This window comes from Leuresthes tenuis, unplaced genomic scaffold, assembly GCF_036924035.1.
Source record: "Leuresthes tenuis unplaced genomic scaffold, fLeuTen1.0.hap1 SCAF_7, whole genome shotgun sequence".
In the NCBI taxonomy this organism is placed as follows: Eukaryota; Metazoa; Chordata; class Actinopteri; order Atheriniformes; family Atherinopsidae; genus Leuresthes; species Leuresthes tenuis.
Window position 1 is genome coordinate 22,451,320 of NW_027325361.1, and position 71,431 is coordinate 22,522,750.

At 39.7% G+C, this 71,431-nt stretch overlaps 4 protein-coding genes across 5 annotated transcripts in view; 1 reads left to right on the forward strand and 3 right to left on the reverse strand.

The window, feature by feature from the left end:
• Positions 1–593: 593 nt before the first annotated feature.
• tmem165 (transmembrane protein 165) lies at positions 594–4,671 on the reverse strand. Its single transcript, XM_072389962.1, has 6 exons — positions 4,341–4,671; positions 3,748–3,973; positions 3,486–3,661; positions 3,001–3,183; positions 2,669–2,774; positions 594–2,130 (listed from the first exon to the last, which is right to left on the reverse strand). Exons 1-6 carry the CDS (start codon positions 4,479–4,481, stop codon positions 2,054–2,056), a joined length of 909 nt encoding a protein of 302 aa, XP_072246063.1. The 5' UTR covers positions 4,482–4,671; the 3' UTR covers positions 594–2,053.
• A 632-nt stretch (positions 4,672–5,303) lies between these two features.
• On the reverse strand, positions 5,304–7,694 carry srd5a3 (steroid 5 alpha-reductase 3). The gene is made up of 5 exons (XM_072389963.1): positions 7,477–7,694; positions 7,156–7,307; positions 6,896–7,081; positions 6,690–6,815; positions 5,304–5,895 (listed from the first exon to the last, which is right to left on the reverse strand). Exons 1-5 carry the CDS (start codon positions 7,686–7,688, stop codon positions 5,636–5,638), a joined length of 936 nt encoding a protein of 311 aa, XP_072246064.1. The 5' UTR covers positions 7,689–7,694; the 3' UTR covers positions 5,304–5,635.
• Positions 7,695–12,797: 5,103 nt separating this feature from the next.
• kdr (kinase insert domain receptor (a type III receptor tyrosine kinase)) lies at positions 12,798–30,504 on the forward strand. 2 transcript variants are annotated; one of them, XM_072389964.1, is made up of 30 exons: positions 12,798–13,064; positions 14,046–14,139; positions 14,222–14,424; positions 15,228–15,349; positions 16,149–16,317; positions 16,554–16,693; positions 17,148–17,313; positions 17,623–17,743; positions 18,540–18,706; positions 18,792–18,948; positions 19,948–20,068; positions 20,198–20,309; positions 20,395–20,745; positions 20,871–21,017; positions 21,106–21,231; positions 23,996–24,102; positions 24,517–24,652; positions 25,690–25,794; positions 25,886–25,999; positions 26,189–26,277; positions 26,493–26,640; positions 26,737–26,828; positions 26,933–27,055; positions 27,144–27,255; positions 27,340–27,439; positions 27,597–27,702; positions 27,956–28,092; positions 28,192–28,276; positions 29,549–29,634; positions 29,747–30,504. In XM_072389964.1, exons 1-30 carry the CDS (start codon positions 12,998–13,000, stop codon positions 29,961–29,963), a joined length of 4,020 nt encoding a protein of 1,339 aa, XP_072246065.1. In that variant the 5' UTR covers positions 12,798–12,997; the 3' UTR covers positions 29,964–30,504. The 2 variants fall into 2 exon arrangements, with proteins under 2 accessions (XP_072246065.1, XP_072246066.1); XM_072389965.1 differs by having other exon boundaries at positions 16,152–16,317.
• Positions 30,505–58,403: 27,899 nt separating this feature from the next.
• Positions 58,404–71,431, reverse strand: part of kita (KIT proto-oncogene, receptor tyrosine kinase a) — a 23,299-nt gene continuing 10,271 nt past the window's right edge. Inside the window, exons 10-21 of the mRNA XM_072389966.1 lie at positions 70,747–70,853; positions 70,486–70,612; positions 69,820–69,924; positions 69,358–69,468; positions 69,041–69,182; positions 68,772–68,866; positions 68,541–68,671; positions 68,079–68,201; positions 66,556–66,667; positions 66,353–66,452; positions 65,967–66,072; positions 58,404–59,250 (exon numbers count right to left, since the gene is read on the reverse strand). Coding sequence (XP_072246067.1) covers positions 59,068–59,250; positions 65,967–66,072; positions 66,353–66,452; positions 66,556–66,667; positions 68,079–68,201; positions 68,541–68,671; positions 68,772–68,866; positions 69,041–69,182; positions 69,358–69,468; positions 69,820–69,924; positions 70,486–70,612; positions 70,747–70,853 — 1,442 coding nt within the window. The 3' untranslated portion in view covers positions 58,404–59,067. The remainder of the gene's footprint in view (positions 59,251–65,966; positions 66,073–66,352; positions 66,453–66,555; positions 66,668–68,078; positions 68,202–68,540; positions 68,672–68,771; positions 68,867–69,040; positions 69,183–69,357; positions 69,469–69,819; positions 69,925–70,485; positions 70,613–70,746; positions 70,854–71,431) is intronic.

Sequence of the window (71,431 nt, forward strand, 5' to 3'; positions counted from 1 at the left end):
ATTTGATCACCCTGAGTCTCTCAATCAAAATGGAAGGCAGGATTAAAAAAAACAAGGACCTCGACTATTTAATTCACTAATCTTTCATTCAAATTGGCATAATTAGCTCAAATAAAACAAAACGCACAACTAACAACTCCATGTTGAATGCACTTAGTTTTTCATTGCTCTGTAACACAAGACGGATATTTAAAGTTTGTGCCTTTTAAGCTTAACTGCATTCAGACAGCAGTGAGAGACAGAGGACTCTTTCAGCAGCTTCATGGTCCACTACTGCCACCTGTTGGGCTTCGTGGTTTTTACATCAAGCATGAAAATGTTTCAAATCTTTACTCTCAAATGCGCTGCTTCACACATATTTCTCGAGCCAAACCCCTTCATAAATTTCAACACGATCTATTATGGCAAATATTTGTCGTTTATTCCGGTCAACGTAAAAAATAAAACTCTGACGTTGCGTGTGGGGATGAGTCCCACCATCACTGGGGGTTACTTGACTTTTACTCCCTTTGAATGCCTCTCCAAAAACTGAGCTCTGCTACTGAGATCAAACAGAAACCATGACTGGTAAAGAGGACTCATACATGGAGCAGTTTTATTGAGCATTTTAGGTTTATTGGGATTTTAACCACCCATACAAGTATTCACAGCTGGACGCAGTTTGTCAAATATTGACAAAGCAGCTTTAGCCTGTTCACCTAAAGAGAAAAAAGAAAAGTGTTTCCATTCCTTGCTTACAGTGACCTCTCCCACTCTTATTGTCTACAGTACATATGCCTAAAAGAAGAGAAACGAAAGCTAAATAAATACATTTTAAATAAAAGTGTTAACCAATTGGAATTGTGCTGCAGCAGCTGCAACACAGTTCAAAGGAGTAACTTACTGCTGTTTGTAGGTTAAATGACAGCGAGTAACTTATTCTGTACCCGATGTACTTGTGTTTACCCTCCTTTGATTAGGAGCAGCTACAGCTGAGGCAGTGAAATGCACACAGGCAACTAACTTTGTCCACGTCTCGGCCATATGTCTTAGGAGAAGTATGCAGAGGCATTCGATGATCTGTGGGAGAGTTTGTTGTGTTTATAAAAGTATTTTAACAGAAGTATGTGGTCACCTGGATGCAGAGGTTCAGTAGTGGTTCAGGTCCATCTCTTAAAAGGATGCTCCTATGTTAAACTACTGGAAATACTTTAACATTCCTTGCCTAAAGATAAAAAAAAAGAAAGTGTAATCTCAAATCAGAACACACAAGAGAGACTACATGCGCTGGTGGGTCTGCTGCCTGTTTTTCTTTGAAGGTGTCCCATGTCTTATGAATCCTTAATGCATGGACAAGAAATCGCTCCCAGAGGATGGAAACAGCAGCTCTGACTGCGGTACACCTGAGGAACCCGTGTTCTGCCAACGGTCATCAACACCAGGGCTCACATTAAACATGAAAAATCAACCACCCGACATTTAATAATAAAGGAGAAAAAAAACAAGATTTTCAAACTAAATGCCTAACTGAAACTGTACAATGAGGAAAGTTCTGCACGTCAGGTTCAATTTCAGAGCCACAGAGCTGAAGGTCAGCAATGAGGAGCCATTCAGTCTTCTTTCTTTCTTTCACACACACACCTTGTGATGAGTGTACAGCTCTTATGGCGGGACGAAGCGTCCTGCTTCCTCTTCAATCTACCGTCTGTTCCACTACCTGCTGTAACTCTGTGCTTTCTTTTCTTTGAGATGTTTCCATCAGACTCCCATGTTGTGGGGACTTTCTGATCTAAACTCAACGTCCAACTCATTGACCGAGATGAAACGCCTTTTCTTTGCAGTCAACAGCTGCACCTCTCACAAGGCTTTGCATACAACAACAAGCTAACCACAACTTTGAGGAATCCCTCTGATTGACGCAGTAGAGGAACAAAGGCTTTCTGGGAAAAGCAGGCAGGACTTTGAATGAGTTTAGCCCATCACACTTTCCTGTTGGATTAGTCAATACAGTCCATTCAGTAACTTAATTGTATATTACACTTATTTACAGAGTGATTCTCAGTCTTTTATCCAATTAAAATCCAGCTTCTGGCTTGATGAACAGGGCGGAGAGAGCAAACGCCAGGAAAACAATCCCTCCGATGATTGTAACTATGGAAGCAAAACAAGAAAGTCAATTCAGTTTTAGATAAAAACAACCAGGGCCTCTGCACTTTCTGATGAACTGGAATAAGAAAGATGCACTGGTGTTCTACTGGAAAAGTACACTGATGCACAAAATGGGAACTAACAACTTATGTGAATGTGAAAACAAGAATAATCTGAATGATTTGACAAAAAAAAAAAAAAGGCTGAAATGTTATGACTTTGAATAGTAATTTGATGTAATCCACGATTTTTTAAACTGCCGTCAACACACTAACATCAGACACGACCTTCTGTGCCTCAAACTGAGCAACCGTCATTTCAAGTGAGGGGGAAACAGATTGAAATGCTGGCATGGAAACACATGCGCATGTTGGTTGAAAAAGGTTGAATGAGACAGGTCTTTGTTTTCAATCCATTTTCCAGAGCTATGTGACGCAGTTGCGTGGGTATATAACTTTATTGCTTATCTTTCCTCTTAACTCTGCAGCGTTTACCCTGACTGCCAAGTATAGGTGGAGTAAACTCATAAAGAACATCTCACCTGTTCTCACAGATATTTTCTGGGCGATCATTCTTCCTCCAATCACAGCCAGTCCTGTACACAAACAGTGTCCAAATGTGCCACCCACTGCAACTCCGAATGGATCCTGGGAATAAAGAAAAGTCTTTCATTTTTAGGCCCCAGAAAAAGCCCACGATCCAGTTCCTATATGTTTATCCAACAGTGTGTTAACTGTGTATTAGTTATCTGTCTCAAAGGGTTTGTTGTGTACTAGAATCATAGGTAAACATTCAGGCACAGTGGGTATTGTAAGATATACCAGAAGGTATTAAACAAACACACTGGTGTGCATCAGAATAACTGGAACCAACCTCTCGGGCAGCTAGAATAATGGTGGTCAGCTGTGAGCGGTCTCCCCACTCTGCGAGGAAAGTGAGGGTGAGGGCCTGGATGAAGATGGGGGAGATGAAGCTGTGCCACTTGGTCTGAGGTAAGGTAGTCCCCATTCCAGCCTCCACATCTGGAGTCCCGTTGGCAAGCTTAGACCGCTGGAGCTGCACCGGCAGACGGCAAAAGAAATCAAAGCAAGCAGTTGTCATAAATGGTTATTCACACGTTTAAACAGAGCTCTTCAGCCTTTTGTCCTGCATGCACAAGACTGGCTTTTTTTTTCTTCTCCAACATCCAGAAAATGTGTGGCAGAAACGTCCTTGTGCCTTGGCCATTTGTGGTTTCATCTCATTCTTCACAAAAAACCACCCTGATCCTCAATGCCCAGAAAACCGAAAAGCTGGTGGCTGATTGTGCCGAGCATAACGCCATCTTTCTAAGAGTTTAAATCTTATATCAAACGTACTTCTTCATCCTTCTTCTTGATCTCTGCTTGCACCTCCTCCAGCTCTTCCTGGCCTTCATCTGGACTCATCTTCAGCCCCTCTCTCAGCATGCGCACACCAAAGATGGCAAACAGAGCAGTAGATACATAGTATGTGTAGATTCTCGGGATGATTGTGGTGGCATAGCCAAACAGTACTGGAGAGGGAAGAGAGCACGCGTTCATTGTTATTTAATTACTCCACGTTACAGCTGAAAAAAACTGAAAGTAAACTTGAACAAACCTGAGAGGCAAGTCATGATTCCCAAGGCCAGCATGGCCCCGGCCAGCACGGTGAGGCGGTTGTAACGCATGGCCATGATTGCTGCGATAAAAAACGTCTTGTCCCCCAACTCGGAGACAATGATGACGGAAACAGAGGCCACGAAGGCATGAATGAAACCCAGGTTTCCTTTGCCGGAGCCATCTTCAGAAACGACAGGACCCACTGGATGGGGACTTGTAGCTTTCTGCGAAGAGGTCAAAACAGCAGCGAAGTTACACTCAGCTTAAGGTGAAAGTCGATAATGCATGTCTGACCTCGCTGGATATTTCACTGAAATGATAAACAAAACTGGTAGTCCAATGTATTACGGTGTGACCCCCTCCTATGCTGGCCCACACGTCTGTGTTGCGTTACTTTAAACACTGACACTTAGAAACGAGACTCGATGGGTCCATTTCAGCAAACGTTACACCCGGAACTCAGCGTGATACCTTTCTGTTAGCATGTGCTGGCTAGCCCGGAGGAGCTAGCCGCAGCACCGGCAATAAATACTGCTTACACAGACGACGATAATACATTTAAAAGATAATAACCAAGTCAAGAACGTTTACCTCTTGCGCGGGCTGCTCTTGTACTGGTTTGTGCTCCTCTTGAATGGCAGCAACTCCGACGGACAACAACAACACAACAGCGAGCGGAAACATCACATTTATATTAGCCTGTCCATCTCTTCTCCCCACCAACAGAGGCATTATTGCTATCGAAACCGACTTAACACGTTTTGCGCGACTTTTTCCTCTCCCGTCATTCACTCCATATAACCGGCAATAAAACCGACCAACTTCATATTGACAAACTACAGTTTGTAGGACTCCTTGTATTACACGTCACGATCAAACCGAGTGGGCCAACTCAAAGGGGAAGTTAGAATGTCGCTGCCGCATCGAATAACATACGAGACAGTTGATTGGACAGTTAGAGGAATGACGTTTACGTATTGGCTGACGTTTTGAGAAGCCAGTTCAGTGATTTGCTAGTTTTATTGTCGGTATCGGTGTAATTCAAATGTATTGGAAAACAAGTTCGATACCGGAGAGACATTCAAACATGGAATAAGTTGTGTTGTAATGAGGTAGATGGAAGACACGAGAAAAAGTTATGTGAAATTAATGATCTCACAGTCTGAGGAGAGAAAATGGTCCAAAATCTGCTGTATATCTTTATGGATGGTAGAAGGGTGAACAGATTGTGGGCAGGTTGCGTATCTCATGCCAGTTTCATCATTTTTTGTAATCCAGCCAAATATTCTGTTCACTTCATGTCAGGGTATTCGGTCATGTGTGAGGAATGGAGCAGGAGGAGAATGAAAACATGACCTTGGGGTGGTGGACTGCCAGTCCCAACTATTGGAGGTAATATAGTGAAGAAGTCCAATATCCAGTTACTGTTTTGATGATGTGTGAGGACAGAGTGGGAAACAAATATTCTAAAATTATTAGAACGTATGCCCTTGTTTGATCTTTAAACAAAGCTAATCACACAAAATAAGACAGCAAGTCATCATAGGGATTTCTTTTTTATAGGAACATCAAGACATGTTGGTGAAAACACAATGACACATTAGCATGCTGCAGCAAAAAAAATATGTTATTGTTACATGAAACTACAGTGTTATGACAAAAACAAGGCTTTGCTGTAACCTAAAAGTAAATTCCAGTGGAATTCCTCATAATGTCTTCACATATCAGTCTCTGAGAAATGGTTCACGTCTCACCAGGAGAGAAAGGTGCAAGTTATCACTCCGAAATTACGATTCCAGCGTCTCGGACATCTTAGGCATTTTTCAAGTACGTCACAGTTCCCAGTGATGGCCACAAAAAGACCGAAGGCAGCCACGTCAGTGCGTTCAGAGCACAAACGGAATAAACGCTCTTCTGTGCTTTGGGTATGACTCATATTTGCTAATATACAAGTCATGACAGAGCTGCCCAGCCAGTGCCTGGTTGAAGAACACATAAAGAACCACCAGCCACCAGGTCAAAGAGAGACCACCATAAAACAAGCTAAGTGAGACATAGATCAGCAGCTCGGCAAAGTAATGCGGGCAAGAAACTAGCTCGAACCAGCCCCCCTTTGGCACTCTGTGAGCCAGCGTCTCCACCGTTCCTGCAAGATGTGACAAAAGAAAACTGAAATAAGTCACTTTCTACTGCCAGTTTTGCCATGAACTTGCAGCCTCGGCATATCCTGGCCAGTTTTTCAAATAAAAGAATGCAAGCGTGTGCAACTTTCAGTCTGGACTTAATGTGCAGTCTACTCAGCTCGCTCTCTAAAAAGAAGGAAACGTGTGAGAACAAGTCTGATTATAACAAGAGAGCCTCATCCGCTGCCTCATTGTGCGGTTAACAAAATGCTGGGATTTCTACAGAGTTCGTTCTGAATCATGTCCTCCTGTGTGCTCTAGCTTGGCACCACCCTGGGGTATTTTCTGTTGTAGGAAAGCATCCTACTTTGAGAATTTCCTGCTGCGAACTGTATATGTGAACAGGTAACTGCAGGGGAACGTTTGTCGTAGGGTTTTATAGCTCGGCAGTTTTCCCTCGAGTCAACAGAGGTCAAAACAGCCATTAAAGCTACAGGAATGTTGATATGTTTTGGCTGGATAAGCAAACCTGTTTACATGACAACTTTATACAGTAAGTGTTAATTGTTGGTGCTTGATTTTAGTTTGCCTCGCTGTCCCAAAAAGGTACATTAACGTGCTTTTCCATGACTTATCTAACCTTATATTTAAATGTCTCAACTTTTGTCAACACTTCTGAGTTCTGATCGCAGTGATAATTAATGTCGCTGCAATCAGTTTGCAGAGAAAGTAGAGATATGTAGTTGCAAGACATTATTATTTATAGGGGGAAAAAAAACAAAAAACAAACAAGCCGAGACAATTGCTTTGGTTTAACCTGATTTCCCAGTGCGCAGCCAGGCCAGCAGGACCAAGGACTGATGCTGCAGCAGTGAGGCCCCAATGAAAAGTACAAATCCAGCCATATGAATCCAGTCCAGCTGAGCGAGGAGAGAGCCAGTCTCTAAAAAGAACAACAAGCATTTACACAACATTGTAAAACTGCAGGTTGACAGATGCAGTGACGACTGACATCAATCTAACCTTTTCCCATACGGTCTGAGCAGAGCACTGTCAACCCCAGAAGGACATAATAGCCGAGGCCGAAGACATACTGCACAGGATGGAGGACCCCGTCAGAGAAAACACTGACAAACAGGCACTCCAGCAGCCTCCTGAGGGAGTGGACACAGAGCAGCATCTGCACCAGGACAGTGGACAGCTGTGGGACTACAGACAGCATCAACGTCAGCATGAATCTTAACGGGCGACACTTCAACAGAGCTCACGGTCCGTCAGCCTACCTTGACCGTCAGAGCTCGGTACCCCTGTCAAAATGTCCAACATCCTGGTCAGCCATGATGGGTATGACTGGTGCTGGTAAATGAAGTTCAGGTACAAGGCCAGAAGAAAAACATTCCAGATAACAGAGATGGCATAAAAGTGCCAGAACCACCTGAAATGAGGAAAAGAGACTCAAGTAATGATTATTTTTTCAAGCTAACTTAGCAGCTACACGTTTACACTTTTAAACATTTATAAGTGACCCAAAAAATTCTAGTTTATGTCTCATAAATTCAAATTAGTTTTAATACTTAGAGCTTATTTGTTCATTTCACTTTAACCTTTTTGGGACGTCAAACACTCGGAGCCAGTCGGCTCGTTTCAGGTTTTGTTTGGTTTTACCGTATCGAATAAGGTCCTGAAATAATATGTAGACACGTGACGTCTCATATCCTCTCGGCAAGTGAACCGAGACTTTATGAGCATAAAAAGCGACAAGGAAGCACGTGGCAAGAAAAAACCACAAGATATCGATGAGACGCGAGCTCATCATTTTGTCTGGGACATCGTTTTTGTGCAACGCTAAAATGAGACCGCCAGGAAACGTGTCGCAAGGGTTCCGGGACGGAAAATGGATAAACGAAAATGCCGAATTGCTAGTTCTTTGTAATGATGTGATAACTATATTAAATAATTCCAAGTGAAAACTATATACTAGGCATTTAGATCTAATTAGCATTTGATGAAAATGCTGAAGTAACTAGAACTGGACGATGTTCTAACCCCCCGCGACCCTGAAAAGGATGAAATAGGAGTAGAAAATTGATGGATGGATGGCACAGTGTTGTAGGAACACTGTCGCCTCTCCTGAAAATGGTCCCTGGTTTGAATCTGAACAGAGTGAAGTGGGAGTAGATGGATGGTTGGTCAGCAGGTGGCAGCATTTAAATATCTCCTCTTTCGTGTTGCCTCTGACCAAGCCGACATGAGACTGTCCACTTGGCAGGGCGGTGTTAGACATAAAGTTCCACTGGGACACATGTCCTCATTACTTAAATCACTTTTGCTAAAAAATATATTTCATTATATGTTCATGAACTGTGCAATGCAATGCGAAGATTATTAAAGACAATATTACGGCTGCTTTGTCATGTCAAATCTTCGTGACTCCACTGCGGTAAACGAGGTTAAAAGAGAAACTTTCTTCTTTCTGTCCACCTTCCCACCTGGTCTATAATGCTGTCTTCCTCTGTTAACTCTATCCATGTCTCTCTCTTTCTGCCTCTTTCCCTTTGTGTGCCGTCAACCAAAGGGCAAAAAAAAAAATAGAGAATTTATTGTATAAAATGATCCATATCAATAAACAGTATTACTCTCACATAATATAAGGTTGTTGTGATGAATGCAGTCCGATGATATAACTTTGATCTCACTCTCACCAGAACCTGGGAAGCTTACTTAAAAAAAAAGATCTGTAAAAGATAGTGTTGATGAAATGGCGGCTTACTCTCCACTGATAAGTCAGCTAACAGACAAATCATTTCCCCTTTAATGATAAACTAAAATCTCCCACAAACTGACTTTAACATGTCTTTTATCAGCAAGATATATTTTCCACATAAGAGCAACATTTCAGTGTGTAAACAGATTAGTGGCCGATTCAACCCTTGCATCAGTGTTACAAAAGATGTAAATGAAGCGACCTCAGTGCCTTCATCCTTTCTTTAACTGAAGGTGTTGCCGTGTCTCAGGTATCATAGCGGTCGCCAACCTGACAAGGGGATGGCTGTCCAGTGTGTCTTCATGTGTTTAAAATTTGGCAAGAGGCTGAACCCCACACTTCCCCTCATTTGCTCACTCAGTAACATATAAACATATTCTAATGTTATTTGTGGAACAAGCTTAAAAATCATGCTACAGATGCAGGCCATCTACAAATGAAATTGAGCTCAAACTGAGCTTTCTATTCTATGGCTCACAAGTCAGTCACATGTTCCTGCTCTTCACAGTGTTGTTATAAGTCAAAAGAAAGTAGATGTTTTTGTGAGAAAAACTTGGTAAGACCTTTGAGCCATCAGATTCCAGGATGCCTCTTAGAGGAGGACAGTATCCTGTCTGAGGAAGTGCGGACAGTTTCCTGCCCCCTCCCCTTTCTGTCCTGAGTGTCCTCTTCTTCTTTACTGTGCCAAGAACTGGACCCCAAAGATTGCAGAAATATCCCTCATTGTGATCAAGCTTTTTGTTATGTAAGTTTTGTGAAAATCCAAGTTGTGTACAGATTCAAACAATCCAATGTTTAAGAACCCAGAATGCCCCCAGAAACATTTGATACTGCACAAATGAAAAAGATACAAATACTCCTGTCTCTATTGTTTCTTTCACCGTCATAGTTGGTGTAGTCATAGCGGAACCAAATGAGGTCCAGAGTGTGGGAGGCAGGTGAGGAATAATCATAATGAATTTGACCTACCAAACCAGAACAAAAAGTGCTGCAAATACAGGGAGGCTGGAAACAAAAATCCCATTTCTAAGCCCAGAAGACCAAAGATGTGATGTTGACGAGAACTTAAAATCAATTGCTGGTCATTATACTGCAGATTAGAATAAAATTCCCAATCTCTGCTTTGGTGGTGAAAGTTTTAGAAGTGGGGTACTGTTCGTGTTTGCAATACAGACTCTTAAGGAGAGTTTTAAAAAACCCTCAATGGTGCCTGTTAGCTACTGAAAAATGGTAAAGTGATGTTAATCAATTTTTCTTTTATTCTCATTTTTGCTTTCTTTGTCTCTTTCCGTTTATTAAACTGCTTTTAAACAAATTCAATTGAGTTTCCATTCACTTTGACATTTGAAACAAAGATATGAAGAGACGTTGAAGCCACACCAATATAACCAACAGCGCTATTGTGGTTGAACTGATTTGACCTGCATATGCTGCGTATTGCTGACTTTGCATTTGCATTTACTTATGGCATTTGCCAAGCTTTTATCTTACTTTCATTATATTGTATGCTTGATAGGACTGTTTCTATGGGTTACATTTATTGTCAGTTCATCATTTAATAGCTGCATCTGATTCCTGAGCTAGAATAACACCATCTTGGACTGTTTTTTTTTTCTTTTACCATTACAAATTTTATTGAAGTAGACTTTTTTTATGTCAGCCACTGTCACTGCAATGGTGAACAAACTATTTATAAAGTTATCTTAGCTGATAAAATGTAGAATCCTCTATAAATCTTTTGTTTTGTTCATACATTCATCACGTGAGTGGTGCATGTGTTTACCTCATGTTTCAGCTGAGCCATTCTACTTTCCCTGATGCCATCTGCAATGTGCCGTCATTTACACTTCAGTAACAACATTGTAAGACTGACGCAAAAACTGTTGCCCATTCTCTTTCACTCAACGTGCAAATGCTTTGTGGCCATTCTTTCTGCACTGAATTGTGGGACACTGACCTTTTAAATTCCTCTTGTGAGCTCAGAGAACACAAAGCCAAACAACGCTGAAACAATTCCCAGCTTTTTATGTGCAGAATTTTCAAACAAGTAGCTGTTTTAAGATGTTAAAGATGATTCCAGTGCAAAGATGGTTTTTGAGATTGCCTGTTTGGCAAAATTCCTCTCGGTGGTGGAGCTATTAAGTAGTGTGCTTTTTAAAATACTCATACCAGTAAGTATATCTTGTTCCATGTACCCATAAACATTTCATTGCCTGTTATTTCCGGCTCCTGTGTATCCCTCAAATGGTTTTAAAGAAAAGAAATCATCTCTTGTGTTTTTCTTTGTTTGTTAGTGGGCCAAAGTTCAAAGCAATCACCTCACGCTAACTGTTGAGAACAAAAGCAGATTTTGAAAAAAAAATATGGAAAAAATGTTCCTGTTTCCAGTTTTTCCAGGGAGGCATTTGGTGCGGAGTGTCGTCCAGGAAGTGATGAATAGGAGGGTAGGTGGTTTAGTAGGTAGAGAGTCCCTGTAGAAGTGACCAGGCCAGGAAACATGTGGATGTAGCAACTAATTGTCGACTCCATCATCCCCCCCACCCACAATCCACGCTGAAGTCAAAACACAGCCCTCCTCCCTACTCATCAGATGAAACGCTACAGTCTTCATGTGGCAGACAATTTTAAATTCTGTGATAAACGCTGTCATCAGACTCATGCAAATTAAGTACAGGTATTACTTTCATGGCTTTCCAGTAACATAACTGAAACAATCATCAAACCTTATCATGGAACTAGTATTTTAAATTTTTCTTAACAATACATGTGCTAAAATTAATTTTTGTGCAAACAGCTCTACTTCTATAATCTCTTATAATGTGTGTAATTTGGTGACCATGAGGCAAACAATCTGAAAACATTCGACCACACAGAGTCCCTTCTTCAGATTTTGATGAGAACTCTACTCTGAACTTATGCCGCAGAATTTCAGCAATCTGTTTCACAATCGTTTGTCAGAGACTGCGACGGTCACAGCAAAACCTTTCTTTTTTCTTTTCTTTTCTTCTTATTTTGCACGTGGGGAACATTTTTGCTTCGGTTTTGAAGTGCCTTTGTTCAAACCAAAGCCCATAGCAAACAATAAGGATTTAATTATCTTATATTTTCCAGTTTATGGACGGTTGGAATAGTGGTGAAGTGACTGCCACACATCAATTAATTTCCTGGTTCAAAACTCATATGGGACCTTTCTATGGGGAGTTTGCATGCTCTTCCAGCTCCCGCTTGGGCTTTTCTTGAAAATCCACAAACGTGTTAGTTTGATTGAATATTCTAAACTCACCGTAGGGATGGGATATGGCCTTATGGGATGGACAGGATACAGCAAGTATAGATAATAGATTCAACATGATAACTTGCTGTCACCTCTCTGAGATCCTAACCTTCAGAGGTCTTTGAAACCCCTAAAGGTTTCACAAAATAATCCTGTGAGAATTATCAAAATGTTCTCATGTTATTTGAACTTCTTCTTAATATTTGACAAATTAACCTTCATGGAAACTTTTGGGACTGCTAACCTAATCACTTACCCTGGGGTTAATCAAAAATATTCGTCATGTGCTATGTTTGACTACACTCGCAGCTCTCTGCATATTTGTAGGGCTTTAATAGCTGCTCGTTTTGCCTCTTTTATTAACTTTTCCAACAACCTTTTACTTCACTCCCATCACTCTACTCAAAATCACATACATTTCAACAAAATTTTGGTGAAGAAGACTCAAAGATGACAACACAATTTTTCCACAGCTTATGACATTGCACCATAGCCAATCTACAGTGACTGAGCAACTTTTTGCTAAATGCTATTGTTTTGGTTATTATTGCAGTATAAGTAAAACAGCTCATAAAACTTACCAGGAAAATAAAGCATTTTAATATGCTAAAACAAGCAAATAGCTCAATATCAAGTATGAATTCAGGACAAATTTGTTGCCCAGTTTGTCCTTTCCCCCCCCCCCCCCCCCCCCCCCGCTGCTGTACAGAATAAACTCTCAAACTCAAGGAGTTTACTTCAAAACCTCAGGTCAAAGTTCAGCTTTTGTCCTTTCAACAACCAGAAACAACCCCAGAAGTGTCCTCTCTCCGGCCATTTCAGTGACCGAAGAACGCTCCACCCCTGCTGGCTGCTCACTGGAGCGCGTCCCTGCATCCTCCTCCTCCTCCGCACCTCCACGGGGACACCCACAGACGCACTTTACACGCTACAGATGCCCATCAGCTGGTTGCTTCCATGACTCTCAAAGTTTCTCTGAAGTGGAATATAAAACCTGGATAAATAATGCGCCAGTAGGATAATTTCTACTGCTGCTGTAACCTTTTAATTGGACTTTGATGAAGACTCCGTCCTTTTCTTCTGTCGGATGATGGCGCAGGCAGTCTCCGTCAGTCTACTGCTTGTCATTATTCTGGAAATAACTTGTGTTGCTGGTAAGACAATGACATAATACTCACCAGATCTTCTCTCTAAATACTACGCTGAGAAATACTAGTAGTTAATAGATAAATATATATAATTTGAAACAATGTATTTCTTTGTCACTTTAATGAATTCCTCAGGTACAATAGTTTACAGTTTTTTATATTCGACACGTTGGTCGTTCATCTTAGAAAATTCGTAATTCTTCGGATTTATATAGTCAAATTTTCTTTTGTCTTTTCATTTAATACTGACTTGGATTTTGGGCTGTTGCAGGACTTCTGGACTTTTAGACTTCTTGTCCAGTTAAAAAAATAATTTTGACCAAATAATTGTCTCCCTGATGCTTTTGCTGACGTTTCTTGGGATGGATAAGAATCTAACATTTTAACTGCTCAAAACTTTGTTACTTTGCTTGATGTTGTATGATTTATTATGTTAAAAAGTATTTAGCCTTAAGGAATTTAAGCTGGGATAAGGAAGGAAATCTTTGCCTATTTTTTTTCTCTTTTTTTTGGATGAAAATAAGGTTTGATATGTTTATTCAGGTGTTTAAAAGTTTGTATGAAGTCCCCTTGATCAGCTACACATTAGGTCTTTTTTTTTTTTTTTTCCTATACTCCATACAATACAATTTGTGCTTTAGGGCCTCACAGGGAGCGGGCAGGCAGTCTGTATCCTCAGAAACAGGAACCCCACCTAGGCCACACTGTGCTGGTCTATTGAGCTCGACCCGGCCCATCTTCCCCCGCTTCCTGTTTTGACATTGCTCCGCCATTTTCTGCAGCAGTGGAAAAATGGCCCTACGTAACCAGAGACCCAGTTTAGAAAACACACCCTGTATTTGAGATTTTCTTTGTCTGTATTGAACTTTCAGTTTCTACCTCCTGACCTGTGTGATCTTAGAACACTAACTGTTTGTTGTTGGGGCGTACAGGCCGATGTCATCAATGCTGACTGTTAATCTTTGCTTATCCTGTTGATTCCTCCAGCCATCGAACTGCGGTTCATGCCTGATCCACCAACGATTAACATCTATGGCACCTATAGGATGAACAAATCTGACAACCTTGAACTAATATGCAGGTATGTGTAAATGGACTTTACTGCCTTACTTCCCAGTGATACACTGTTTCCGGTATAATCCTCCATGTGTTCTTTCTGGCAGAGGTCGGCAGCACCTGAGGTGGTCGACGCCTCCTACAAGCACTCACTTCTCCACCAGTGACTGCAGTGGATCGGGACTTTTCTGCACTATACTAATGATCACCAATGCAACTGTCAATGAAACTGGACAGTATCAATGTTCTTACAAAGACCTGAAAGTTGAAGATGGCAAGACTGCAGCAGCAGTTTATGTGTTTGTCAATGGTATAACTATTTTCTTTTAATATTTCTCTAGGGTGGTTTAAAAGATAAAGCTATATGTTTATCCAAAAACCCAGTTTGAAATGGCTAGTCCTACCAAGATTCAGACTCAACAAAAGGGTATTGATGTATGCATTTGCAAAAAGGTGGTCTACACACAAAAATATTCACAATTAGTCACATATCAGAGGCAAAAGTTAAGCATACACAGAATAAACATCTCGGATAAACTAGCAACATTACCAGAGGTCAAAAGTTTGACTTTGAACAGACAGCAGCAAAGTGAATTTACTGGACAAGATGTGGTTGGGTTGATAAATAACAGTTAATCACTTGATTCTCCCAGAGAGAGAACGAGCTCCTCTGTTGAACTCCAATGATCTTGGAGCAGACTTTGAACAATGCTGTTGAGCTCATGGAGTCCTTCACAGAAAGTCCATTAAACCAAAAAATAAAGGAAAGAGAGATTCAATAAAGCATTAATACAAGTTAAATAAAATAAAGTAGTTTGTCTCGATTGTCGATGTATTGCTCAGTATTTTCGTCAAACATGAATAGACAGTCAAACACTGCAGTTATGTTTCTGCCTAAAAAATCAGTATTTAGTTCTTTAGTCTTTGATTTGTTTAGACCAAGGACCAAGGCTGTCATCATGCGTTTCACTAATGGCACAGACTCGATTATTTCCACATTAGCCACATTTTCCCTGACGTCTCCTTGCAGAAGCCCTGTCAGTACTGTCACTCTTTTTCTACTTGTTTATGCTGAGAAGAACAGCTGCTGTTTGAACCTGTGTTCTGTTTCAGATTACAAGGTGCCGTTTGTGCCATCCGGCAAGGAACTTGAAGTGGTGTTTATTCATGAAGGAGAGCGAGTGGTGATACCATGCCGCGGTTCAGTGGAGAATCTCAATGTTACGCTCAACACTGTAAGGAGGAGTTCATTCACGTTTCTGAGACTGATTTTGCTAATGATATGTGAAAAACCCAGCAAACAAAGGACTTTCCCGGTCCTCTTTATTTATCCACAACGGCTAGTTAAAAGTCAGGCGGTCTAGTCAGTGTAGGTGTATTTTTCAGTGATATATCCATTGGACTGAAGTGTTAGAGGGCTGGGTTTAATCCTTGTTTGGGATCTAGGTCTAAGCAATTTGTTCAGAGGTTAATCTTGAAACTTCAAACTTCAATTTTTTGTTAAAGTTCCCATAACAAAAAGGGACCCTACACAATGACATATAGCATACATCACAGGGACTTTTTCTGTTTGTTGGGAAACATCTTACACATAAATTACAAGATAAAAAATTTTTTTATCAGTGAAAGACTTTACAGACTCTTGATGCCTGATTAATACATGTTTTTCAAATTCAAAGCCCCAGTTTGTAACGTAGGCTTTCTGTTAGACATCGTCTCCAAGACCATTGTCAAGAATGAGGGGCTTTTGTTTGTAAAACTGTTGGAGTGAGTGACTCTACATCTTTGGCACTGTGACAAAATGCCTTTTTGTTTCATGTGGTTTCAAGCAAAAATGGTGACAAACACATTGGCAGGAAATGTCTGGCACTAGCAAATCAGTTCAGAAAGGCTTTTTTACCACATTGAACACTTTCTTGATGCTATCTTATTTTGCAAAACCCAGATAAACTTGCTTACATGTAAAGTGTGTTGTTGCTTTTTCTTTTTTTTATCTGGGGGAGATCAAAATAAATAAATTTCTGTGTTTGTCAGAAGTATCCAATCAGGGAGCTCCATCCTGATGGGAAGGAGTCTTTGTGGGATGCCAGGACGGGTTTCACTGTACCCAGTCATCTGATCAGCTATGCTGGTGTTGTGTCCTGCCAGACTCGCATTGGAAATGAGACATTTAAGTCCCCTCTCTACATTGTTGCTGTTGTTGGTAAGTGGAAAGATGACACTCAGAGCAACACATTAGCTGTAGGAGTCAAAGTTGTTGTTAGGATCCATGTGTGTGTGTTTTCAGTCTAATAGAAAATTTGTCTGAGAGGGTGAGTGAGGTTGCATGTAAACGGCAGACTTGGTGAAGGAGGGAGTGCTTCTGTATCAAGTGTGTGTAGTCTCAGGAGAACAATAGGCTGTCCACTAAATGCCGTGCCTTCTCTCCCTTTTCCGCAGGATACAAGATTTATAACCTCACCCTGACCCTCTCACAACAGACTCTGTCTGTGGGGGAGCGGCTGATGCTCAGCTGCACTGCCTGCACCGAGCTCAATGTGGGCATCGAATTCAACTGGACGCACTCCGGTGGGGCTCTGGTCAGTGCCCAAGCCTTTTCTTCTCTTAATGCTCTGGTATATGTATGATGAACTCATGTAAGACCCTTAAGTGAAGACAAAGATAGCAGTAGTGCTGTGTCTCACTTCCTCTTGTTCTTCCAAAATATTCATGACTTCCTGTTTTCAGGAATCCTTCAGCTTTTCTCTGTACCATCAGGTCAAAGTGCAACGATGACCAGATGCATATTTGATGCTCTAACTTAGGGGTGTCAAACTTCGGTCCTCGAGGGCCGCTGTCCTGCAGGTTTTAGATGTTACCCTGCTTCAACACACCTGATTCAGATTAAATGGATCTCTTCAAAAGATTGTTACAATCTGCACAAACCAACTAATGAGGCATCAATCCCTGCTCTAACTGCTTGCATAAGAAAAAATAAATATTGCATGCTATTTATCTGTCTTAAAAGACATGTATTATATCTCCTCATGTCAGAGCTCGTCCCACGCAGTGTCCCACAAGAAGAAGCTGTGGAAGTCTCTGGAGTTGTCCAACACACTCATTGTGGAGAGTGTGACGATGGATCACAACGGAGAGTTCACCTGCACAGCTTCCAGCGGGCAGATGGAGAAAAGTGCCTCAGCAAGTCTTAAAGTTTATGGTGGGTGCACTGAAAAGCTGTTAGAAAACACACAAACCAAAATCAATAAAAGTTACTCTTTGTGACATCAAGATGTTGTCTTTTTTTTAAATTAAATTTGATCAAGCTAAAATATGAATCCAGTTTTATGTCAATTTCACTAATGCAACATGTGAACGTATCGATTTGTATGTTGTGATCAGGTTTCTCTTTGCTTGACATGAGCTGACATCCTCTCAGTTAGGGTAGAGGAAAAAGAACTGATAAGAGCTGATAATGAAATATTGTTCATTGGAGTTGCTAAGGACATTTTGTTTAATGTGTTTCCAGAAAAGCCTTTTATTGACATGGAAGAACCCTGGACGAAGGTTTTGGAGGCGAATGTCGGAGATCAGACACCTACCGTCATCCCTGTGAAGTACACAGCCTACCCTGAGCCCAGCTTTAAATGGTATTGGATGTTTTACATTAAGTGTTTTGCTTGTTTGCCATGCTGTTAATCTCTACAGTGCTGAGCAAAAGTCTTGATCCACCCCTCATTTCTTACCATTTTGCCAGGAAAATGGAAAAAAGTTGAAGTGATTTATTGAGACATGCAAACATAAATAGAAATACAGCATAAATTACATCACTTTCAGATAATGTTCATCTGCTGTAGATAGTTTTTTAGGACTGCTACTTCTTCTTTTGTCCTTGAGTTTCCTCAATTTTTTTAAAAGACACACTGGACAGTTTGCTGAGAATTGCAAAGAGTGTTTTGAGAATCACCTTGTTTGTGCAATGATACCGCTTTCTTTCAGTCAAACCGTGTTATCTCTGGCATTTTTCATTGATGAAACTAAAGAAATCATATTGTCATCATATGTGACATCATTATGTGTCTTTGCATGAGGCCGCTAGTAACAAAGTGCCTAAAGATATCAAATTTTAAATTGTTTCTTTGCTAAGTTGTCTGTTGTGTGTAGACACACAACCTGTTCAGCTTTGAGTCAGGGGCCTTTTTATGCTTGAATGGTTCATAGGCAGTGACCGCTAAAAAAAAGAAAAAACATCTCCTCTGACAAGAGTGGAGAACTATTGTTCAAGATCACTTTAAAGATTTTGATCAAGTCTATCTCCTTGTACTTTTGCACAGAACTGTTTCAAAATTATATAAAGCTATGTACTACAGCTTATAAAAGATGCAAAAAACTGCAATATTGTACGCTACAGATGAATTTTAGCATTACTCTCCTCTGGCTGCCCAGGTTAAAAAATGGTCAAGCACTGAAGAAGGACTATAGAATAAAACAGGAAAGGGATGCTCTCACCATTCATGGAGTCAGAGAGATGGATGAGGGGAACTATACAGTGATCCTGAGCAATAAGATCACTGAAGAGGAACAGAGACGCACTTTCCAGCTGTTGGTGAATGGTATGTAATCTCTGTAGACTTTTTCATTTCTTCTTGAGCTGGCAAACATTGTCAAACATTGACTATGCTGCGTCTTCTTCCACAGTTCGTCCGCGTATCATTGAGAAAGAGACGGGTGTGGACACTGACGTCTACTCGTATGGCAGGAGCCCCATCCTGAGGTGCACCGCCCATGGATTTCCCACACCTGTGCGCATCCAGTGGCAGTGGATGTCCAAAGAGGACTGCCCGGAGGCCTTCCTGTAGGTCACCTTCCTCCAGTGTGTGCATGTGTGTGTGGAGAAAACGTAGGGGAGGAGCGTTCCTTTTATTCACCAGTGGTCACATGTCTCTCAGTCACTAATTGTCAACAGGTTGTTTATTTAGAAAAGGAAAAGCTGCTTTCGGGATGTTGACAAAAACAAGAGAAGAGACAATGAGAGCGCACTCTGACCCTGATGCAGATCAGCGGATATGATTTCATTCTCGTGATAATGTCCATTTTTAGTAGGATATAACTTATTCAGATTCAGAATGTGCTCACTAACCCGGCACAATCACAAACTTGTCATAAAATCTTTGTACTCTCTGGCTGTCCACGCAATACGCAGCCTGTACATTCTGGCACTTACACAACAGCCTCCTGCAGTGGTCTGACAAGTGTTGATAGAAAGGAGGAGAGTTGCGTGTCTTTGAGCAACTGCTTTGACCAGCGAAGACCTGCAGCAGATTTCTTATCTTCCCCCTACATATCTGAGTGTTTCCTCAGTCCTGATCCCCATTTCCTGTTGTTCCTGGCGTGCTCTTTCAAAAAAGGGCTTGTTTCTGAAATAGGTTTGTCTCCTCTTGTGTACTTTGCTTCCCTTTTTATCATCTGACCAGTGTTTGACAAAATACCCAAAAGTTTTCCATCTCTAAAGTCCAGATCTTAGTGGTCAAAGTCATTCCCACATCAAGTGACTCAAATGAAAAATAAAATTAAATCAAATGAAAAAAAACAAAAAACTAAACACGTTGCTTTTGATGTATGAAAACTGCTGCTGTGATTTTGTGTTTGCCTCAACTGAAAATATTGCAGAAAAAACAGAGACCTCTCAGTTTTTGTCAATGACAAGATATGGAAAAGGTACATTGTTTTCATTCTGAAGGACATGGTGCTCCGTTTGTGTAACATTTAGAGTTTGGTCTACTGTAATGACTAAGAGAACAGTAATGTTGGGATATTTTAGCCTGACTTGGCTGCTCTTCGTGTTGTCCACCAGGGCAGGACCAATCAGGCCTGACATGCAGCTTGAGAAGTGCACAGGTTGGAGAGATATCAGCAACAGCACTGGTCCCAACCACGAAGAGCAAATCACCACTGAAGTTGATCACGATCAAAGGGTAGATCATTCCTTGTTTACAACCCTGCTGTCCGCCGAAAAAAAACAAACAAAAAAAATTTGCTGTGTAAATGTGGAGTGAACTGAAAGCTCAACTGTAATAACTAACAGAATCAATTCATTTGTCTAGAAAATAGCAAGTGCTTTGAAGATTCAGAAAGCCAAAGCCCACGCTCTCTACATATGCAGGGCTACCAACAAAGCAGGAGAGGACTCACGAATCATCTTTTTCCGTGTGACACGTAAGCTTCTTGTCTATGTGACTAAGTCTGTGATCATGAGCTCAGTTTCAGTCTTCATTCTGTCTTTTTTCATGTACTTTGTTAGGTAGCCTTGAGGTGAGCATGTCTCCATCCGATAAGCCCTTGGAGGAGGACTCTGTGGTTCTGCGTTGTACAGCGGACAGGCTATTCTACGATAACCTTGCCTGGTTTCTTGTGGCCAACATGTCTGAGTCAGTACAGGTTGCAGCTGCCACACTACTGCCTTGTCGCTCCCTTATCCTGCAGCCCAAGCCACTGTCGCAAGCTGTGCTCTTAATACAGGAGGGCACCAATGTTACTCTGGAGCTGACGCTGCCCAATGCATCCCGTCATGATGAGGGCCTGTATGCTTGCCAAGTGGAGAACCTCAAGACAAAGGAGAAAACCTGCCTGCTTCGCCGTTTGTCACTCAGAGGTTAGTGTGGCTCCACGGTTTTCACACGTATGTATGCTGCATTTAATTTTTTTACTTTTTCTCACAACTTTAACTGGTTCATGTTTTTGAGTGTATTACATGAATCCTTTTGATTCTGACTTAAGATCTTGAGGGCGCAAGGATCCGTAATAATTTCACTGACCAAAGAGTCAACATGAGTGCAACCATCACTCTCCACTGTGAGGCTGTAGGGACGCCAAACCCAAAGGTGGTGTGGACCAAAAACAACCACACTGTGGTGGAGGGCTCAGGTGGGACATGCACAACTTGACACTTGAGTCTCAGACTTCATGAGTTACAAAATGTGTCAAAGAAAACCTGTGGATTGCTTGCTTTCAGGTGTGTTTCTGAACCAGCAGAACCTGACAATTCAGCGTGTGAAGAAGGAGGATAGTGGTCTGTACACCTGCACTGCATGTAACAGCCGTGGTTGCGACACCTCACAGGCCTTTTTGGCTGTTGAAGGTTAGTCCCTGCCTGAACTGTTACCACAGGTGGCACCTCATGTTTTAACCTTGCATTGATGGAGTGAAAAGCAACCAGTAATATTTGTTTGCATCTCTTTTGTGGTCTGTCTGTGTTCGGTGCTGGACGGCATTACTTAAAAAAAAAAAATTACTTAAACATAGAATCTTTATAGATAGATTCAATAAGACTTTCGTAAGAAGTTCTCTCCTCCTCCTGAGAGCCCATATGACCTTGACAACAGTTGAAGAATATGCGACATCTAGTGGTCATGAGAACAATTACATGTTAAGTGTTAAAATAAACATCCATGAAGGTAGTTGTCGCATAGCATAAAATTTGTTCTAGTGTAAACCATGATACACTTCTTACCCTGACCAAATGGTTTTAATTTCTATCTCCAACCGAGGTATATTAGTGTCTAAATCCAAAACAGAAGGTGACAAAAATGTTTTAGTAAGGTGTTAAGTTATCAACATTAGTTGGCATATGTTGGCCTTGAAATTACATCCTACATGTATGATTAAAATGATTAAAAGTGTTGCATGTAATCAATGTGGAAAGACTAATTTGAGTCATATTTCCCCACTACTGTTTGCAATTCTGGTACTTTACAAAGCTGTATTTAAGCGTGTGAACAAATCGCCCCTTTTCCCTCTATGCATCGGCAGTCTTCTGATTTCAACACTTTGATACATCTCAATCTCTAGTAACAGTGGGAGCAAAGCAGTCCTCCAACATGATAGAACCTCCTCCATGTTTAACCATAGAAAACATTTTCTTTCCTTTACAGTATGTGCATCAGGTTATCACCTGTAAAACAAACGGATGCACTGCATTCCCTTAAAGCTCAAATTCGGTTCTGTCCGTACAGCATTTCCCAGACAGACTGTGACTTGACTCTGATTTATTCTTTTCTTTTGGCTTTTTAAATGTTGCTCTTTTGTGCCTTTCTTGTAATAGGGGTGTCCAAAAATGATCGCCTGGGTACATTTTATGTGTGTGTTTTTTATTCAGCATGTATAGGCCCTTTGTTCAGCTAAGGATACACAACCACTTTAGACTATCTATATTCTATCTTCTGAGCTATCTTTTGGAAAAATAATTAATCATCTGTGAAGACATTCAAAACGGATTAACAAAACAGTCTTTAGGTACGTCCCAGTGCATGTTTTGAATATTTTTCTTGTCTCTTCGTAGTTTCTCTCTACTGTCTTTTTCATGTGTGTCTTTGTACAAAGGCTCTGGGTTAGAGGCTCCCTTGCCCCATTTGGCAGCTGAGTCTGTGCCCAGTTGGCCAGCTCAGTGATGCATCCATTGTTGATAGTAAGAAATAAGTCTGCCATAGTTAATGAGAGAGAGATTTTGGCCTTAAGCCTTTGGAAATTCAAACAAAACTCACAGATAACATATATATTTATATCTGGCATCAAGGCTTCACTAGCTAACGTCACACTTATGACATTTTTGATATCAAAGACATGGGGTAAGAATAACTTTGCTTCCGCATGACAGGAAGTTGGCCTTGTTCACGCACATCCTCCTGTGAGTTTCTCAATTCAAAACAATGAGGAGACTGCTGGACAAAGGGAGAGGCCAGCCCTGCCCCAGCTCCAGCCTCTGCTCTCCTGTCTACTTATATCTGTCCAAAACACAGAGGCACACCGAAAAACAAACAAGTGCTCTCGCAAGAAACAAGGCCTACGTGACCCTGTCCCCGCCATCAGAGTATGGACCCAGTTATAGGAGCTCACAGCTCTGCTCAGGCGCCAGCTCTGCTATCAAGGAGGAAGGAGGAGAGGACGCATCAGCCAACAAGCAAAGTCCTTGTTAGCAGTTTGAAACTATTTGACTTTATGAACATATTTTCGTTGAGAGATGCAGCTGAATCTGAATGAATTAAAAGACAGCAACGCTTTATCATTTTCATTTAATCTCCATCTGTGCAAAGAATAGAAACTTAAAAGGGTCACCCCAATGTCATGAAACTCTACACCTGCTGCAAATGTGAGAAAATAGAGACTAATTATAGGAGCCTATAGCAAAGCCACAAAATAACTAACACATGGTAACTCTGGCTTCCAGTGGACCTGGATGATGTATATTTTTTGTTTTCCTTTTCATTGTGTACTGTCCTGATAGGACTTCTGTTCTGTTGTGGCAGTATATGTGCGTCCAATCAGTTGCACGGGTGACAGTTAAGTTTCTTTACAGTATACAAAGTAAGATTTATTCCATAAAAAGGAAAAGGTCTTCAGATATCTTCCCAGACTCTCCTTCTCTCGTGAAATGTATTGAAAACTCTCATTATTTCTGACCCTGCTTTATCCACCAAACCTTTTTAATACAGTCCCTGCACTGAGTGGTAGTGAAGAGAAACTGACCATTACAGCATGCAGTGACACACTACTCTGGCTCTTTCCAAGTTGTTTTTGGCTCTAGTTATTCGCTCTGACTCCTGCCCTTTTGTTATGACTAGATAGAATATCGGTTTGCTTACAGTCCAGATTCCAAGAGTCTCCTTCCTCCAATCCAAATTCACACACACTCATGTGTACAAGCCAAAGACAATGACAAACCTGACTGAATTTTGTGCAACACTGAACAGTACGTTACTGAAATTATAAGCAACTTTCTGTTGAGGCATTCCCTGTAGATGGGGTTTTGCTTTTGAGTGTAATGTGTTTTTGGTATTTTTTTTTATCTTTACTAAGTCATCTTTAAATTCTTCCTAAAATTCTATATATTTTTGTGTATATTCTAGGTGCAGATGAGAAGACTAATGTGGAGCTGATTGTTCCTATTGGATCAGTGGTTATAGCCATGTTTTTCTGGTTGCTGATCGTCTTTGTTATCCGTGGAAGAAAGAGAGTAAGAACTTCCTCATTCTCATCATTCTTTTTCTTCTTTTGCCACACTCTTCCTTCCTTGGATTTTCCCGGCAATAATTAAAAAGACAAAAAAAAAAAAAAATCAGTAGAACACACACATATTTGGAAGCACACACACTGTGGGGATGTATGATTAATTAGAAGTGACTGCTGTGGCACTCAGTGGCCGCTCTCCTTTGTATCCAGGAACAGCGAGTCCACTCTCAGCTCCCATAAGTCACGTAAGCCTGCAACACAGACTGGGCCCCTTTTATTTCAGGGGTAGCACAGTCACTGGAAATCTATTGTACAGTTTATTATGGTGAAAAAGGAAAGCCGAGATGAACAGCGGCTCATTAATTCTTATTTCATATCTGTGCTTGTCTTTCATGTTTCTCACCCATCACTGTTTCAGCCAAACGGAGGAGATCTGAAGACAGGCTATCTGTCCATGATCCTCGACTCTGAGGACATGCCCATGGACGAGCAGTGCGAGAGGCTCACGTATGATGCTAACAAGTGGGAGTTCCCTCGGGAAAGGCTGAAGCTTGGTGAGAAATAATTGTGATTCAGTCTAGGGAACACTGTCACAGTAAGGTGTGCCAAAGTGAAAGTAGGGGTCTAGATCACATTAGTTTCAATATCATGTCTAACTGGAAGCAGTTGGACAAAAGGTTGTAAACTGTTCTGGGTTCAAACCCAAATCATCCACCTTGTCTACCCAACACTATACCCTCTGAGATTTTTAATCAAATGTAAGAAACACCCCCAATTTATAACTTGTGACATCAAAAAGTTGGGTGAACTCCTCGCAAACATTAGTAGTTAAGGGAGTAAAAGATGACCTAATTTCCAAATGGCACAACGTTATGGAAGCATGACCTCCATCTTATAGTAGTTCACTGTGATTTTTGAGCTGTGTTGAGTTTCATTATTCATTGTAAAATAAATTTTAAGTTCTTTCAGCTTTTTTTTATAGACAGTGTGAAGTTTGCTTCCAGATTGATCTTAAAATCAAACCCAACTCACCTTCCCTCACTGCAGCTTGAAAGTTTAATTTTAACTTCACAGGAATTTTTTCTCTGCTGACGACTCTTTCAGGGTCATGCTTGTAAAGTCATTTTTGCATTGCGGAACAGTAGACCACAGTCTGTTTAATTTTGCTGAATGCCTTTCATAGTCAAACAGGGACTTGACCTCCACCCTTTATTTTTAACAGCCATTTCTTAATTACTTTTCAAACTCAATAAACGAAAGGAGTAGATTTTTGCTATGCTGTTTTTAGCCTTCTCCTTCATCAGGTAGTTTAATTGCAGGAACCCTTTGCTGTTAAAAATGTAATTTTTTTCACCTAAAACCACATGGATTGCCCATACTTTAGAGTGGTACTTTTTTTTTTTCCACTCTAGAATATTACATAAAGAATTAATAAACATAAAACTTTAATCCCGCTTAAGATGTTGAGAAGAATGTTTTAGACTTCTGCAATTTGAAATAAAGTCAACACACAGCTCTGAATGATGACAGGCGGTGCTGATCAGGGCTGACAGTATAAGTTCATCATAATGACAGATGCTTTGTGTTAAAGGTGAACCACTGGGTCGAGGGGCGTTTGGTCAGGTGGTAGAGGCGGCTGCCTTCGGCATTGAGAAAGCCACCACATGCACCACTGTTGCAGTCAAGATGCTGAAGGGTGAGTATTTTGTCCTCTCTTTCTTGCACACAAGCAGCACGCACAATGAAAACCAGCAAATACTCAGACATGCTGTCCCACTGTGTTCCAGAGGGAGCAACGTCTAGTGAGTATCGCGCCTTGATGTCAGAGCTGAAAATTCTCATCCACATTGGACATCACCTGAACGTTGTAAACCTGCTGGGAGCCTGCACGAAGCCCGGGGGTGAGTCATCACACAAGGAAGTATTTAAGAACTTTATTATTTCAATCAACTGTATATTTATGTTCCTCTAGCAAAGCATTTCTTTAGACATTTCTCATTTAATCAGCCTCCACACGCCCTCCCTTGTTATCATTAGCTCCTCCCTCCAACTTTGATGAATAACCTCTTTGCTCCACTTTCTCCCTGCAGGGCCACTGATGGTGATTGTCGAATACTGTAAACATGGAAACATTTCCAGCTACCTGAAGAGCAAGCGTGGAGAGTACAGCCCCTACAAGGTACGTGATGTATAACCCACTGCCTAGACGCTCAAATACAGTCACAGCACTGATTGCAAATCATTACACTGTACTTACCCACAGATTGAACCTAACATGGGCCATGATAAAGCCAGGAGAAATAACACTCAGATTGTAATCTGATTGATATTAGCGTTCAAACATTTTTCTTTGCTTTTATTTAGTTTCTGCTTTTGTTATACTGTGATGAACAGAGAAAGCGTGTGGATAGCCAGAGGTGGGCATCTGCAGAAGACGATGTCAATGAAGGGGATCTGGGTTTAGGGAAGATTGCCCAGCTGGACATCTGCACTGGAACAGCCGAAGATAAGGCTTCAGGCAGCAACATGGACACTCACGAAGGTGCTTAGACAGCTTAGACTCACTGCACACACTTCATGGTAATTATAATCCATTTCAGGCCTCACATTTCTGACTGAATGTTTCTTGTGATTGCAGAAAGCTCAGTTGATGACCATCTTACCATGGAGGACCTGATAAGCTACAGCTTCCAGGTTGCCAAAGGAATGGAGTTTCTATCCTCTCGCAAGGTGAAATAATGAATGACTGAATATCTGCATCTTCTTGTTCGCATGCATTGGAAACATTACTTTCACTGATGCTTTAAACGTCAATTCCTCTTTTTGCTCCATAGTGCATCCACAGAGATCTAGCAGCCAGAAACATCCTGCTCTCAGAGAACAATGTAGTAAAGATTTGTGACTTTGGCCTTGCTAGAGATGTCTACAAAGACCCTGACTATGTCCGCAAGGGAGATGTGAGTCTTTTAAACTGATGTACAGACAGTCAGTTACAAAATTAAGGTCAGTGATGCAATGAAATTTAACTTTTCATTATTACAATAGGCACGCCTCCCTCTGAAGTGGATGGCTCCTGAGACCATATTTGACCGGGTTTACACCACACAAAGTGATGTTTGGTCCTTCGGGGTCCTTCTCTGGGAGATCTTTTCACTGGGTAAACCTAACAGTTATTACAAATGGCTACATGCATAATTATCACTGTGTACCAGAAACTTCATCTGTCTCATATCTCGTACAGGGGCCTCGCCTTATCCAGGTGTCTGCATTGATGAGTCCTTCTGCAGGAGGCTTAAGGAAGGCACAAGGATGAGACCTCCAGAATATGCCACCACTGAGATGTAAATTTGAAAAATACATAGTTTCCAATGTTCATACAGTTCTGCATCGCCATCACACGCCTAACAGTGAACCTACAGGAAAACATTGCATAATTCCCTCAATGTAGCTTACTTCAACATCTGCTCTTATTGATATCCAAATTACTTGTGTTTACAGATATCAGACCATGTTGGACTGCTGGCTGGATCGTCCGACAGACAGGCCCACATTTGCAGAACTGGTCGGACATTTGGGAAATCTGCTGCAGGCCAGTGCCCAACAGGTCTGTTCCAGTCAAAACAAAAGCCCTCTGGTTCTTTGTACCTGTTTTTACTTGTGCTGTTGTTATAGATGTCTGCAGTTTAAGTAAAGCAAAGCTGATAGAACAAATTCACACCCATTCCACATGATCATCATGGAAATCTAGGAAGTCATTAGCCTGAAGCGGAAGAAAACAATCCCTTAATACCGCGCAGGTTATCACCTGATCTATTGTGTATTTAAAGTGAATTGACTAAAGTCGTCTTGCTCTCCAGGATGGGAAGGACTACATCCCCCTGACAGCAGTTGAAGCACAAGGAAGCTTAGTGCCCGTTGACACTATGGGCCCTTACAACAGGCCTCAAAGTGGTGAAATCCTGGAAAGTCACTATGACAGCCCGCAGTCCCTTGGGTCAGCATGATTCTCTTACATGTCCCTGTTCACTTCAGCTGTCATTTCTAAATGATAAATCACTCAGTAGTTATTAATTGACCTGTTCTCTGTGCACAGACTGTCCCTGCAGAGTGAAAGGTGCAGTCGGCCCCTCAGTGTGAAGACATTTGAAGATATCCCTGTGGCGCACAGCAGTGTCATGGTGAGCCCGACGTCATTTAGAATACAGAAATACACACTTCATTTTTTTTTTGCTTACCATTGTGAAAATTGTGCATTTGTTTGAAGATGCACCTCTCCCATTACATGAGATTTTAAAAATATCAGGAGCATGTTGATTTTGATGCAGTGCTTACCCTGCAAGGCAGCTGGATTCCTGCTAACTTTGTGGGATCACTATTACAATATGACCAATTTTGCCCAAACCCTAAACTATCTGTGTGTAGCCAAACCACTAAAGTTTGGACCAGTCTGCATCCCACGCTGACAGCTATGCGTAAGTTTAAGATCTACAAGGGGTCAACAGTCGCTGCCCCTTTTCACAGCGCTTTGTTGATCTGAAAAAAAAAAAAATCTTTCGATTGCCCGATTCTACCATTAATTTCCAGTTTGCTGCTGATCCCACACAGGGTCAAGTGTTCAGTGTTAGACAGAAAATGTCAGAGTGTGTCTGCACCATTACTACAGTGTCAGCCTAGCTGCTGTATATCTAGCCCACATCTTGTGGTGAAGTCTTTCACCCATGCTCATTACTTGCCAGGTATAAACAAATATATCAGACTTTAACGCAATTTTTAATGCAAAGAAATGTTAAGAGCTGTATCAGACTGCATCAAATAGATTCATAGCCAGTCAAACCAAATCTTCCTGTTTATGGATCTAATTGTACTTAATGAATCATCTTATATGGGAGAGATGTCTATCTCGAGTACTGTACAATAATTTGTTCTATAAAACACCTATGAACCTATACATATTTTCATATTTTTTGCAACTTACATTTGAAATTTAGAGAATCCTTTTTTTCACAGAATATCTTTAGAATATTTGTCATGTTAAGTGGATAAGACATCTTCACTTTAATGAGATGATATGCTCGATATTTCATATTACATGACACTACATTTTGCAGTAGTATAAACTTTGCAGGGGTCAATGTATATGCTGGCGGAATTTTTTTATATGTGTTATTAAAAACACCTTTTCTATCAATTTCACTTCACCAGTTTGGACTTCTTTGTGTAGATCAGTAACATAAAATCCCCAGACCTTTCCATTTAAATGTTTAATTGCGTTACAGCAAGTACTTTTGCCAGGCCCTATAGTTAAACACTATCAGCCACTGTAAAGGACAAATATTTGGGTTAAAAAAAACTGCAGTGGGTATCTCTCCACAAGCAAACTGATAGAGACAACTAATAAGGTAGATACTGAGCAGCAACCCTGTTTATTTAATATGTTGGTACTTCTGCAGGAGGGGCACACCGACAGTGGGATGGGCTTCTCTTCAGAGGAGGTAAAGCGTTTAGATCAACAGATACCAACCACGCCCAACTTCAGGTAAGCAAAAAGCATCAGCATATAACACACATTATTACTCATGTAAAACCTTATAAGACGCTTTCTTTAAAAAAAAATCCTCTTTGTCCACCCATCTGATTTGATCTGCCAGCCAAATGCTGCGCTGCAAGAGCAAAGAGTCTCTTGGCTCAGAGTCATCCAATCAGACAAGCGGATACCAGTCGGGGTACCACTCGGATGACACAGACACCCCGATCTATGCCAACGAGGAGGTGATCATGAAGCACACTATGCTGAAGAAGCCTCCACTTCCCAAGACGCCTGAAAAGTTCAAAACGGAGATCCGATACAGCACTCCGCCTGTCTGACCCCACATACTCCCATCAGCTTGACCCCCGAGTCTTCTCACTGTACAGTATTTGTTTAGTTTTCACTTGTATTAGACTCCAGGACAAATGAAAACACATGCAATAGGAAAGGCTGTGGTGTTTGGACATTTTCACGGGAGAGAATCTAATAAGTGAGCAGGAAAAAAAATGAAGGTTGTATGATAAGTTTGTGTAGCAGCTCTCTTTGGACAGCCGGAGGAATGGTTTCATGTCTGAGGAGCCCAAAAGGGAGGACACGCCCCCTTCCTGAGGCACAGTCCGCTTCCTCTACTGCAGGAAACGGCATCTGGAATTTTTAGATAACTGAACCAGTAAATGTTTTCTTTCTTTTTATTATGCATCTTTGTATGTATTGGCACACCGAATGGCTGGTCGGAAGGCATTTTCTCTAATCACAGTTTCTGGAGTCCATTTGTACAGTTCTTTTATTCGCAGTAGATACAGTATTTTATTGAAAATTTGTTACTTAACCTGCAATTAATATAACTAGTTTTATAAAATTAAAATACTCACAGAATTAGCCAGTTTCTATGTGAATCTTTTTCATTCAACATCTTTTGTTTGACATGGAAAATTTCATAACTGTTCATAATAATCTGAGTGTATTTGTTTCATCGTAGCAGGCTGTCTCACTTCCTCTTTGTGTGTTTAACACAAAGAAAACAATGCTTCTCAGCCTTGGTCATTTACTCTATATGGGTGTGTGTGCGAGTCTGTCCACGTTATTGGAAACAATGCCCTTTCAAACTTGGGTTTTTTCTTTAGTGCATGGTGCCTATAATAGTCCTCCCAGGGTCAATGACGAACAGAATGGGAACAAACAAATTAAACAGCAAATTTAGAATTCAGATTTCTAAGGAGAATAAAATCTTTCACCCAGTATTCCAGATGTTCTCATCCAGTGCATGAAACTCACGGGACCTACCTTGTTACATGAAAAAGTAATTGTTCATCTCGTGTTGCTAATGCTGGACCTAAAAACTTGAAAGCTGTGTGTCCAGTCTGAATGGGTGTGATTGGGAATCATGGAAACAAAACATATTTTGTCTGTAATCAAGCACAACAAACATAGCTAATTATGGCTCGCATGAGGAAACGACTCGCAGTTCTTAGGAGTTTTTTCAAATTTCCACACATACTACTGGGGGCTAAATTTAGAAGGTCTTCTCTATTACCGTTTGTGGAGGCCAGAAGGACAACTAATGTCTGTGAAGACTGAAGATGTGAAGGATTTTTAAACTTATAATGTTGCATATGTATGTGTCCACATGAGTGAAGGCATAATCAGCAGAACTGTTTTCAAGAAGCAAGCTGTATCAAACAAAAAGCGTTTGACAAATGTTTATAAAAATAAATTTAGTCTCATCATCCAGAGCATGTCAGTACTTGCACCAATCTTATAGGTTTTGGAGATAGATGAACAACAGTTCCCTCTGCTGTGCCAAATATGTAATTGCACACCTTTTTGTCATCAATAGGTGACAGAAACAAAAAGGTGAAGCGATCCAGTAAAAATGAAAAACATCAGTTTCGTGTCACAGAGTCTTTCTGCCCTGTTTAGAGGACAGACACAGAACTTGGATCTGGAACAAATCTATGTACTGTGGCACATCTTTCACTGCAGGAACTCAGTAATTTCCTCCGGAATAGACAAAAAAGCAGAGGGCAGAGCCAGGAAATAGCTTGCCAGAACATCACTAGTCTTGACACAGCAGCAAACACAGAGCCAAGCATACTGCAAACTCAGCTCACGATGTCAGATAAGATGCACAGTGCAGTGACAGAAAGAATTCACAGATGCGTGCAGAAAATAAATGGGAAAGAACAATGGCTTCACGGTTACTTACTCCAGATTCCAGTTTATCAAAAGAATTGAAGCTACATCAAAATGATGGGATCCAATATTGAGCTATAACTGTCACACCTGAATGTCACATGGCTTGCTGAACAAAATTAGTAACTATAGAGACAGGTACCTAAAACAATAGATGCATGAAATAGTTAGCTTCGACAAAAACAAAATAATTAGTTGAAATAAACAACTAATACTATTGAAATCAAAGGTTAAACAGTTTAAGCTGAGCTAAAGCAATGGATACACAACTAACACAGTTAGCAGTTTTGTTGAGTAGTCCAGAGTAGTGAAAAAAACCCAAAACATTGTAGTTAATCTGTGACAGATAGCCAAGAAAAGAAAAGTTAGTTAAAAGGATTAAAAGTTGAATTGTCAGTTGGTTAGGACTGAATTGAAAACTGAAACAGAAAAAAGGATAATCAAAGTTCATTCATAATGGCAAAACGAATAGAAATCTACACAGCGGTGTGAGCAGAGCAGTGCAGAAACAAACTGTCCTGTGACATGACATGACCGGGCTGTAAAATCCTAGAACTCCTCACACATATAGCCTCCTGGCAGGTAATCAGCTGCTGAAACACAACTATAGGAAGTAAGGTTCAACATATTACACAAGGAAGTGAGCCTAAAAGAAAACCAGGAAGTTTATCTACCTGTAATGCAAAGGGGAAAACATTATCAAGATATATTTGACTAAAATGCAAAACATGAAAACCAAAAAAGAAGGTCTATGTTACAGAGTAACAATGAACATATTAAAACACAGCATTTTAAATAAGAATGCACACACCCCAAAACAAGTCCAAATAAACAAAAGTAACAATAATAGCTATATTAAGTGATATATGATATATGGTGATATATGGTAATTAAGCTATACACAGTTGATATATGGTCTGGGGAAAGTTCGGAAACACATTATTTCAAAATGAATGGCGAGATGTGTCCAAAGCTTTTGACTGGTATTGTGTTTATCTATAAGTGATAATTCTGTAAAAATAAGAGGCATTTTATATATATATATATATATATATATATATATATAAAAAATAAAGTTAACAAAATGTTTGAAATAGATGTGAAATTGTTTTATTTGTAACAGTTGTATGACTGACAATGTACTTGAATTACACCGGACATCTGATTCAAAAAAGGTTGGAAAACACAAAAAACAAATAATCTCCCACACTGTACAGTTTCACAGTGACCTCATACAGATAAGAAAGTAGAATCATTTACAACGAGCTATATTTTCCACCACTAAGTGGTAGTAAAGTTCTAACACTAGATTCTGCTAAAGTCAAAGATGACAAAGAGTAGGGCAGCAAACACTGTTGGTACTTTTTGGCACAAAGCGAACATTGTGCATCCCCACCTGATAACATATGACACTAAAGGTATGAAACAGAGGCAGGGCAGCAGCGCACTGCGGGACCATGCTTACATAAAACCTGCCTTGGGCTCTTTTCTTCTTCACCTGTCTAATCACATCAGAAAGATGAAATCCAAGATGAGTTCATGGACACACACGCAAACACGATTCTGGAGCTAATATATTGGCTTGTAAAACTGTCAGACTTAATCAGCATGTCACTGGGAGATAACAAATTGTAATTTTCAAATAAGCTCCAAGACTGAAAAAGAGAGAGAAAACTGCCAATCAATCAGTACAGATGAAGAGTTGTTGACTTGTTGGTACATACTGATCTAACAGATATGTTTGTTTCACTGACAGGGCTGTAGAAGCTTTATCTCATATTATTGTTGCACTGGGCTTTTAGAAGCTACCTATACAAGCCTGTCAGTCACTTGCTGACAGTTGAGATTAAATTCTATGATATGCAACATTTTCGCAGCAAATAATAACCTGGTATTTTGAAAGTCTCTGAGCAAATAATTTTTCTCAGTTTTTCTCAGACAAACAGAGGTGACAGAAAACAGAAGTCGATACAATTTAATTGGATGAACCACAACGAACAAGCAATAGTTTTGATTCGTGTATAGAGCTGAGAATATTGGGTGGTTTAACGCAGTTCCCTTCGGCTGGAGGCTGACAATGCATTTAATTTAGTTTCACTGCAGCTTCTGGAAGGGGAGTTGAGGCTTGGCAGGAGCAGCAGGTGACATGCTCTTTAGAGGCCTCTGGGCAAAAGCTGTTGGGTATGTTTCCATGAGTCTGTCAGTCTAATCTACCACCCTACAGGATTTGCTGCTGGGTTGCAGAGAAGTTCCTTCATCAATATGCAAAACAAAGACTGTAGTCTGCCTGTGGTTAGATGAAACCTTACGGTAAATGAAGCTTTGATATAGTGAGACTGGAGACTTTTTGCTAAGTTTAACCAGTATTTTCAGTTTAACAGTGTAATAAATAACTCTATTTCTTAGAAAAAAAGGGTTGTGAAATGTACTGCCAGCAAACATAGAAACAAGATGAGATAAGCTCACTAAAAAGCGAACACTCATGATTGCAAAGGGGTACATTAGTACATATGGAATGGAGAACATGCACAACTGTGTTCTCACAGTTGATTTTGATTATATAGATTCAGAACTGCCTGGTGAAAGTATTTATTCACTTTTTTCCTATTTTGAGGATTCATAGTTCAGATAGATACATTTTGGGATTTTATCTAACTTATTCAAAACAGTGAAAATTAATGAATCGATATAAAAGAAAACAATGTAATGTGTGCAATAAGTGCACATTTTGACTCCCTCTGTCTTGAAGTCTTAATGGTCTTGTGCCACCATTTACCTTCAGAAGTCACCTAATTAGTTAAATTAGGTCCACCTGTTTGTCACCTGAAAGCCCTTTTTACACTTGCTAAAAACAATCTGCTAACACCTGGCCTTTAAGTGCTATTGCTGTGGATGCATGCTAATTTTCACTGAGGGTGCTGCATTTAGGGCCGTATGGTTGGGCACAGGTTGCTTTTTCTTTACAGAAACACACATTTACTCACTGTGCGTCTCACATAAAAGCCCTGAAACAGACGTTGTGTTCTTGTGAATAAAAAGAGATAAGATTAATTGATTTTACTTGCATGCAGGACTGCTATAGGGTGACTTCTGTGGTCCAGTTAAAAAAAAGTACCTTAAACCTTAATTATCTCAGGTCCAACAAAGCTTCCAGCATACAGTTTAATGCCAACCTTTCATGTTTTGTAACTTACAGGCTTGTCCCCTTGAAAGTAGTGGTTGTTACTACATGTGACTGTAATAATATGAGTAGGTTGTAGCCTCTGATCAGAGCTCTAAAGGTAAACATGCTGCCACATGCAATATGATATAAGTGGCTTGTTTTAGCTGTTATACCTGCTTTTATAAAACAGAGTTACCAAGAAGCAAGCAGCACAATGAAGATTATGTAGCTGTCCATACAGATCAGAAACAAAGTTCTAGAGAAACTTGGATAAGATTGGATAGTTAAAAATAGATAACTACAAAACTCTTAACGGTCCCACGACATCCTATCAATTCTCTAAATTTTCTGGCTTATCTGCAGTGTTGAAATGGCGCATTATCACCTTAAATGTCACCCAAAGTTTGTAAAAACAGGTATACACATTTTAGTACTTTCATGGAACTTGTTTTATCCAGTATTCAAGACTTTTTCCTCCCAATCTTTTCACATACACATCACAATCAGTGACAGGTAGGACTAGTGGAAGTGAAGTCTCTCGGCAGTGCGGGCCCATGGGAGCTAGAGTGTGCATGTTATCCATTGTAAGCATTTTAAAAGCAGAAGTTAGTGTGCCGCAAGGAACGAGTGATCCAGTTTCAGTTTCAGTTTTCAGAGGTGTCCTCAAGAATATACATTTTTATTTGCTTGGGAAAGTTTACCCTTTTCAGCTTTCCCAAAGACCCAGAAATATTGGATTAGTGGATGCAGTTTGTTTTCCCAGCCACAGTCGGGAATATGTTTGAATTTGTTTGCTACACTTCACAGACAACAGTTTTATGAACATGGCACAATACTACACTGACTCTGCAGGGAGACTGAAGCTTAAAGTCGAGGCTGTTCCAACATTAAAAGACACAGCTAATACAGACCTGATTAAGTCAAGTCAATCTCACTTCAATTTTGTGTCTGAAACACGACAAAACCAGAGTTGTGGAGGTGTTTGTGCCATATTCAAGGACAATATACTCACCCACAATTTGTAATTTGTTTTTTTTTTCATCATTTGAGTATGTGTCCTTCAAAATGGAGATAAAACAATCTTCCATACTTTATATCACCATTTATAAACCACCACAGAATTGTTTTATTGATTATTTTACTGACTTACTTTCAATTGTGTGCACTGATTTAGACTGTTGAGTCATGACAGGGGACTTGAATGTGCACGTGGATATAGCCCAGGATAAGCACACTAAATATCTCACTGCTGTCCTTGAAATGTTCAGCACTCAGCACATGACTGAGCACACCCAAAGCAGAGGGCACACTCTAGATGTGCTCATTTCAAAGGGCGTTGTCATCTCAAATGTGGATGTCATCGATTTTACTTTATATGATCATTTTTGTGTTTTCTTTGACCTGTCTGTTACACCCAAACCAGCAGTTGGGTCTGCAGTTGTTCAGGTAAGACTCATAAATGATGGAACAGGGACACAGTTTATGGAAATGATTAGGTTTGAAAATACCTTGTTTTCTAATGTTGATGATGTGTTGAACTCTTGCACATCAAGTCTTTTAAATGTTTTGGATACCATTGTTCCAGTCAAGGTTAGAAAGGTGCCATGGAGAAAAGAGGAGTCGGTCAGGGCACAGAAAAGGGAGTGCCGGAGAGCCAAGTCAAAACTCCAGGTTCATTATTAGATTTACAAAGAAAAGCTATATGTGTTCAACCAGACTTTGCGTAGAACTAGGGAGAGTTATTTTTCTGAAATCATCAAAAACTGCAGTAATAACTCTCGTGACCTGTTTGTTACAGTAAACAGATTAACAAACCATCCAGTTTCACTGCCTTTAGAAGTATAGAAGTGTAATGAGTTTGCAATATTCTTTAATGACAAAGTCCAAGTCATTAAAAATGCAATAATTTCCACAACACAAATAACTACTCTGCAGCCAACCAGACACCTAAAGCTGACACATTTCATACATGTTACTGACACAACAGTCGAAGAGATCCTGTGCAGTCTGAGTCCATCGACATGCTACCTTGATGAGTTGCCCACTATATTTTCTAAAGTCTGTGTTGATCTGTTTGTTACCACAATTCACTCATCTAGTCAACATCTCACTTTAGACTGGAACATTTCCAAAGGCCTTAAAACTGCTGTCATTAAGCCTCTTCTAAAGAAGAGCAGTCTTGATACCACAGTACTGAACAACTACCGGTCCATATCAAACCTAAGTCCTAGAAAAAGTTGTATACCAACAGCATACTGACTTTCTCCTATCTAGCAATGCTTTTGATACTTTCCATTCAGGCTTTAGGCCCCACCACAGTACTGAGATAGCTCTGATCAAGGTGACAAATGATACTGCCTTTGACACAGTTGACACAACCATGCAATCTTTTTACAGAGGTTAGAATAATGGGTTGGAATCTCTGGTAGTGTTCTAAACTGGTTCATGTCCTATCTCAAGGACAGGAAATATTTTGTTGAAATTGGTAACTGTGTCTCAGACCAAATGTCTATGACCTGTGGGGTTCCCCAGGGGTCAATCCTGGGACTCCTATTGTTCAATTTGTACATGCTTCCATTAGCCTAGCTAATACGCAGTTATAATGTGTCCTACCACAACTATGCAGATGACACTCAGATCTATGTGTCACTGACAGCAGGAGAACATGGGCCTGCAGATACATTGTGTCACTGCATCGAACAGATCAGTGTGTAGATGCAAAACAAGTTTCTCCAGTTAAACTCAGACAAAACTGAAATAATTGCCTGTGGTCCACAGAAATAAAGAGAAAGAGTTATCAGTCACCTTGAGATGCTTTATCTAAAACCTAATGATCAGGTTAGAAATCTAGGGGTAATATTGAACTCAGACCTGAACTTTAACAACATCTGCAGCTTTTTACCATCTAAATAACATTGCCAGAATCAAAGGAATAGTGTCTAAACCAGACTTAGAAAGACTAATCTATACGTTTGTCTCCAGCAGGTTAGACTACTGTAACGGCCTGCTCACTGGGCTTTCTAAACAAGCTGTAAGAAAGCTGCAGTACATCCAGAATGCTGCTGCTCGACTCCTGACTAGAACCAGGAATTATGACCATATTAGTCGAGTGCTCAGATCTCTGCACTGGCTTACTGTCACTCAGAGAATAGACTTTAAGACAGCTCTGTGTGTGTACAAGTCTCTTCATGATCTAGCGCCAAAGTACAACTTAGATTCTGAGAACCTCAGAGTCTAATTATCTCCTGGTGTTGCCCAGAATCAGGACTAAATAAGGTGAAGCTGCATTTCGGAACAGTCTTCCAGAAGATGTGAGACAGGTCTCAACTCTGACAATGTTTAAATCCAGGCTGAAAACAGTTCTATTTAGCTGTGAATCTGATAACTGGAAGTATTTTATCTGAACTCTTCGCTTTTAATTAAATTAATTAATGAATATTTTTATGTTTTATGAAATGTTTTTATTTGCCTTTTGTGATTTCATGTAGCTGTAAAGCACTTGCCTTGCCTAAAAGGCACAAGTCTGAACTACAAGCGGCGAGTGAAACTATTTGAAATGCCAAACAGTACTTTGAGTTTATACATTTATACTTAAGACAACTGAACCTATTTATTTCTTGGTTCTGCAACTACTCAAAAACATGGAGTTACAGACAAGTGCACAAAGCAAATGCAAATGCAATTATTATGTATATTAACCAAACAGAGATACCCTTCTGTAATCTACATTGTGGCAATTTGTCATTGATGTTCAAAATCCAGTTCTGGCTCAAACGCGTACAGCTTAATTTCTTGTGTTGTCATGCTTGAAAACATTCCATTTTCCATTTTGTTCATGTTGTCTACTGAGAGAGTTCACCTGTGTTACCTGCTGACTATGTGTGTGACATAATCAGCTAAGTTGTTGCCAAGCTACAAAAATAACCGCAATGCTGCAGAACAGCTTACAAAGATACAGGAAGTACAATATACATATACAAACATAACCACACAGCTTCAATTTCTCTGTTTCACTTTTAAGCATTTTTTAAATGATTTTGAAATGCAATAGTTGTTCCATCCTGGGCTTTAATTGGTCGTACAGATGCCTGTGAAGATGGGCTTGAAGATGGACACACTCCTCCCTGGAGCCTCTCCTGTCGCTCAAGGTTACAAAAATTAGCCAGTAACCTGGCCAAACGATTGGTCAAAACAACACCAAAGCATAAGGGAGCGCTAGTTCTTGTGAAGCCAGTTTTGGCACGCTACACCATTCACAAGAAGGAGTACAGTGATTATTAACCAAACATAAACCAACATTCTTGTAGTTTAAGGAGAAACATTTAAATGTCTTAGAAAGGTCTAGTAAAAGGTCAGTCCTCCAGTCAACTGAGAATCTGTGATATGACTTAATGATTGCTGTACACCAGCCCATCCACTCTGAAGGAGCTTCAGTATTTTTACCTTCTGGAATGAGCAATAATATGTGTTCCAAACTCAGAAATACAAAGCTGTAATTACTGCAGATGGGGGCTCTACAAAATTTGGACTTTGGGTAATGAATACTTGTGCATGCTCAATGAGGGTGTGTTTTTTTTCTCAGCAGCAGGGCAGAGAGAATTCCTCTCCAAATTCAAGGAACAGCGCCATGTGAGTCTGATGAGCACAGCTGTGGTGCATTTCTAGTCTCCCTCTTTTTATATGCAGTAATGTGTTTCGACCAGACAGCCTTTAGACAGCAAGCATGTGGCAACCTGAAAGGAACTGCAGTTACCAACTAGCAAAAGCTCATTTTTTGAGTGTGTCTGTCTTGAGTAATCACAAATAATGTGTAATTTACTGTTGGAAGTAGACAGGGAGCTGCCAGCTGCCCATGCAAGCAATGCCAATGACTGTATATAAAACTTAATTTTTGTGTGGGGTGGGGCAGCCTATCACTTTTTTATTCAGTCTTTACACAGCTTAGGGTAGGCGGATCCTGCCTTGAGAATGGGTGTAGAGAGAGGGGAAGTAACAATGTAAAGTGTAAAATTAGTGGGCAAAAATCTGAAAACAAAGAGACACAACAAAGGTAGTAACAAACATGCTTGCCTGTAGTTATCTAAATATTGTCAGCACATAACCTGAAGTCATAACTTAAACCACAACTTACAGAGACAAACTGCCCATGAGCAGAATACAATAAGACTGAAAAAACATTAAAGTAGTTTTTCTAAAGGAGTGTTTTTGAACAGATGTACAGAATAGTGTACTGTGCACACAAAAAACTGTTTTTCTTGTAAATTAATTTAATCACCTCCGATTTCCCACTGGAACTTTCTATCCACATCACTTTGTTTGCAAATGCCTGTGGGGTAAAAGGGAACATGAACACAAATGTAAAATTGCCCAGCTTTGTTCTTACATTGTTAATGTGAGGTAGCTGTCTGCAGCTGGTATTAGGGCATGAACTGAACCATTCCTATGCAACTGCACCTTGTAGTCCCAACAATTGATTGTAAAGTTATTCACTGAGCAGAACAGGATGTGCTGCCTCACTGTTATTGTGTGTCATAGATTGACAAGGGGTCTAAATCTGCAGAGCCAGATAAGAGTATAGGCCAGACTCTCCATTCACAAATTTCTCATGAGGTCACTCAGCTGTTGGATATTAAAAACCAGCGGGTGGCTGTATGTTCGTTGGAAGAGGGGAGGTGGGGAGTGGGGATGTTTTTCCTCTGTCACGATAACGCTGTTGTTCCTTCCTTACTAACTGAATATCCAGGTTTACTTATTACATTAAATTTCATATTAAGGGAAGGAAAAAGGAACTATCTATGTCAGGGTTGCATCTATTTGTGAATGCGTGTGCGCACATGTCTTTGGTGACTAATTCATTCATGAGTGTTGTTGTACCGGTAAAGCGCAGCTGTACAGGAAGGAGACCCTCTCAGGTTATCGCAGCTCTCACCGGACACTCGCGTCATTCCCCAGCTCCACTGCAGATGTGTTTTCTCTACCCCTGGAGGGCGGGGGTGGGGGGTAGGGATGGGGGTGGCAGGGAAACTACGGCAGTGACAAAACAAGAAGGGAGAATTCCTGCATGATGTTGTTGCACAATTCCTGAAAACAAGCTGAAACCCAATGCTTGAGAAAGTTTAAAACCCAACTGAACTGAATTATAAATCATCTTTGTTGCTTGTCAGTCCTGATATGCTTATTTATAAAAGTCTGTCAGAAAAAATAGCATTTTAGTAAATAATTTCCCATTATAGTAAATAATCATCATTAAAAATGGCATTTTAATTATCATAACATGGAATTTTGGCCAGTGGATTATATGTAAATATAACTTGACCAGAACCAGATGCTCACAGTCCATGCTCCTCAGGTAGGTTATCTCCAAAGCACAAGAGGTGATGTTGTGAAAAAAACTAGACTAGAGGTGGATACTTAAAGGTATTACTGCATGTTTTCACCGTGATTCAAAATGATGTTATGATTAAGTGAAAAGTGGATCAAGATGTACTTAATCCATGGAAGATGAATTTAGTCACAGCTTTCTTGTTTGTGTACACAAATCCCTGCAGTGAGTTACTTGGAGGGAAATTCAAATAGCTTCACTAATCATGTGTGCGGTTTGCTTAATGGTTCATCTATGATTCTTACCATGTGTATAGAGAAAATAAAACCCCTCAATTATGTACCAGACAGGTTTAAAGTCATTCTCTGCTGAAAAGTAAACAATCTCACCTTATAACATGTTTACATGGTATTTATTATGTGTTACAAGACCACCGGCAAAGTTAGCCATTAAATCTATGGCTAATGATTTCTGCTTTGAATCTGCAGAGCCATTGCAGCATACCATCAAAACTACAAGAGTAAATGGGTCTGCAGCTTGGTTGTGCAACTTAACTAATTATAAAGCACCAAACCCAATTTTCTGGGAGAGGATGCGAGTATGGGCAGGTATGTCGGATAAGGCCATCTCGCTTTATGTTTAATCGCTCAAGGCGCCAGTGCAGATAGACCTCTGCTGGCCGAGGTTCTGGCTGACCTGAAAGAGGTGAGACAGAGCTGTGGAGAGAGAAGTTTCGTACAAACAGTGACTCCTCTTTCCGCTGCTCTCAAATCTGATCTGAAAACTGGAGCCATTTGTCTAAGGGACACTGGGAGTGTCCCTGTCCCATTATCATTCATAGTTCATGCCATCAGGGAAAAAGCCATGAACACTGTTACCAGTCACCGGCCACAAACAAGCTATATTTTGAAGAAAAACACTGTCTGTGGAACATGGTTCAAAAAGCCAATAGGGAAACAAGATTTTTTCCAGGGAGGCAGCTGCACACTGTCAAACTTCTCACACAGCTGCCTCTTAAGTGATGTGTCCTGGACAGACTGTCTTGAACGAAGTGCAAGCAATTGCTGCATCTTATTTGAAAAGCCCATCTTTCTGGTGCTCACTGAGTTGGTTAGTAGTTTGATCATTATCTTTATGCTGTTTTTTCTTTGCAGTACCAGTGCACAGTGAGTTTTGAAAGTTGATGAGACTTTGAGGCCAGTGCTGCTGAAAGTTTTTTTTTTCTTTTTCTTTTTTAAATTAAACCTTTATTTAATTAGATAAGTCAATTGAGAACAAATTCTCTTTTACAATGACAACCTAGCAGGAGGCAGCACAAAAAGTAGTAAACAACAAAAGGCGTACATACACATAAAACAATATATTATCTGAACAATTTAATATAGGTTGTAATATGACATATAAGATAAAAAGACCAGCTGTAGCTAAAAACAAGTACAACAATCATCGTTTCCATAAGCAAATTTTAAAAATATGAGAGTGATATAAAATAACTCAGCTTTAGTTTGTGAAAAGATGTACGACGAAGGTTGTGCAGACATTAGGGATGAGCAGATCTATGAAGTTACTTGAGCAAAGAATACGGCTAATGTTATTGAAATTGAGTAATGAGCGAAGATACAATGGCGTTTTGCAAACTAAGGTTTTTTGGTATCTTATCAACAGATACAGATGTGTTTAACCGCGGGAGTGAAGAGAGGGCCAAATTAACCAGGGAATACAAGCTGCAGTGATGAGTGTTAAAGGAGGCTCCGGTAATAAAACAAAAGACAGCGTGGTAAATGGTATCTAGTCTATGGAGAAGGGTTTTAGAGGCAGATCTGTAAATTACATCACCGTAGTCTATGATTGGGAGGACTGTCAACTTAACAAAAAGATATTTAGCGGAGTTTTTCGTGAGGACTTATCACGGAAAAGAAAACCTACTCTAGATTTAACTTTTGAGGGCAACTTACTAATACGTGTTTCAAATAAAAGTGAGCAGTCTAGCCAAATGCCGAGATGCTTGTAGGAGTTAACAAACTGAATCTCAGAGCCACCCAGTGAAAGAATGTTGCTAGGACACTCAGGTTGTGGGAGAGTTCTACTGGATCATACATTTTGTTTTGTTTGTGTTCAGTGTTAAATGAAGGTCAGAAAAAACATGTTGGATAATACTGTTAATCAGCAGTGCAGACAAGGGTGGTTTGAGAGAAGAACTGGAAGTGTAGACAATAGTATCATCGGCATACAGGTGGATATGAGAGTTAGCTACAGAATGGGTTGTATTGTTGATAAAAATGTTGAATTATATTGAACCAAGAATAGAGCCTTGAGGAACACTGTTATGAAGGGGCAGCAGATCTGAAAGAAGACCCTCCACCCTCATTGACTGCATGCGTCCAGAACAAGCCAGTTTTAAAAAACAATGGGTCTAACCCATCAGAAAGTCTGTCTTCAAAATCTGGGAAATATTTACTGCATCTAATTGCAGCTGTATAGAAGATGGACAGTTTAGCATGTCCTAATTTAAATTCCCTAGCAAGACAAACTCAGAGGAAGTAGAAGGGGGAATCAATTCACATAGCGCAGGTAAAGCGCAGACAGAAGCAGAGGGCGGTCTATAACAACCAGCAACAATAAGGGAGTAATTGTTTGGATAAATTTAATTTTTAAAGAAAAGGTTCAAACTATTAAGTAATGGATTTAGATGTGTTACTGAGCACTGCAAATTATCCTTACAGGACATAGCAGTACCCCCACCCCTAAAACTTCTGTCCTGGCGATATATTGTAACCGGGGATGAAAATATCAGCTTTCGGGATGGATTTCTTGAGTCACGTTTCAGAGATGACAATAATATCAGGATTTGCAGTGTTAACATATGCAGTTAGTTCCACTAGTATTACTATTATTATATTTAAATACATATGACCAAGAATTTTTGCGATGACAGTCAAAAGCCCTGTGATGGACTGCCGACCTGTCAGGGGTGTGCCCTGCCTCTTGTCCAGGTTGTATGTAGGTTAGGTTGTATGTAAATATAACTTGAACAGTCAAAAGTTACTGGACATCAGAAAGTTCAGGAGCAATATTACTGATCGGAGAGAGATCTGGACCAGGACTGGGTTGAATAGTCACAGATATAAACAGCAGAAGAAAGATCAGGCGTTTATGCTTATATAATCTAATAATATCCTCCTTTTTTTAGTGTTCATAATTGATTACATTGTGAGGACCACATAGAGATGTGGATAAATTGCCCTGTAGATCTAGGATGCTGGCTATTTGAATAGAATAAAAAACAATACAATAGAAAACAGAAATGATGCAGCATTTAGATGGGCATGTGCCCTGATGAAGTACTAAATTGCCACAGTTATCAAGCTGTGCTTGAAAAAGCATAGCTTGTAAAGCAGGGTTTCCAGACCCATTTGAGATACCAGGAGAGCCACACAAAAGCAAAAAACATAATAGAATAATTTATGACAGTGAGATAAGAAGATGTTCCAGTGAATTACCACTTTTGATGATGTGAGCAGGCAGGGCTGATAACTGAAGGCTAACAGTCAGGTCCAATAACTTTCTAACAGGCAAAGTTGATGGCAGGACACTCGCAGGCAAAGACCGATGGGTGTAGACTGTCACGTTTTATGTTTTGATTATCTTGTTTTCAGGTTCTTTGTTATGTTTTAGGGTTCTTTTTCAGGTTCCATGTTATTTTTTTCTCATGTTTTTTCCCCGTCACTTAGTTTCACTTAAGTCACCTGTTTCTGTTCCACAGCTGCACCTCGTCACCAATCACCTCCCCACAGTATTTAGTTTCCAGGTTTACTCACAGTCATGGCGAAATCCTCACTTAACCTTGCATGATCACGCCATGGATGTTTCGTCAGATTTTGCCTCATAGTCACAGTATTGTTATTCATTGTCTTGTTTAATCATAGTCTTGTTTTTGCGTCATAGTCATAGTCATAGTCTTGTTTTTGTTATTTTTGCACAGTTCAGTTTTTGATAATCCGGCTCAGCCATCTCTGCGTCTTGTGTTCTACCTTGTGCGTTATTGGAATAAACCTTTTGATTTTTGAAAGTTTGTATCTGGGTCCTCCCTTCCTGCACCACAAACCGTGACAGAGGCTAGCTAGGTCTGGGCTCAGCCAAGTGGCGGCTGCTGGCCCCAACATATGAATAAATGATCATATAATCTTGACTTGTGCACAATAATTGCACCTTATTTAGCTTTTGTTGAGATTTTTTGTTTGTTTTGTTTTGTATTGCCTCAGTGTATTTATTTGCAATATTTTCACCTCCTGTTTTATTTAATTGGAACTGTCCCCTTATGCTTTCTGTTTAGTTTTGCTCCCTGTTCTTGTTGCTCACTTAGTCCTAGTTTGACTGACCTGCATCTGCAGCTTGTTAGTAACTATTCTCCTCTTTTATTTGTAGAAGTAGTAATGCTTAAAGGGATAATCAGAGTTTTTCATATTTGCTTATAATCCAACCCTTGTCTGTACTTCTCTTAAATTTTGGGCATGAACTTCATTGTGCTGCTGGGGTTGCAAACTCTAAACTCAGTTGGTGAATATATACATACATATGCATTACTTTTCAGTTTTTTGTTCATTCTTAAAGGATATTTTAACATTCCCATCTTTTAATTTAACCCAGCCAAAACATGTCCATTTAAAATGATGATTATTATTATAATGCAACAAGCACAAGCGAACATGAATACTTTGAACGCACTTTACATCAAGTACTTTCCCACATTGCAATGGCTTTAAACCATCACTGTGATTTGTTCACTAAACATTTTTTGACATGTCCTGTCAAGAAAGAAGAAGCATCTCTGCATTTGCAGATCTCTTGACATTTGGCATTTGTCTTATAGTGTGCTTGTTGTCTGGAAAAGCTAATTAAGACGCTTACTAAAATATGGCCATCTATAATGTTATTAGTTACGGCTACGCATTCCTGTTATGATTTGTTCTGCCTGGAGGGTAAAAAGGTACATTTCAAGAAAAGATTCACAGTGAATACCTTGTTTAGACAGAGCTCTGTATTGGCATAAGTAAAATTTGTTTGGCATTTGTTTCAAGCCAGGTGTTGTACAGCCACACTGCCTCTACAACTGGTTGCTAAAATCTTAAAACATAGAGGGGAACTCATTTCCCACTTTGTGAAATGTCTGTTCATCTCTCCGAGAGATTAAACATATTTCACAAGATGCAAGCCATCTTGAATATGAGAGGACGATAGACTAGATGGCAGATGAATGCGGTGCTTTAATATCTCAAAAGGTCAGTGACGCAATGCTGGAGAATGTGTGCATATGGATGTTTATTTTGCTGTAAACGGCTCAGATTGGAGAGGAAGGAAGACTGATATCCTTACACTCAAAATAATGAAAGCAGAAACAGGATGTTTGGTGCACAGAGTGAAAAGATAAAGATGTTGTGCGCAGAAGAGTCAGGAGAGCTGCAAAACATTTATTTAGGTGTAATTCCAGTTGTGAAATAAAGAAGCAACGCGCAACCACATTTGTTCCACTCAACATGTTTTCAGGAATCCATTCAAAAAACATGATGATTTATCATCGTCATCAGAGACACGGGGTGTGAAGCCAGAATAAAAGGCAAGAGAGTACACTATTCTTCCTGGAACAAGATTTACACTGGGAAAAATGAAGCCTCTGAATTCTGTCCAGTTTTCTTCTCTCTTTACAAAAATCAGCGATCAGTGCATAAGTGAAAATAAAAACTTCACAATCTCTAAATTATAGAAAAAAAAAACATTTATAGCAAATCAAACTAAACTTAAGGTAAATGTGTGTAAACAGTGCCTGATTCCAATTAAGGCTGCTTTTTCAGGTAAGTGATATCCATACTTCTTGTTTATGTTTATGTATTTGGCAGACGCTTTTACCCAAAGTGACTTAAACTGGTAGGGTAAGGGGTCTTGCCTAAGGACCCCTACTGGAGGTAGTACGTTTCATGCAGGGGATTTGAACCCAGGTCACCCACATGAAAGGTGGAAATCTTCCTTCTACACTATCCAATTCACTGACAATAATACGACAGATATCCAAAAAGACTCCCTTGTTGGCCTTAGAATCATTTACAGCTGGCAGAGACTCAAGTAAACAGAATCGTATGACCACAGAACCTACAAACAGTCCTCCTGCACATCTGTTTTTTAGTCTTACTTGACACACTACTTTCTGAAAGTGGGCACAGACCCTGGACCTCAACAGTAAATCCCACTTTAATGAATGTAGCTCTAACCCTAAAAGATTACGATTTCTGGAGTGAAAATAATGCAAAACAGCATTGGATCAACCTAAATAGGATCTGAAGGGAAGTTAATAAGACTGTATAAAATAACGAAGGAATATCTTGAACTTAAATTCTGTTTTTGTTTAAGAGATTATTCAAGGTCTCTTTGATGAACACATTCAGCTGAACTACAGCTCTGGGGTCTGCATTTTTCAGACTTGTGCTCTTCCTTGTTACACTGAAAAAAATTCTCAGACTGACTATTTCAGTTTTGTGTCTCAATAGAACTCCAAACATACAAAGATGTTGATGATGATAGCAATTAAAAAGCTAACCTCAGTATTTATTGTCAGGTAATTATGCATGACTGTGTTGTATGTCTGGTATGTTTACTTACATGGAAGTGGTCATTTCAGTAGTTCTTAGTTTACTTGGAATACGCAAACCAGCTGTGATGGTGAATATGATCCTGGACAATTGTCAGTCAACATCTAGTCAGTTGCATATTACAGGCAGCTTTAAGAGTGGTCTGTCTTGAAGAGAAACTGTTGAATTATTGCTTGTCTGGAAGGGCACGACAAGCAATAATTAAACTATTTGTCATGCTCAAGCTGTTAAGACCTCAGAGGGGCAAAGTAGATAGCTATGTTGGATAATGCTCTCGTTACTGTAAGAAAACTGTCATTTTTTAAAAAGATGTATAGGCTGTGTGAAATACTTCTTGGTTCACTCTGCCAGGTTTTATCATAAATTGTTTATCCGTTACGTCCAATGCGTAACAGCTTCACAATCCAGGTTTAAAAATTGTGAGATGACAGTTTTTGCTTGCAGCTGTCAAATCTAGCATCTTAACATGTGCTGGGAACAGTGACCAGTGAGTACGCAACTGTGTAGTCTGTGACAGTGTATAGTTTCCAGCCCCAATCATGTATTTTCTAACATCTAAACCTAACCCACAGGTGAAAGCGAACTAGACAAGTAAGTAATTACTTGAGTACGAAAAATTTGTCCAGGAGTGGATTTGAATCGGTGTTCTCTCAATTGGAGGTTGAGGGTTTTACACCACCCACCAACCTGTCCTACTGTGCCAAGTTTGTCATTTTCAAACAGGTGAGATTATTTGATCTCGTCTTAATGCGAGGGGAAGCGTCAATGTGACATGAGCATGAACTTAAAAAGGAAAATGGAACTATGATACAATTTATTAAATTTTTTTTTAACCATAGGTAAGAAGTTGCTTCACATTTTTCTTTTGACCCAAGACAGATATTTTAGTATCTTTTAAGAGATTGTGTTGGTCCAAAATATCCTGACATGAAATCTACCTTCTAGCATTTCATTTTAAAAAGTGTCGAATTAACGTGGGTATATATGCTTTGTGTCTACAGCATTTCTAGTACTTTCTCACAACGCAACTCATGCAACCTTTGATGCAGGGACTGCAAAATGACATATTTTCAGGTTCAGGTTCAGGTGATACAAAAGGAGGAGACATGGAAGTCAGGTGATGCTATTAAAGAGCTGAGGCCAAATCACAATCTCCACTCTTAGGCCTAAACACAATACCCTAACTGGCACATCCACTGTCACAGCTACTGCGCTCATCACATAAAACAACAAAGGCTTGAAATGGAGTAAAGAGGAATAGAACACACAAATTCACAACCATTTACATTGCTTGGAAACAATGTGTCAACAATAGTTTGTCTGTTGTAATGATTGTGGAATCTGCAGATGTTGGGACAAAGTTCCAAAAAACCTGACTTCTTAAATAAATCCACATTTTTAAAAAAATCCCTTAAATCTGCATTCAGTCACATTGTTATTACATCAACCTTCTGTTCAAACTTAAGTCAGATCATCAAGCGCCGCTGATGTTGTTTTCATCTTTAGGAGGCCGGACTTCGATTCTGTTTGAAAAATAATTTGGCTTCACTTCTTGGGAGCTCATAGCTCATGTGTCTATACAGGTCACGTTATGAAACCGCAGGTGCATGTCTGCATAGAGAAGCAGTTGGGTAGGAGGGATGGGCAAACAAACACTGCACTGCAACAAAGAACACTGATTTCCAACTAATATGAATGTTGTTGGGTTTTTTTTACAGGGCTGTACAGTTTTTTATTATGTGATTTATTGTGATCTCTAAAACTCATTTGTGTTTAATGCTTACCAAATACAGGGTCACACACTGCATTAAAAAAAATTTACGGGACAGATGTCCATAAACACTTTAATAGACATTAATGTTTCCTAGATAATGTCTTGTAATGATTTTAGTAAGTCCTTGACTTTTTGTCCAGCAATATCACAAGCCACATATTTTTATTCATGTAAACATAAACACACAAAAGTTTCCATCACCCCACGCTGTTTTTTATTTTCTTTTACTTATCAAGGGATGTCTACCATGCTAAAAACAGTACAGTAGATTTATAACAGTCAACATCTGCCAGTGATATCCAGATGAACAAAACTCCACGTTAATGCAAGGTGGGAATGCATGAAGAACACTCTGGGAATGGAGGGATTGCATCGGATAAAATGGAAAACATTTGGAGGTGGTTAGGTTTTTACTGAGATAAGCTTTCGTTCTGGTGTGAATGCAATTTGTACAGTATGACACCTGTGTGAAGAATAAACAGGTAATGAAATATAATCTAACTCCATGGCTTCCGAACAGCCTGAAGACCAGAAAAAGCTACAAGCTGAAGACATTTCTTCAGAGACTGGACATATAGGATGTAATCTAGCCAAAGCAGATAATTTTGCTTAACCTTGGATGTCACGTGTCTGATGTCAGACGGCTCTTCCTCAGTAAATAACAGGGAAAACTATTGGAAACTAAATAGAGGGGAAATAAAAGGAAATAATTTGGTAATGCTTTATATTAAGATATATGTAGTTTTCTGTAGTTACTGAGTAACTAATGAAGAACTAATGTGGAACTGTACCGTACTTCATGCTTCTGCCTATCTTCCCTGATAACTTCCAGTCTAGGTTGTGCATGCATAAGGACTGTGAAGTAATATTAATCCATATACCTACATACCCGAGTGCAGTTTGGTTATTAACACCATTTCCGATCACCTTTTTTTCTAAAATGTAACCTTTTAGAAAAACTATTTACCTGTGTCTCAGGGTGTTCGGATGAAGTGACGATAAAGCGTCTTTATCAGTGTTTAAATGGCCAACAAGTACATTTTCAAATGCTGCAAAGTGTTCACACAGGTATGCTCATTCAGGTACTGCAGAGACAACGAAAAACAATCCAGGGTGTTCATCTAAAGTGACACCTGTGAATGTGAAGGCCAGTCAGACACAAACACAGGCACAGGAATATTTAAAAAGGATTTATCTTTCACTAAGAGAAGCTGTATTTTCTTCTTGTGGAATGTTAGCACAGCTTCTGTAATTTATCTTCTGTGGCAATAGCTCAAAAGTAAAGAGTAAAAATGTTCCTGTCAATCATAAAAACAGGGTCAATCTGATTAAATGAATTCAGAACTTTTCGATGGAGTTAGGTTTTAGTTGTTGAGCTGCTCGCATGTCTCACTCAGTTGGAGGAATTCACACTCTGGTTTTGTTCCTCTACACATGCATGACCTCACAGGTTTCCTCTCTCATTTACACCATATGTGAAGGGGTTTAGGGACTATGAAAAGCTGTTTCCTGACCATGTAGTTATTCCATAGTTCAGTGTACTCATCACACAAACTTCTGAAATATTTTGCAACATACTGACTGTACATATGTTGTTTATCCCTTTTTGGTTTACAACACATATAATTTTATAAAGATTTGAAAAAGTAAATCCTTTATTTGAACATTTAGTTGAAGTGAGGCCAACTTCTACAGACAAACATTCCAAGCGGATAAAGAAAAGATGAGGGCATTTTTGAGTCCATGAGTTGTGCATTATGAATATGAATTCTTTATCTTTTTACTGACCTCTTTGAATAAGCAACTTTCTAACTCAGAGAGCTAGTAGCTGCATAAAATGTATTGCTGACAATAGAGCGCAGTGCAGAGTGACTAGATGAGCTTAAGTAAGCCAAATTAGTCCACAGTCATGATATAACATGTCACTGGAGCGAAGAAAAATGCTCAATGGAATGAATGGCATTTTTGGCAGAATTGGCTCTGTGTAAATATTTTGATCTGTGTCAAATCCAAGGAAGTTAGAGATTACAATGAACTCAATACCTTGCTTTTGTCTGTCTTGCAGCACCAACTAAATATTTGAGCAGACAGGTGATACCCTCTTGTCCAATGGAATGTTCCGACTCACAAAAAGGCTTTAAAGAATGCCTTATAGAGGAAACTGGTCCCACTAATAGTTAAATGTGTGGAATAGAACAAAACTGATCAAAGAAAGAAAATCCAAATACAATTATAAAAATGACATGACGGTTTTAGTTCTATTTCTGTGATAAGCATGGGGATTTTAAGAAATACAGGCTCAATCACATCGCCAAATATGGACAAGATGGAAAAAAAGGCAGCGTGGTTGGGTTGCTATGACAGCCTGAGGTGAACAGTTACAAGTCAGGTCAATGATTACCTCAGCTTGTCACCTTTTACACAAGTGAACACATGGAGCTTACACATGCTCTTCTAAATACCCAGGGACTTGGGAATTTATATGTGTATATGTGCATGCCTGGCTTCTCTCTGGGTACTCTGGGTATAGATCTATAGATACATATATAGGTATCTATTGATCTATAATTCAGTCATAAAAGATGGAAATTTTTCATGCCAGGGGAGACTGGAGTACCCAGATAGAAGCCAGGCATGCACAGGGAGAACGTGCAAACTCAATGTAGAAAGCTTCCCAGCTGAGATTCGAACTGGGAAGCTTCTGGTTGAGGCCACCACACCACTGTGCAGCCATGGCAATTATTACTCTTTTATTATCAAAAGCAAGCCTAAAGGTGAAAAAAACAAACAAACAAACAAAAAAACGAGGCTGACACTGAGTTTCTTCTTAAGCATCAAGTCTTGTCTATCTTTGAAGCCTAAGAGACTTACTGATGCAATTTTCAGGTTTCTGTTGGATTGTGGTGATATGATTTCCACATTTACTTGCATGGACTCTTTGCAATCTTTATATACTCTTGACAGTCCACCATGGCCTCTGAGGTTCATCACAGCCACCAAATTCATTACTCAGCACTGTATATTTTAATGCTTGGGTTGGATGGTCTGCTCTATCCTAGCATAGACTCAAACATTGGTATATTCTCATTTACAAAACTATCTACATCCTTACACCTTTTAAAAAAGCTGGGGAAGTTAATGTTGTTTTACTAGATAACTACTATTATCTATCCCAAATGTGCTGCTCCCTTGGTGCTGCTCAATTGGATATTAGGGATAGAGCTCCACTACATAAATTTAAGATAAATCAAATCCCATTGGTGGTGGATATGTCTGATTGTAAATGCCCTGTAATTGACATTTCTGCCTATGCTGGGCCTGTAAAGATTGTGGTGATTAAATAAAACTAAATAAGCTTTTTTTTCATAAGCTTTTAACATTATAAGTTATGTTTTATAGTTTCTTTCTTTTTATTTATATGCATATATTATTTTGTATAAAGTGTGCGTATATTGTTGTTCTTCCTGCTCAGCTGAGTTCCGACCTACTCTGGCCAGGACACTCTTTGAGAAGAGATTTTAAAATGCTGGTTAAAAAAAGGTTGAATAAAAACAAAATGAGACTGTAAAGAAACCGTTGCCAATCAGATTTGTCCAGCTTGAAGCACAATGTGCTGTTTTGCACACTGGCTTCTTGCAGTTTGGTGAAATAAGATAAGTGATTCTGCCCTCAAATATATTTATTACTGTTTTGCCATGTGATAAAACTGGCCTAACCCCCCACATGTGCTGGCTCATTTTTATGGAGATGGACAGCAAGGGGAAAAGCTAGTCTCACAGGCACAACACAAACCCAGGAAGTCACTGTGTGCAATCATAAAACAGTCTGGCATTTAAGCCCCCTAAAAAGCTCAAAATAATTCTATACTGATAAAACAAAAAAGACACAATGTGCTAATAAGTCAAGTCAGCTGATTTTTAAAATGTATTTGTTTAAAGTTGCTTCCAGCTTTTATGCTAGGCTAACTTTTACTAAAACACATATGTGATAGATTGGACTCATCACCTCATCTAACCCTCCCTGACAGAATATTAATTAAGTTTAATAAAACAAGAGTGTATTTGTGATGTCTTTACATGTGATGAGAAAACTCATAAGAATAAAGTCAAATAAAGCGACCCTTGAAGTTTGTTTAGTGTTTTATGTGTTTACACCAGAGTTATGGAGTAAACATGGAAGCCATCTGCTTGATTCCTGAGTCTAAAGCTTGCCTGTTAACGACCCGACACACAGTGCTGGGAACAGAAGGCTCACTCTTAACACATGAGGAAGTGCAGTGTACCTTGGATAAAATTCCACCTCCCCCAGCCTCCATACCACAAACACATGCACACACTCAGCAGCCATCAGCACACACACATGTATACTCATCTTCACCCGGCCATCTCTGCCTGGTCCCCCTGCGGTTTGCATATCTCAGAGCTTCTGGTTGGCAGGCCTCAAGAGCACCCCTCCTCTACCCTGTCAGGGTGCACACAGGGGTACATGTTTCCTGAGCAGCTTTGGCAATTATATGAAGTGGTTGTGACCCAAAAAGAAAAAAAAAATCATCCATATGTTGCATCTGTATTACAGTGCCTTCCTTTTTCATTCCAACATATCCGTCAACTGCCAAAACATGCTCAAAAAAAGCTTTTGAGATACTCGATGGTAGTTCATTTGTACATTTTGCTTTTCTTTAAGAAATTACCAGCTTAAAAATCTTTAAGGAGTGACCTGATGCTACAATGTATTGGTTACTGATGGACACAGTGTGTGACAATGCTAGTATTCAGCACAAAGTCATGGGAGTCCAGTGGGTACGAGAATGCGTTGTAGTGTACATCATAGCAACCCTTCTTTGTATGAGAGGACTTGATGCTATCGCCGTTACATAGTAGCTCACTGACAAAAAGGATGGTACTCAAGTATCACATGGTGAGGCATGAAGCATCACATGATGCTGAGGAAAGACATTGTGATATGTTCAAGGAAGGTCATTTAATAGAGGCCTTGGAGGGCTGTTGTTCAATGTTTCTTTTTTCTAAATGAATCCGTGATTAGGTAACACCACATATGCTAAAGGCAATTTTCTTACTGGAAATTTGAAGCGATATTGTATTTTTTGGAAATGTAGATCAGGGAACCTGTAAAAGTTCTGCTTCTGTTCAGAGATAGGCCTTGAATCTCTGTGATGGCCACAATGCACCAGCTTCTGTTTCAGTCTTGCTACACGAAAGCATGAAAAAAAGAGAGAAAAGAACAAGAGGTTTTCCATATTAAACTGGCAGATTTACCACAAACTGTGTCTGAAGGAAAGTGACATGCTTATCAAATTTACAACCACTGCAAGGAACCGCAGTGTGTTGAGCAATCGCGCACACCATATATCGACAGGGTACTTGTTGCGTAAAGACAGGGGGATGTGCAAATGCTCCCTTTTTCAGGTCACATTTTTCAATGTTCATGAAGAAAAACAGTAAATGAACAAGATTGGTTTTACTGGAAATGGTGTTGGTCTGATAAACAACAACAACAAAAAAGAAATGTGTATAATAAGTTTGATTCATTAAAAAAACAAAACATTTAATTTTGTGTGAGTTTTGGGAAGCATCTATGTTTTACTTGTGGCCTGATCATTGAGATTCTTCTGAGATTCATCTCAGCCTCTCTACCCTTGTCCTGACAAACTTCCTAAAGCCTGACTAACAAACGTCTTAGCCTCAATTGTGGGATTTCCTGCCTGTCTCTTATCAGTTAGATTCTAAAACAATGGACTCTGCCCCCGCAACTTTTTTCACCAAGCCTGTCTGAGCGGCTGCTTTGAATGCTACTGTTCTTCTCTTGGCTTTCCCCTAATGGCCAGATGTCTTTTTCTGGGCTGAGGCCAAACAAGCACATTAATACAGAAGACAGAATGGCTTAAAAAAAGAAATCACAATATGCTATCCCTTTTTAACCAGCTGAAACAGTGAAGCTGCCAAGGATGCCAAAATGCTTCGGACACATGATTGCTCAAATTCATCTGGCCAGAAAAATAGATTCAGCCAATGTAGGGCATGAAGGATGATGGTAACCCAAGCCAATTCTGGGCCAGAAACTAAGTCAGCTCTATATCTTGCAAAGGTTTGGGCCAAAAAAAGAATCATTCTCAGTCCGACTGCAGCTAAGTGTGTCATTTCACATCCTCAACTGGCCTAAATTCAGATACTTAAAACATGACAAATCTGGCAACCATTATGTGATCATCAACAGCTCACATAAAGGGACCAGGTTATAGAATTTATTGAAATAGTTACTTTATGTTTTATCCGACTTAAACAAAACATACGTTGACATGTGTAGTAACATATTGATTCTATAGGCTATTTGACCTTATTAGGTTATCATCAAATATCACTAGTAATTGAAAAGATGACACTGTTGAAGGTGTTCTAGGCTACTTGCAATGACAAAGTAATAGAATATACCTGCAGCACAAATAAAGGTACAATAGGTTACAATTTTTGTCTCCAGAACTTCTAGCACTACACTGGCAGTGACTATGATAAGATACTAATACAAATATTTTTTATATAAATATGTTAGATAGATACAGATTCAGATCTTAAAAAAACCCACTTTTTTTAGGTATTGCTACTGTTTTTTTTTTCTAAAACAGGATGGAGGAGTTTACAATTGGTGCCACTGCAGAAGATGTGATGTCATTGTAAAGTGGCTGCTTGGAATATTTTACATTCGAAAAACTGTTATCCGGTTAACCTCCAAATTACAGCAAATTGGAGATCTTAAATAACTTGTGCAACATGCTGCCTCATACGAAGGTACCTGCTTTCAACCATTCCACAGTAAGTGGCACCAAAGTTTGAAAAACATGACTAATATGCAATGCAGACATCCAGATTTTAAGAAATTTATAATTGACATAGTTTTTGAACATATACACCATTTCATGTAAATAAAATAAAAACCACCAAATATATGAAGGTGGAATTCAATATACACAGTTTTATTTACATTGACACATGGATAACAACACATCCGATTTACACAATAACTCTAAAGCTTTTAATAAATATCAAGCAAAATGCATGAAATCTTGCAAATATGATGAAAGCAATGACATGAAAAATAATCTCTATCATTTGGAGAAATCTCTTTTGTAGTTGTAAGATTTAGTTATATAATTTAATGATACCTGATGAGCACATCTGACTATCAGGCGTTGCCAAGTTAACAGGCAAAACTGGTTAAAATGATGAGTTAAAATGAAAATGGTAGCTCAAGTGAATCTTTTTTTTTTTGTGGTCGAAGTTACCTTAGTGACAAGAGACATAAGCAGCTTTTCCAGTTGAATCTACAGTAGGTAAGTCTGTGCACACATAAGAAAATACAGCATAATGAAATTCTGCATCAGTGTACCATATCTTCATTAGGATAGACATCTTCAAAAGCATTGACATAACTTTTCAATATACGCACATTTATATTTACAAAAAGACAAGAGCAGTAAGACTGTGGGGTTTTGGTAGCCTAAACGACTTGATGAACCTTTTATAGTGGCACCTCTTGACAGTAATTCTTAACTAGGCAGACATACAGTCATACACATGGAAGTGGACGTGCATGCTCTCTCATAAACACACACACATACCAACACACACATACAGCCAAACACACGTTTTCATACAAACAAACAGGACACTTTGGTGGAAAACATCCACCAGTAGGAAGAGGGGATTTGTAACGGTCTGAGCTGATACAGACTACTGGCTGAGAGGTGCTGAAAATCCCATTTCTGATAGAGGAAACAGCTGGATACAAAGAGGAGAGGGACTGCTAGGAAACCAGCTACTGGCCCGAGAACAATGAGATGACCGAACACCAAGTTCTGTGCTTAGGGTCAACATCTGCACAGAGAGCCTTGAAGACCCTCGGTTTTCCTCTGGCTTGTCACCTCAGGAAATTCTGCACTCCACTTAATGGCATCACCTTGACTTAACTCATGATATGTTCTGCACATTAAAGAATTACAGCTCTAGTTTGGGGTGAAAACACACCAAGTGCCTATCAGCAAAAACAGTTTTCATGTCCTTCAAGAAGGGACAGAAGTTGAAAAGAGGAAAGAACACATTAAAAATAGCAGTACCTATATCACGCTTGTAAACAAATATACAGTAGATGTGGCAGGAGAAGAACCATGTGAACTTGAACAGTTATATACACTTTTAAAAGAGAACTCTCTCTTTCTCGCAGTCCAGCTGTCTGAAATGACCTGCTTATGTAACAAAGCTATGATGAATGCTAAGACTAACAGGCTTCACAGATTTTCCTTGTCAAGACTCTGATCTTGCATTTGATCACAGAGGAATTATTATCATTACCTTCATATGTTTGTCTGTATATACAGTCAACAAACACATATATGAAAAGCTAGCGTACCATATTTATACCATACCTCTGAAGACAACTGTGTGTGTCGAGTACTTATGAGTGATTGTATGTGTTAATAAGGTCCAAACAGTTATTTTCTCTCTAGGTTGCGACAACAAAAATGAAAAAGAGCAAAAATGTATCTCCTAATCAACTTGAAGCACTTATGGACATATGATCGACCATGCTGTTTAATAGCTTATATAACAGTGTCTCCATATCTCAAATTGAATTGGCCCCCAAAAAGTATCTTCTTCATATAGCACTGATCTGAACAGTTTGATATAATACTGACAATAAAAGTAAAAAAAAAAAAATGTGTGGAATGATGTGAAGTTTAAGTGCCTCAAGTGCTTTTTTTTTCTTTTCCCCGCAACTGCAACAGCCAACCAAAGTGAAAACACTACTTAAATTTCCATGACAGAAAAACAACCAAAGAATAACAAAACACAAAAAGTAAAAAGAAAAACAACTCCAATAGAAAGAGACAAGTTATATGTGGATTGCCAAAAAACATGGCAAAGCAAAACAACCTTTATGAAATGCGAAGGAGCATGTATGTAACTGAAAAAGTGAAAAATAACAAAACAGATAACATTGAGATAATGAGTTTTGTGACAGTTTTTGAATAATGATTGTTGGACTGATGTCCCTCTGCCTTCCTTGCTGCCTTAACAGGTCTTCGCTGTGAGTCGGGGAGCATTAGTCCAAGTGTCCTCCTCCTGATCAGTAGGCAAAGACAGTGATAGCAAAGATAAAAACCATTTGTCCTTTGTCCTCCCAAGTTCTTTCTGTTAAGAAATGTCTGTTATCATTTTTATCTGCAACACGACAACTGCTGCTGGTACCAGAGCGGCGAATGAATGTAGTGTTTGGATGGTTTCTGGCGGAACATTACAGGCACTTTATGAGGCAGCCAAGCATGTCGGCTGGGTCCTTACACCCACTGAGCTCCATGGGTTGTCCCCTCCAAGAAGACCTCGTGCTGGACCAGTAAGGGCGCTGTTGGAGTTCTGTTCCCGCTGTCAGAGTTGAGATTGTGAAATGCTGTGCTCTGAGCATTGGGCTCCTCCTTTGCTTTGGGAATCACAGGGAGCTTGGAGCTGAAGTTCAGATAAATCTGAAAAGAAGGGAAAAGAGAGCAAAATTTGAAATTTTAAAATTTAAAAAGTCTGTATGTTATTCCATCAAGTGAAAAACATAAAAGGAAGAGTTTCCTTTAAAGTATTGGAATATTAAATTTTTTAATTTTATTTCTAAAAGGACAAAAAAAGGCAAAATAATGCCAGCTCCATTAAAGCACCCCTTCATTCACTTACAAATGAAGTAATTAACTTTAACATGTCCATAAGATGTTTTTTTTATGTGTTACAATACATATCACAAGCAAAGCATTGATGTCATCAGTTGTCAGTGCTTTGGCTGTGGATTTCTGCTTTAAATCTACAGTCAGAGTAGGTCAGATCTGGCAGCTAGTATGATCCTGTCACGTCTGTGGTCATTTACATAGAAATAATCTGTTTGAAGAGTTTCAGTCAGGATTCAGAGTGCATCATAGCACAGAAACAGCACTGTTGAAAGTTACCAATGATCTCCTCTTAGCCTCTGATAGCGGACTTGTTTCTGTGCTTGTCCTGTTGGATCTCAGTGCTGCATTTGATACGATAGATCACAGCATTCTGTTACAGAGACTTGAACATGTTATTAGGGTTAAAGGAACTGCATTAGGCTGGTTTAAATCATATTTATCTGATAGATTCCAGTTTGTTCTTGTAAATGAAGAATCTTCCTCACACATTGGAGTAAGTCATGGAGTTCCTCAGGGTTTTGTGCTTGGACCAATTCTTTTTACTTTGTACATGTTTCCATTAGGTAACATTATTAGACAGCATGGCATAAATTTCCATTGTTGTGCTGATGATACTCAGCTGTACTTATCTATGAAACCAGATGAAACCAATAGGTTGGTCAGACTACAAGTCTGTCTTAAAGACATAAAGACCTGGATGACTCAGAACTGTCTGCTTTCAAATTCAGACAAAACTGAAGTTGTTCTCTTTGGACCTGAGCGCTTCAGGGAGAAATTGTCTAGTTATATAGTTACTCTAGATGGTATTTCCTTGGCTTCTAGTTCTACAGTGAGGAACGTTGGAGTTATTTTTTACCAGAATTTATCATTTGACGCACATATAAAACTGGTTTCTAGGACTGCCTTCTTATTGTAATTCGTCATTATTGGGCTGACCCACATATTCTCTGAAATGCCTCCAGCTGATCCAAAATGCTGCAGCCAGAGTTCTGATGAGAGAGCTTCTATTCATTGGCTCCCTGTTAAATTCAGAATAGAATTTAAGATAAGAATTTAAGTATAAAGCTCTTAATGACCGAGCTCCATCATATCTTAAAGATTGCAAGGTATTTTCCTAACAGAGCACTTCGCTCCCAAACTGCAGGTTTACTTGTTGTTCCCAGAGTTTCTAAAAGTAGAATGGGAGGCAGAGCCTTCAGTTATCAGGCCTCTCTCTTGTGGAATAAGCTGCCAGTAAATGTTCGGGAAGCAGACACCCTTTCCACTTTTAAGATTAGGCTTAAAACTTTCCTTTTTGATAACGTTTATAGTTAGGGATGGCTCAGGTAATCCTGAAACATCCCATAGTTAAGCTGCTATAGGCTTAGACTGCTGGGGGGCCTCATCTATCACACCTTTCATCACTTTGCTCTCTTTTCCCCCCTGTTTAATTTCTCAAATGGTATTATGTACATGTGACATTATTGTGGTTATTAACTTGTGTTTCCCTGTTCCAACAGGTATCCTTTGAATGGTGTTATGGTGTTTTTCCCCCCTCTTTTCCCTCTTTTCTGTCTTCTCAAACCCCAGCTGGTCGAGGCGAATGGCCACCCTTCCTGAGTCTGGTTCTGCCAGAGGTTTCTTCCTGTTAAAAGGGAGTCGTTCCTTTCCACAGTCGCCTCAGGCACGCTCAGGATGGGAGATTGGACTGAAGACAAGTTTCGGTGCAATCTGTTGGTTTCCTTAGCTAGGATATTATGTTTTGAATTGGCTCTATTTGAATGAATTGGATTATGATTACAATGAATTGAATTCCAATTGGCTTGAATTGGACTATATTATTTAAGTGCCTTGAGATGACAATTGTTGTAATTTGGCGCTATATAAATAAAATTGAATTGAATTGAATTGAATTGTGGGTTTTTTGTGTTTGGTTTTAGGTTTTTCAGGTTTCTGTTTAGTATTTAGTTCTTGCCATGTTTTCCCCAGTCACTCTTGCACATCATTAGGTTCATTCTTGTCAACTGTTTTTGTTCACAGCTGCGCTCCATTACCAATCACCTCCCCACAGTCTTTAGTTTCCAGATCCTTATGTCTTTGCCAGATCCTCACAGTTCACCACCATTCATGTTGTCAGGTTGGTCATGTCAAGTAATGGTAAATTTTGTCATCAAAGTCATAGTTCATGTCAGGTCTTATTGTTTTTTGTTAAGTATTTTGGTATTCCGTCTCAGCCGCGCTTTTTGTTTTGTTTAAATAAATCAAGTTTTCTTTACCAATATCTGCATCTGGGTCCTAACACCACAGCTTTCCCCGCTGTGACAGATCCAAATAGAACATTAAAGAGGTGGACCCAGTCCCGACTGCTGGGACCTGAACAACTATTTGGCATGTCCTATGAGGAACCAAATATAGGCTAGTGAAAATAACAAGGAGAAGTTATCTAGTGTCTAGTGGAGGCCAGCAGCTGCCCTGCCATGAGCAAGTGGATGCTAACAACTGCATTTGGGTGGACCAGATCAGCATATTCGTATATATTCGCTGGATGATGATCAGAAGAGGTGAAAAGGCTATCAAATAATCATTGTAATTCCCATGCATTTAGCCTTTTTGCATGATGTATTTTTATATTTTTCTTTGCTAAAGATATTTGTGTTGCCAGATCTCTTGAGTGCGCTGTTGAGAACATGGGCAAATGGGGCAAACATTTGACTTGCGCTTATGTTCACAGACTCAAGAGTTACTTTCCAAAAGGAATAGGTCAGTGGCAAATACACTTTCCAGAGGCAGAAATGGAAAAATACAACACAAAAAAAGACGCACATTTGAGACTACAAGTAGAAGTGCATTTACAAAGCTGTGAGTAGCTTCTATGCTGCATATCATATCCAGGGAACGTGCAAAGGTCAGTGTCCAGGTTTGTTTGGAACAGGTGATATCTGGTCTAAATAAGGACTTCTTTGGTCAGAAGTTATAAAATCAGAAAACAGGAAATGTTATTGAATACAAAAGATGATTATTTTTCTACCACGTATATCCCCAGAAAATGTCACGTGGACAGATCTTCATCTGCATTTCCCCTTGCTAAATAGATTAGCTATGTGAAAACAGGTAACATGTTCTCTTTGTGCATCAAAAGCAGAAGTTATAGGATTGTGTATTGCGCAGGTGTACCCATTTACAAAACATAAATATGGGAAGTGATCGTTGGCCTGAGAGGAAGCAGCGTGGGACTGTAGGTCAGTTATAAACATGCTACAGATTTTTATAATGCGACACGATACAGCCCACATTTACAATGCAGTTTGCTGACATTTATCAAGTAATTCCTCTGAATTTAAGTAGTATAGACACACTATATTGCCAAGAGTATTCACTCACACATCCAAATAATTAAATTCAGGTGTTCCAATCACTTCCATGGCCACATGTATATAAATTCAAGCACCTAGGCATGCAGACTGCTTCTACAAACATTTGTGAAGGAATTGGTCGCTCTCAGTGAATTTCAGCGAGATAGGATACCACCTGTGCAACAGGTCCGGTCATGAAATTTCCTCACTACTAAATATTCCACAGTCAACAGTCAGTGGTATAATAACAAAGTGGGAGCGATTGGGAACGACAGAAACTCAGCCATGAAGTGGTAGGCCATGTAAAATGACAGAGCGGGGTCACCGGATGCTGAGGTGCATAGTGCGCAGAGATTGCCAACTTTCCGCAGAGTCAATCGCTACAGACCTCCAAACTTCATGTGGCCTTCAGATTAGCTCAAGAACAGTGCGTAGAGAGCTTCATGGAATGGGTTTCCATTGCTGAGCAGCTGCATTGAAGCCACACATCATCAAGTGCAATGCAAAATGTTGGATGCAGTGGTGTAAAGCGTGGAGATGTGTTCTCTGGAATGATGAATCATGCTTCTCCATCTGGCAATTTGATGGACAAGTCTGGGTTTGGCGGTTGCCAGGAGAACAGTACTTGTCTGACTGCATTGTGCCAAGTGTGAAGTTTGGCAGAGGGGGGATTATGGTGTGGGCTTGTTTGTCAGGAGCTGTACTTGGCCCCTTAGTTCCAATGAAAGAAACTCTGAATGCTTCAGCATACCAAGAGATTTTGGACAATTTTGTGCTCCCAACTTTGTGGAAACAGTTTGGGGATGGCCCCTTCCTGTTACAAAATGACTGCGCACAAGTGCACAAAGCAAGGTCCATAAAGACATAGATGAGCGAGTTTGGTGTGGAAGAACTTGACTGGCTTGCACAGAGCCCTGACCTCAACCCGATAGAATACCTTTGGGATGAATTAGAGTGGAGACTTTGAGCCAGGCCTTCTTTCCAACATCAGTGTCTGACCTCACAAATGCGAATGGTCAAAAATTCCCATAAACACACTCCTAAACTTTGTGGAAAGCTTGCCCAGAAGAATTGAAGCTGTTATGCTGCAAAGGATGGGCCAATGTCATATTAAACCCTATGGATTAAGAAAAGGATGTCACTTAAGTTCATATGTGTGTAATGGCAGATGAGCAAATTCTTTTGGCAATATAGTGTATGTAGTACCGATATTTTAGATGAGAAGATAATAGATTATATTGTAAGTACTTTTCAAGTACTGGGTACCAATGGGGCAAAGCATTGGTACAGAGATAGTTATCAAACAACCTGAAGTACCTTTTTAGCAACTGTATTGTGGTTGGTTCCAGAAAATAAGGTGCAATAAAAACACTTTCATTTAATTAAATTTGATTTTGTTTTTTTTTCCCTCTGTCTGTCCAGAAGACTTACAACAACAACAGACCTTTGTACTTGTCAACTTTCTTTTGTGAGAATGTTCATCTCCACCAAACCGAACGTGTATATTTACAATGTGTAATAAAGAGAGGAAAAAATAATCCCCCAGACCGCTTGTGTCACTTGTCTGCCAGATATACAGCTTGGCTTTTTTTAAGTGCATTGTCATTTCTATGTATTCACCTATATCTACTGGTATCACACCCACTGAGTACCCATTGCTTCTAAATTATTTACAGTATACTTCAAAATACTGTCAGAGTAATATGCTTCTCCACTCCTATACTCCATAGATACCTTGCAAAGCTAAGTAGCTTGGTGTCATGTTTTTCCTCCCTCTTCTCTGAGATTCCCAAACATATTTCCTGATCTACAGCACTGATATTTCTTGTAATTTCTTGGAACTTGTTAGTATTTCATTTGTACGGAACTTCACTGGAAATTGCACAATAGGGAATTACGCTGCTAATTGTGGGCTGTATAATGTAGTGTTACTCAAATTTCTTACATATTGTCTACATAGCAGAGGTGGGAGCAAGTCACTTTTTTGCAAGTCACAAGTAAGTCTCAAATATTTCCAATCAAGTCTCGAGTCAAGTCCCAAATAAAGACATGTGAACCCAAAGTCGAGTCCAAAGTCCAGATGTGGAAGTCCAGAGTCAGGTCCAAGTTCTAAACTTTGAACGGTCGAGCCCTTATCAAGTCTTCTGATCTAATCTAATTCAAATGCAGAATAATAATAGATGATATCCAGAAATAATAATTGCTTCTTAAAATGGTGTTTTTATTTGCCAAAGTAAGCAGAAAGGGCAACTGAAGTTAATCAAAAATAATTATGCATTTAACAACAAAAAAAAAAATCACACAGGAATACAACAATACGAAATGTGGATTAAAAGCCTCCACTATTAAACTAGCAAGCTAGAAAACATACTTAGCCAGTTAGCTAATGTTAACTATCCATTAATCACTGTGACAACCTTGACTTACCGTTCTTTATGTGGCTTCAAATGTTGGACATTGTTGCCTTCCCGTCTGTAATTTTAGACCTGCATGTTTTGCATACTGTAGTTTGGTTCTTGTTAACCACTTGGTAATTTGAGTAAGCAAATTAAACTACCTTAGGTATAATTTTTCCTAACTGGGACCCAGTACTGTATGTCGCATTGTATCTGGGAATTCTGTGTAGTTTGTGTAAACGGACGGGAAATTAATAAAGTTAATTGATCGATTTTAGGTCAGTTGATTTAAGTAATGTATTAGAAACTTTAAAAATAACTGCATATAAAGCTTTTTGTTTGTTGTGATAAGTATTTTCAAGTCAAAAGACGAAAGTCTAAGTTTAGTTGCAAGTGATTTATGTTAAAGTCCGAGTTGCGTTCTTTATGATTCTATTAAGTCAAGTCCAAAGTCATTGAAACTCGAGTCCACAGCTTTGGTAGGCACCCTAAAAGCCATTAAGTTATTTAGTAACAAAAACTCCTTAGCATTGTTTTACTGGTCAGCATCTTGGTCTACATAACCTCATGACAACTCATGTCTCTTTTGTCTATGCTCAGACAATATGTCGAAGGTGTCCCACAACCATAGACCACTTCAAGTTTTACACCCTTCAGATCCTGGAGTTGCTTATCGCTACTTCATAATCCTGCTAAGCAGCCTTTGAGGTCACCTTATACTATTCTCTAGGCTTGTAATTTTGACTTGTATCATGCTTTGTTTAGAGAAGGAAAACCTGATCAAAGTCATGCAACCTACATGCTTGGTGGCATCTGACAACTGTTGCTCAATCCTCTCCACAACCTTCCTGAAGGGGGGTCTGTTGAACGGGTCTTTATCCCAGCAGGACCGCATAATCTGATACCTGCAAAGCAACACACAAACAAACAGTTTTATTTGGGCCACAGATATCACATCCTGTTTTAGTGTTATCCTGTTCTTTGGTCCACCCAAGAGTCTCAACTCATCCTAATTTTGAAGTTGTTCTTATTTGCAGCCAAATACAACAGGATGGGAGCGATCTGTGATTCAAATCCCCTACATTGCATTCTTTCATAGTCTCGCCACCTCCAATCTATCCAACCAAACCATCTCTCCTTTTGATCCTTTTAAACACTCATATTTCAAATCAACATAAAACTCACATTTCACTGGGTGCAAACTCCGGAGCATCCATTCTGTATCCTTCTTTTATCAGTTTGTAGAACTTGGCATCCACAGGCATACCAGGATAAGGACTGTTTCCTATGTTCAGTGGACATATTCAGTTACATTGTGCAATTCTGAAAACACACACATAGCCAGCCATACACACACAAAGTACAATATAGTGGATAGGGAGACGTACCGAGTGAGAAGATTTCCCAAAGCAAGATGCCATAGGACCACACATCGCTCTCAAATGTATACACACACTCAAAGATACTTTCTGGGGACATCCACTTCACTGGCAGACGAGCCTAAAAGAAAACCACTCAGTGAGTGAATGATAGACTCTTGTAATATATCACAGAGGAGTTTGTTTTACTCAAAAACATGATGTGATTGAGGACTGATAAATGAATAGACAGTACTAAACATCAGTAATGCATAAAAAATTTGCGTGAGGTATTTAAAAACATGCAGACCACAGAACATATAACAATCATACCTACTCTTAAAAAAAAATCACTCAAATTTGACAGCTCAGTCAGTTCTCACATACCTGTCACATAACACACACAGCTTGGACTCTATTTGGTTATTTAGAAATACTGGTACAGGCTTGATACAATCCACACCAAGAGTAATCAAGTTTTTGTCTTTTAATTGAAGAACAATATTTCTGACACTCACACAGATAATATATGACAAATATAACAGAGGCAACAGAAACATTGACAAAAAAATTCAGGTGAAAATCTTTCCTATGTGCGGAACTGAGAATTCTTCTTCTTTTTCTGCAAGATTGTCTTGCCGAGACAAGCATCAGATAACTCTGGCATTATCAGAAAAATATGCATTGGAAAATAAAGTACACAAGCATTGGGGGATTTCTGCTTTTCCAATTTATAAACAGCTGCATGAACAAGAACGGTTGCACCTCTGGCCTTAGTTGTGCCAGGTTCTAAATTGATGTTTGTATCTAATCCTGATCTACACACTGGCTTTTTCAGAGATTCTTTTTTTACAGGACAAAAAATCTGTTTTATGGGAACTTATAGTTCCAAATAACTACTTGGTTTTAAGGAGGTGATTTACTCAATTTGGATCGATAGATAAGATATGCATATTCGCTGAAACATTGGTTGTGTTGTTCAGTCATAAGACACTTCGTAAAAAAGGGGCCTTTTCACATGTGGGTTTCAAGCTGGGACTGCCTGTGAAAGTACAGTTTTTGGGGGTCCAGGCTGATCTACTGATATGCTGATATGCCTCTGAGCCAACAAGGCAGTGTTTTAATAGAGGCGAAACAGCATGTACGTAAATAGGGATTTCAATCACATAAATATGGCATTTTCACAGTGTGGGGACTCTTTGGTATGGCTTTTCATTGTGCAGGATAGTGAAAGACTGTACTCCAAGCCAAACTCTGATCTTTTTGTAACTAACCAAGTTACTTTGCTACCTTCAGAACATCAAATGAATGAAAGTAAAAACAAACAATGGATTTACACTTGAAACGAGGTCTGCAGGAGAAAAGTACTGCAATTCAGTCAACCACTATGCTTCCTTACATTGACTCGAGCGTGCTGCTGGAGCATTTGCTCTGTTGTTACTGCAAGTATGTCAGCAGGCCAATAAGACACAGTGTGTATGTTTAGACTTTATGTATTTTGCTGAAAGATGAAATGGTAACATCTTGCTTAGATAAATCAGTAAAAAACTTACATTGCCTTTCACTACATAGTTGGAGTCTGTTGTGATGTCTCTGGCCAGGCCAAAATCACAGATTTTTGCCACTCTTCCTTGAGTCAGTAGGATGTTTCTGGCAGCGAGGTCTCTGTGAATACACTAAACAACAAATGCACTATTTAAAATCTGATGATACATGAACTGATAGTAATACATTAGTCATGAAAGAGGAGCTTTTCAAAAGCACTGTGGTAATGAATTTTCCAAGCGTGACTCTGTGACACACAACCACTGACACTGATATGTGAGCTCAGTGGTCACAGTATCTGTGCCATGTCAGCCAATACATTTTTCAACAGCATGCTCCAACAGGCTTTTTAGATCTGTTTACCAGCTGTGGTAACATGATCTGTGGTCTATGTAACAAAAAAATAAAGAAATCAGAGTTTTACCCAAAAATCGAGTATATAAAATTTGCACATTCAGGCAGGCACTCACATTTTTGGAAGCTAAGAACTCCATGCCTTTGGCTACTTGGTATGAGAAGCTGAGAAGATCCTCTGTGTCTAGAGTCAAACCATCCTCATCGAACTTTTCGCTCTCTGCATTTGCTTCAATGTAAGAGCCCCCTGGGAACAGGAGAAGGATTATTTTTCAGTTGCATTATTTTAAACAGTTTTCTGTAAACTTTCAGACAGTGAAATTTTGATGAATGGCTGGCTGGCTTGCCTTTGCGTAGTGAGCGTCTCCTCTCAGACGATGAGCTGAATGGTGGGTTGCCAGCAACAGAAGGCTTCATGGACATGTAGCCGTTCAAGCTGTCACTGCAGAGAGGAAAGGAGCAGTCTGGTCTCAGCTGAGTGCTGCCACACATAAGCACACTGCTGTCCAAATACCCTCCTCCTACGCACGTTCTGGGTTGTAAATACTAGTACCGGTACTCTCTTTTCTCTTCCCCACACAATAAACCACTCTTTATACACAATAAAGAGCCTGACCCTTTTGCAACTCTCTGTTGCGTGACGTTGCGGTAGTAGTAGTCTTCCTCAAGCTTAAAGCAGATGAAGGATTCTCTCTTTCTGCGGAGAAAGTTGAGAAGGTCTCCAAAGCAGCAGTACTCTGTGATCACCAGTGTGGGGCCTGCAGGCAAAAAAGCACATCTCATGAAAATAATTGACCTAATCATGTAGCTTTTGTACGAGGTGTTGTAATGAAATAAAATGAGCTGGAGTAAAAACAATAATGAGTGTCTGAAGTTTCATGGCTTCAGGCCACAGCTAAAAACTAATAACACGAGACAACATGGCTGCCGAACCTCCAACAGTGCAGGCTCCCAGCAGGTTGACAATGTTCATGTGGTTTCCCAAGTAACTGAGGACTTTCAGCTCTGACATCAGTGCCTCTTTCTCTGTGGCATGAGCGCTTGCTGTAGAAAAGAAAGGCAACATATTCAGCATTTACCAAGGAATAAAGGCAAATCAGCTCAAGTGGATCAATAATTGCATATTGTGATCTGGTTTTTGCTGGATTAAAGGAATAGGTTGTTGTTGCAGGCTGATAAATATAAAAGCTGCCTTTTAAATATGTTGCTTTTGCAGAAGTGCACAAACCATCAAAGAGAAATATCCACAAAACTGCAGCCTGTCTCTGAACACCTGCAGCCAGATATTCATAGGAAATTCTTGAAAGCATACAGCTATTGTGGACTGTTGCCACAGTCAAAATAGCCACGCTCTGCTTGTCCCACTCTATTTGCATGTGTGTTGGCAGAGCTTACATTTGAGCATTTTCACAGCCACCGTCATGACTGAATCTGCTTTCGAGAGTCCATATGCAGTGGCCTCCACCACTTTTCCAAATGCACCAGATCCCAATGTCTTCCCTGAAACAAGAAGACAGAAACAACTGTTATTCCATCATTCCTCCCACAAACAGGCTCCATGCTCGTGTTCCAAGGAAAAAAACAGTTTTTGCCCCCAGGCTGTGTACACAGTCAACCAGGACACGCAGGATCCTGTTTGAGGAGAGCTGTTAAACACAACACCCAGAATCTGTCAACAATATTATGTTTGTATTGTAGGAGTGCGGTTTCATCATTAATAAACTGTAAAACAGGTTCGTCAGTACACTTGGTTAAAACCTTAATGCCGTATCTGTATACACAGAAAACAGAGTCAATCAGTGTGAAGTAGCCTGAGGGCGGCAGCTGTGATGTCATGCTGACAGCACTGTTTTGTTCTATTATTGGGACTATCACTGAAGAAAACCCCATTTATCTACCCATCTCACACCTCCTGCTGTGATTTACACCTAAGAAATAACTGCAACACAACCAGGACATAAATGCAGCAGTATGTCAGGAGTGATTGATATATGAGATCATTGAGGCCCAGCCAGAGCCCAAGCTCTAGCTGATAATGACAGAGGAGTGCAGCATGCTCACCAAAACGCAAGTTGTTTCGTGGGAACTCCCACTGGTGATCATATGGTAGCTGTGTGGGGTCAATGTACACATAGTTGTTTCCATGGATTCCCTCTATAACTTTCCACTGAATCTGGTATTTTGGTTTCTGACATGAAAAAAGAGAAAAGATACCATATGTTGCAAATCCAATCATGAGCTTTCAACATGCTTCACTTTTATTGTTGACAAAATGTGGCCAAAGGTGGTGTGCCATACAGAAAAATATGTTTGTTGTCTTACCTGCATGTACTTGTAGAACAGCATGATAAGGATGAGGCAGAGGATGCCTGCTGCTGACACAGAGCCAATCAGCAGAGGGGCAAACAGATCATGGGGAACTCTTTTCTCTACAGGGATATAGAACTGTGTTTTACTGATGGAGCAATGATGTCGCCAATCTGACACTCTTTTGCTGGTTTGTCATGTTTACACTCACACAATAACAGCAAAGGAGTATTTAGGAAAGCTCGAGAAGGCTGAGCTACAACTTTGATCAAATGGCAAGAAACTAATCCAATTACATATGCATACATAGTGTGGAGTTCCCTGATTTTTTTTTCTTTGTTTGCAAATTTTGCTCATATTGTGTTCACCACCTACATCCAATTTGATTGCCCAATAGTTGTTTACTGTTTTGTTGTTGCTTTTACAGCTGTGCTGATTAGTAATTACGTGTAATCAGTGTTCTGTTCCTTTGTGTCTGCCCGGTTGTGATGCCTCATTGTTTTGCTCCTCTGTACACTGGGGTGTAATAAGCTCTTTAGCGATAAGAAGCTTTCTCTCCACTTCAAATCTGAGAATGCAGAGTCTGCAGGAACTAATCCCCTCTAAACCTGTCAGTGGTTTCTAAAGCTCTGTTGTCTCTGCTGCAGCTCACTGACACCTCCAAGCCTCCCACAGCCCTAGAATGCCCAGCATCGCCAAG

Bases quoted from the DNA above. Each gene is read 5' to 3' on its own strand.
- tmem165 (XM_072389962.1), bottom strand. From the start codon at position 4,481: ATGCCTCTGTTGGTGGGGAGAAGAGATGGACAGGCTAATATAAATGTG. The intron at 3,974-4,340 runs GTAAACGTTCTT...ACCTCTTCGCAG, and splicing joins AAGAGCAGCCCGCGCAAGAG to AAAGCTACAAGTCCCCATCC. The intron at 3,184-3,485 runs GTACGTTTGATA...CTGCCGGTGCAG, and splicing joins TCAAGAAGAAGGATGAAGAA to CTCCAGCGGTCTAAGCTTGC.
- srd5a3 (XM_072389963.1), bottom strand. From the start codon at position 7,688: ATGATGAGCTCGCGTCTCATCGATATCTTGTGGTTTTTTCTTGCCACG. The intron at 6,816-6,895 runs GTTAGATTGATG...TGTTCTTTTTAG, and splicing joins CTCAGACCGTATGGGAAAAG to AGACTGGCTCTCTCCTCGCT. The intron at 5,896-6,689 runs GTTAAACCAAAG...CACATCTTGCAG, and splicing joins GCTGCGCACTGGGAAATCAG to GAACGGTGGAGACGCTGGCT.
- kdr (XM_072389964.1), top strand. From the start codon at position 12,998: ATGATGGCGCAGGCAGTCTCCGTCAGTCTACTGCTTGTCATTATTCTG. The intron at 20,069-20,197 runs GTAGATCATTCC...TCATTTGTCTAG, and splicing joins AAGTTGATCACGATCAAAGG to AAAATAGCAAGTGCTTTGAA. The intron at 21,018-21,105 runs GTGGGACATGCA...GCTTGCTTTCAG, and splicing joins CACTGTGGTGGAGGGCTCAG to GTGTGTTTCTGAACCAGCAG.